The 72,089-nt window shown below is 37.7% G+C and overlaps 1 protein-coding gene across 1 annotated transcript; it reads left to right on the forward strand.

The window, feature by feature from the left end:
- Window positions 1-43: 43 nt before the first annotated feature.
- Window positions 44-52,339, forward strand: LOC103016617 (serine/threonine-protein kinase MRCK alpha-like; the record flags this gene model as incomplete). Its single annotated transcript, XM_057539299.1, has 13 exons — window positions 44-120; window positions 13,316-13,426; window positions 22,103-22,186; window positions 23,513-23,618; window positions 25,204-25,340; window positions 25,960-26,099; window positions 34,986-35,067; window positions 36,825-37,041; window positions 38,172-38,234; window positions 41,056-41,652; window positions 48,523-48,620; window positions 49,755-49,839; window positions 51,421-52,339. Coding segments are annotated over 13 exons (1,928 nt in total), but the record flags the coding sequence as incomplete, so codon positions are not given.
- Between the last annotated feature and the right edge of the window lie 19,750 nt (window positions 52,340-72,089).

A 72,089-nucleotide genomic window follows, 5' to 3' on the forward strand; every position in this document is an offset into this window, starting at 1 on the left:
TTCAATTTTCTGAGTTTAATAAATGTTTGCTGTTGTGTTCCAGGTTTAGTGTTACCAGACCCAAGTTCATCTTCCTTGGCACGTTTTAATACAACTACCTATGCCATGGCTCAGTGTGAAGTAAGTACTAAACTTCTTGAGTATGTTCTACAGCCACTTCAGAAGTCACTGATGTGCTCAGAGTAGCACTTTCTTCTTGCAATAAAACTGTTTTTAATATTATTCCCTGAGAGAGGCCTGAAGTCTTGATATAAGCACATAGGAAAGAAACAGTTTTCATGGAAAGTAAGGCTGCAAGTTTATGTAAGTTACAAGGTCATCTGTATTAGAATTAAAATAACAAACAAAATATTTTACACTGTGAACTATGACACACATACAGAAAAGTGTAAAAAACACCTCTATAGCCCGCACTCAGGTGAAGACAGGAAACACGACTGATGCCCCAGAAGTGTGCCCTTCTAGTTGGTAGCAAGCCCTCCCTCTCTGCTGTGGGCAACTGCTACTCTGCTGCTCATGGTAAGGACGTCCTTGTTTTTGTTATGTTTTTACACTCGATGTATGCATCCCTACACAAGAGGATTTAGTTTTAGAATGTATGTAAGTGGAATCATACTGTATATGTCCTTTTGTGTTGCAGCATAGGTGAGTTTCATCCACGTGCAGCAATAATATGTTCAACTGTATTTCAATATATATGATGGTCCATTATATGAATATATTGTAGTTTATTTACCCATTCTATTATTGAGGAACCCTTGGATATATGTCTGGCTCCAGTCAGAAAAATAGGAACTATAACAGTTATTTTAATGGAGACATTTTATTTTATCTATTTATTTTGAAAAGCTTTATTTAGGTGCAGTTGATATACAACTGATGTACATATTTAACGTATATAGTTTGATGACTTTGTACATACACATACACCCATGAAACCATCACCACAAAGTAATAGATATATCAATTACCTCCAAAAATTTCCTTGTGCTTCTTCTTTGTTGTTGTAAGAACACTGTTTTTGTTTGTTTGTTTTTTATGCTTCTTTGTTGTGTGGCATGCGGGGTCTTAGTTCCCCAACCAGGGATTGAACCCTGGGCCCCAGCAGTGGAAGCTCGGAGTCCTAACCACTTGACTGCCAGGGAATTCCTGTAAGAATGCTTAACATAAACCCTTTTAACAAGTTCTTAAGTGCATTTAACCATATGGTTAACTATCGGCACAACGTTGTACAGCAGATCTCTAGAATTTATTCATCTTGCGTAACTGAAACTTTGCACTCACTGACAGACATTTCTCCATTCTCCTCTCCCCGCAGTCACTGACATTCACCATTCCACTCTCTGCTTCTATGAGTCTGACTATTTTAGATTCTTCTTATAAGTGGAATCATGCAGTATTTGTCCTTCTGTGACTGGCTTATTTCACTTAGCATAATGTCCTCTGGGTTCATTCCTTCATTTTAAAACAGAGAATTGGTTAAACAGACATTGGAGGACTAAAAATGCAAAAAGCAAACGGTGAGGTGACACAGAGGCAGGAGAAGCTACCATCTCTGGAGCTTGAAAAACAAAAGGAAAGGGTTGGGGTTTAAGAACCTAGAAGCTTAGAAGACGGGGCTGGTTCACAGAGTGTAGAAGGAGACTGCAGACCAGGACCCACTGCTGCTGGAAGGAAGGGCTCTGCAGGCAATTACAGAATCGTTGTGCACTAGGCAAAAGGAAGCACCAGACTTTTCAGAGATGGTAAACACTGGCTCTTTGTCAATGCTAATTTCTGGGACACAAAGCACCACCAATGTCCACAAGTCAGCCTGGAGCTATATCATACAGGAGGCAAATGACATTTTGGGCTGGGACTGTGTCTCAGTGGACTCAAAGGGACCGTGAATCTAACCTGTGGTTACTGAATATATAATTTGAATAAATATACTAAAAAACTGGTATGATCCATGCATGATCTCTGCAGTCTGGGGAGTGAGGGAGGCCTATTACGGTAAGAAGAGCCAGATGGAAGCCCTGAGGCCTTCTCTTTGGGGTAGTCTGGTAGGCAGAATTTGAATTGACCTTTAGAATTAGTTTTTGCCACCTGCTGTACATACCCTGTAAAATCCCCTCCCCTTGAGTGTGGGGAGGATCAGTGAAAATGATAGAATATCATTCTTATCATTAGGTTACTCATCAGTTGACTTTGAGTTAATGAAAAGGGAGACTATGCTAGGTGGACCAGACATAATAAGGTGAACTCTTTACAAGAAGGTTGAGTGTCAGAGAGATGCTATTATGCTGACCTTGAAAATGCAGCCCCCGTGAGTTTTATAGCTGCAAGGAAATGAGTTCTGCTAACAGCCACATGAACTGGAAAGAGGACCCCAAACCTCAAATGGGATACCAGCCTTTCTGATACTTTGATTTCAGCCTTGTGAGACTCTGAGCAGATTACCCAGCCATGCCAAGCCCAGATTCTTGACATGCATGACTGTGAGATAATAAATGGGTATTGTTTCAAGGAGCCACATTTGTGGTAAATGGTTACTCAGCAATAGAAAACTAATGCAAATAGTAAAGCAAAAGCAATACCAATATCCTGGGGGCAGTTGAAGAGGGTAGTGCAAAGATTTGAAAAATGCAGGGCTGGTTGTCTTTTTCAATCTCTTTTAATCACCTACTTGCCCTGTGCAAAAGCACATAGATAATGGAGAATGCAGTACTTTATTGAAGCTTAATCAAATGGTGTCTGTAGTTTCAGTTCCTATTCTGCAGCTCTTATATTTATGGGAGAAAAATTTTAAGAAGCTCTTGTACCTGGTTCATAGTTACCAATCTTACAAATGCTTTTGTTCCTTTTATACCAATTTGTAGGTTCGGTTTTGTGCACAAAATGATTTGGTTGCTTTTTTGGCTGATGATAATTGTAAAATAATAGTGATTTTCAGAAATATCTCTATTTCAAAGATGTTAAAATGTAAAAAAAAATGTGCATCTTAGAATTTGTAGAATATGGTCAATGATAAACTTGGTAATAAATTCAGGGAAGCAGTAATAAAATATGGCATGGCATATTTACAAAAAGAATCAGTGGACATAACTGGCAGCAAAATGAAGACAGTGGAAGGGAGAATTTGTGAATTAAAAGACAAACCAGAACAAGATGGAGAGAGAAAATAGAAAATACAGCAGAGAGGATAAAAATTGTAGGAATTAAGTGAGAAATTCCCAGCAGTTGGCCCAAGTCCTGAAAGGTGAGTAGAGAGAGCAGAGCAATAGTTAAAAATGTCATAGCGGAGGCTTTTTCAGACTCAAGACTAGATCCACAGATGCAAGAAGCTTAGAAATTCCAAGCATGATAAAGGAGAATATATTCATGTCTAGATACATTGTAGAGCTGCAGAAAATGATGAAGAACAAAATCTTTAAGTCATCCAGAGAAAAAAGATTGATTACCCTAAAAATAATAACAGAGGGAATGATAGTTGAATTCTTAAAAATTTCAACAGAAGCTGGAAGAGGAAAGATATATTCAATGTATTATAAGAAAATAACTGTAAACTATCTATCAAAAATGAGGATGAATTTTTTATTTACAGATAAATGAAAATTAAGAGAAGAGGATCTGTCAGCAACAAAATCTCATTAAAGGAAATTCTAAAGAGTGTAGTTTAGGCAGTAGGAAACTGATCCCAAATGGTAGGTCTAAGATAGGAAAGGAAAAAACAACAAAGAAAGTGGTAAATATATAAGCAAATGTAAATTAGCATTGACTGAATAAAACAGAATTAAAAAACAAACCAAGATGGACTTTCAAATGGAGATAATAACATTTAATTCAAAAGAGGGTAAATGAATTGAAAGTATTCCAAGATCCATGTATTGCTCAAGAGGAGGGTAAGGATTTGATCAAATTCAGATTTGTGGAGTTAATTGTACATGCTTTAATTTCTAGGGAAACTACAAATAGGATAGGAACAGTATTAACAAGTTCAAAGGTGAAAAAGTAATTATAACCATATTTGGCTAATCTAACAAGACAAGAAAGGAGAGGAAGAGAAACAAGGAATAGATGGGACAAATAGCACAAACTAAGATGATAGAAATAAATCTCAGTAAGTCAGTAACTAAAATGATTAAAAGTGAAGAAAATTACGCCAGTGAAAAAATAAAGATTGTCAGACTAGATAAAAATAAAATCTAACATATACTGTCCATAAGGGAAACATCTAAAACATAAGTATACAGAAAGCATTAATATCTAAACATTAGCTAAAACAAGTTACATAAATATCAGATAAAATAAAATCTAAAGCAAAAAATATTATTGTAGGTAAAGCAAGTCAATTATATAATAAAGGTTATTCTACCTGGAAGTCACACTAATCTTAAATATATATTGACCATATAATGTAGTCTAAATATAAATAATATGGAATTTGACAGAACTACAAGAAGAAATAGACAAACTGACAACTACAGTGGAAGATCTGAACACACATTTCTCAGTAATTGACAGACAATATTTGAATAAAATGATTAACAGAAGTGGACAAATATGGAAAGTGGACAAATATAGAACAGTTCACATAACACATGCTGAATGCATTTTCTCTTTAAAATCACAAAAACATTAACAAAAATAAGCAGATGGACCACAAACTAAGACTCAACAACAAATGTAAATGGATTGGACTCATGGAAAGTATGCTCTCTGACCATGAGAAAGCTAAGTTATAAATCAATATTTTAAAATATATGTTAAATTCCTAATGTAAATCAAGAAATACCTTTTTAAGTAAACTATGAATCAAAGGAGAAATTCTAATGGATATTAGAAAATAGTTTGAAGTCAGTAATAAAATACTACATATCAACACTTGTGCAATGCAGCTAAAGCAGTATTTAGAAAAAATTTATAGCCTTATGTACATAAGATAGACAAGAAGAAAGCCTGAAAAGTTAATGGGCTAAGCATCCATTTTAAGAAGTTACAAAAAGAAAAGCAATTTATACCCCAGGAAGGTGGAAGGCAAAAGTAAAAAAAAATAATGAAGTAAAAAAGTAACATAAAATAGAATGGAACAGTAAAGCCAATAGTTTCAACCTTGATAAAACTAACAAAATTGACAAAAGTGTGACATGGTTCATTAAGAAACAAACAAAGACACATAAAACCAATATGAAAAATGATAAAACAGGCATTATATCTGGGGCAGATAGTTAAAGATAACTATTGAAATCTATTTGAGTAGGCCACAGGGTGCTCAGACATTTGGCCAAACATTATTCGAGTGTGTTTGTGACTGTATTTTTGGATAAGATTAACATATAAATTGAGGGACTAAGTAAAGAAGATTGCTCTCCCCAATGTGAGTGGGCCTCATCTAATCAGTTGAAGACATGAATAGGTCACAAAGACTAACCCTCCAGAGAATCACTTCTTCTGATTGACTACTGAGCTGGGACATCAGTCTTTTCCTGCCTCTGGATTTGAACTGGAACTTTGGCTCTTCTTGGGTCTGAAAGCCTGCTGGCTTTTGGACTGGAACTTACACCATCAGCTCTCCTGGTTCCCAGGCCTTCAGATTTGACTGGAACTACATCATTGACTCTTTTGGGGCTCCAGCTTGTTGACTTCAGGTCTTGAGATTTCTAAGTCTGCATAATTATGTGAACCAATTCCTTACAATAAATAAATATATATAAAATATACATATAAATATATATTTATATAAGATAAAAACATATATATATATATATATACACACATACATAAGGATACATAAAAAGATACAGATATTAAAAAGAATTGGCTCGCATGATTATGAAACATAACCAATAGGAGATATAGATATATAGATACAGATACTGATATACATTCCTGGTGTTTCTGTTCCTCTCGAGAACACTAAGGCAGATTTTGGTGCTTAGAAGAGAAGTGCTGCTGTAACAAATACCTACAAATGTGGACGGCTTTGGAACTGTAAAGGAGAGGGGATGGGAGAGTTTTGAGGTGCATGTTAGGAAAAGCCCAGATTGCTATGAAGGGATTGTTGGTAGAAATATGGACATTAAAGGTGATTCTGCTGACAGCTCAAAAAGAAAAAGGGAGAGGTGGAGAGAAAGCCTCCATCTACTTAGAAAAATATATAAATATTCATGAACAGAATATTGGTGGAGTGTAGATGTTCAGGGCCATTCAAATGGAAATGAGGAAGAGCTTATTGGAAATTGGAGGAAAGGTGATCCTTGTTATAAAGTGGCAAAGAAATTGGCTGAAGGGTGTTCTAGTGTTTTGTGGAAGGTAGAACTTGCAAGCAATGAGATTGGATATTTAGCAAATGAGATTTCTAAGCAAAGTATTGAAGGTGTGGCTTGGGTTCGCCTTACTGCTTACAGTAAAATGCAAGAGGAGAGATATGAATTGAAGAAGGAATTATTAAGCAAAAAGGAACCAGAAATTAGAAATTTAGAAAACTCTCAACCCAATCATATTGCAAAAAAAGAAAGCTTGTTCTGAAGAGAACACTGAGGGTGTGGCTGAACAGCCACTTGATAACAAGATCACGGGTATGACACAGGGATTTAATGAGTCATCTCAGCAGAGGCCAGGAATAGAGATGGCATTAAACCAGCAGAGACACTGCCAGTTTGAAGTAAAGGGGACAGAGAAAGCCAGGGAGAATGAAGGAAAGCTGTCAGACTTCTTGGGTTCTACAGAAGAGGACCTAGAGCTATGTGGCTGTGAATTTGCACTATTCTTAAAGGAAAGGCAAGAATGACCCGAAAGGCAATTCAGAGATCATAAGGGCTGCCACTCACATCATAGCCCCAGGGGACAAAACTATTTGCTCCTCTGTTTCAGAGGCAGAGCTTCTGTAGAAAGCCATGTGGGCAGGTCCCATCTAGCTGAAGGGGCAGGGTCACCCCACAGAGGAGTGGGGGGTGAGGGTGATGCTGCCACCTCGGTGGGCCAGGAAGGTAGGACATTGAGGCAAAGAGGATTATTCTGGAGCCTTAAGATCTAATGGAGTCTGCCTTGCTATGTTTTGAACTTGCTTGGGACCTGCCACCCCTTCCTTCTCTCCTATTTCTCCCTTATGGAGTAGGAAAGTCTATCCTATGCCTGTCCCAACATTGTATTTTGGAAGCACATAATATGTTTGGTTTTATAGATTCACAGCTTGGAGAGGAAGTTTGCCTCAGGATGAACTGTACCTCAAATTTCAAACATACTTGATTTAGATATTTAGATGAGACTTTGGACTTCAGGCACTAGGGATGATGCTGAAATGAGTTAAGACTTCGTGACTGTTGTGCTGGAATGAATGTATTTTTCATATGAGAAGGACATGAATTTTGTGGGGCAGAAAACTATGAAATGAATTTTGTCTCCTGCTAAATTCTCATATTGAAACCCTGATCCCCAGTGTGACTGTATTTGGAGATAGTGTTTTTAGGAGGTAATTAAGGTTAAATGAGATCATAAGGGTGAGACCCTAGTCTGATAGTATTGGTGGCCTCTTCCATGTGAGGGCATAGTGAGGAGCCGGCTGTCTGCAAACTAGAAAGAAAATTCTCACCAGAAACCAACCACGGTGGCACCCTGATATGAAACTTCCAGCCTCTAGAACGAAGAGAAATAAATCCCTGTTGTTTAGTCACCTAGTCCATGGTATTTTGTTTTGGCAGCTGTAGTTGACTAAGACACTCTCCAAATTATTTTATGTGGCTCCTGTAACCTGATACCAAAACCCGATGAGGACAATATTAGAAGGGAAGATTGTAGTCTAATCTTACTTGTGAACATACAGAATTCTTCTTTTGACATTAATGAGTATATTGTTGGTTTTATACCTGTTGTGAAAAATAAAGGTTTTGTCTTAACTGAAAACAGAGCTTTAATTTTTAGCCACTGATTTAAAAGATTATTGAGGGTAAGGCTAGGATAACAATGTTCCTATGGCTGTTAAAGACAAAGGTACACAATCCAGGCTTTTGGCTGAAAATACAGAAGCATTCTTTGAACTGTAGTTTGAATTTTAACAAGAACATGTGTGGCTTTATCTGTGCTGATAGCAATGACATTCCTTGGAACACTTCAAAGATTATATACATTGTTTTCAGTATATTTCATCGTTATTGCCCAGTGGTAGAACATCTTCATAAAACACATACCAAATCTGATCTTTTGTACACTCTTAGCTCTACAGTGGGAATTCCCATGAAATGCTGAACATAATGAATTCTTTAAAAAACATTGCTAAATGGAATCCAGTTATATATAAAAAGAATAACACAGCATGACTAATTTGGTATTATCCCTGATACACAAAGTTTGACTTTAGAAAATGAATGAGCATAACATAGTAACAGATTAAAAATAAAAACCATATATCAATAAAAGCATAAGAACATCTGATAAAATTCAACATTCTTTTATGATACAAAAACAAAAGCAAAACCCCTCCTCCCAACTAGAAATAGAAAAGAACTTCCTTAATCTGATGGAAGGTATCAGCACCAGCAACAGAATTCATAGCAAACAGTGTAATTAGTGGTAAAATACTGAAACTTTTCCATTTTTATATTTAGGGACACGACAAAGATGCCTGCTATGACTATTTCTAATCATTATGAAATGCAGGGTCTTTCAATAAATTTTTAGAATTAATAAAAGAGTTTCACAAGGTGGTTAACTACCATGTCAATGTACAAAAATCAATATACAGAGTATATTGTATGTACAGAATATATTGACTACAATGTAATATACAGAAATAGATATATATCACATCAATATACTCAAATGTCTTTCTATGGACGAAGAAGAAATATTAAATAATTACCTTTTTAAACACCATTTACAATAGCATAAGAAATCAAGTATTTAGAAACAAATCTAACAATAGCTAAAAGGCCTCTAGGAAGAAATATTATAAAATTTAAAGAGGGACACTTGAAAAGGCCTAAATTAAATAGAGAGTAACACTATAACCCTAGATTGAAAGACTGAATATTATAAAGATATTAATTCTCCCTTAACTGATAATATATCAGTTCAATCAAGATTCCACCAAGATTGAAGATTCAATATAATATATCAAGATTCAATATAATCTTGATTAAAATCCTATTTTTTTATGGAATTCGCAATTTATATGGAAACACAAAAAGCCAAGAAAGTAAAAATGCTTTTGAAGAACAAATTGGCACTAAAAAGTATCAAGACATTATAAAACTACAGTAATTAAAACTGTATGGTATTTGCAAAAGCATAGACACATAGACCAGTGGAACACAACAGTTCCCAGAAAAAATGTATTAGGAATACTTAATTTATTATAATGCTAGTAGTGTAGAACAGTGGGAAAAAGACCATTAAAACACAAGCCTTAGAGTGGAGATAGATACTTGTAACACATACAACTAACAAAGGCTCATATCAAGAATATGTGAGGAGCCCTGTAAATCAATACAAAAAAGACAGTCAACCCAGTGGGAAAGTGGCAAGAAATTTAACAGGCTACTCATAAAAGAGGAAATCCAAATAGACAATAAACGTATTAAAAGTTCTAAACCTAATGAGATGCCACTAGTTAAAATAATTAAAATAAAATGACTATAAAAGCAAGTGCTGGTGCGTATTTGAAGCAATATGAACATGCATATACTATAATTTCATTTCTAGAAATACATCCTACAGGAATGCTTGCACATTTTATTCAAGGAGATGCGTAGAAGAATGTTTGTAACAGCTAAAACACAAGTGTTCATCAAAGTGTAGAATGAATAAAGAAATTATGTTATGTGAATATAATGGAATGCACTATAGTAATAAAAATGAATAAATTATAGCTGCACACAACATCATGAATGAATCTCTCAGCATAATGTTGAGTGAAAAAAGCCAGGCACAAAAAAGAACACACTATGAGCAAAATTAAACTATGGTTTTTGTGTTAGTTTCAGCCTATTGGTAGTGATGCTCTTGGCTAGGAATGCCCGGGGCACTCACCTGGGCCATAGTACTTGCAGTGAGTCCCACAGACATTCCTCTCCACCACCACAGGGCCCATTGTTGTGGCTGGACCAAGCCTTGTGGTTCTTATTATGATAGCAGGATGTGCTTCAGTAAAAACTATCAGGGAACTTTGAGGAACAGGATTGATCACTCACAGGTCCTGGAGGGTACATGGCATACCCAGTGGCCACACAACGAGGTGGCAGGTAGAGAGAACGGGAGAGAAAGTGGACCCAGGGCTCTGCTTTTGTTAAGATGGAGGGTAGGGTGTCTCGGGTTTCAGGGTTTCACTATTGTCTAATTTAAAGCTTAAGAGCAGGATTCAGGGCATGGGAAGGGATAAACGGGTGGCTCAAGTGGTCAGTTATCTAGGTTGCTGAGGGCTTTCTGAAAGGAAACTTCATGGCTGGGGGTGACAACTCCTTATATGGTTGTTATGCTGGTAGCTGTGTCATAGGCAGGCAAGATGTTTATTCACAATGGATGTCTTTTGTAATGGATGCCTCAGCAATCCAAAGTTTAATATCATGCACTTACACTACAATCCAAAGTTTAATCTCAGGCACTTACACTACAGTAGTGTTTAGGGATGCAGATGTAATGTGCTAAAATTCTAAACAAATGCAAAGAGATGATGAAAGGTAGTTTCCTTTGGGGAAGGAAGGCAGTTGACTGGGACACAAGAGGGGCTTCTTTTGCCATAGGCGGTATGTCCCTGGTTGTTTGCATCATAATACTTAATTAGCATTATATATTTGAGTTATGCCCTTTTTCCATTTAGTTGCTACACCTCACACTGAAAAACTAGTTTGCAAAAAAAAAAAGGAGAGAGAGAGAGGATATAAACAGACCAGCTGGTGAAGTAGAGGGTAGTGATTGTGAAGGATGTGGCTGTGATCTGAGGGTGGGAGGGTGGCATATGGAGAAGGCAGCTAATGGAGGTGGGAAGACTTGAGTTTCAGTTGTGCCAGGCATTGTGCTGAGAGTTGCACACGCAAGGTGGATGAGGACTCTGTCCCAGTGAGGCTCATGGCCCTACCAGGAAACACGTCTATTAGCAACAGGCAAATCTCGCTGGTTTTAAAGTTCCAGCCTTCAGTGTTAGGCTCAAGTATTTTGTTGGGAGACTTGTTGATCTCTAAAGTATTAGCCACATAGAAAATTGTACCAGGAATCAATCCAAAAGCAGACTTTTAAATTCGCCACACCAAAAAAAAAAAAAATTAATCAAATGTTATATGAATAGTAGTACACTGTATTTCATAACAGTGGTCACATGAATTAACAATGGAAGATACTGAGAAAATAAACTGGGCATTTGGGGATTTAAGCCACATGTCTGATGCCACCTTGAAATGAAAGCAAGCTTAAGAAGTAATTTACTAACCAAAGCTTTTTGCTTTGCACATCATCTATTATTTCTGTTCCTTATTATTTGGCCTTATTCTCTAAAGAGAGTTTATTCTGTTAGCCAAAAAACGTGCTCATACAAACCCATAGGACTTTCTAAGAGTCTACGACTAAGGTGTGCTCAGGGCTGTGTTAGCCTTTCTATAATCTCTACCAGCTCCCCCCACCCCTAAATCCCAGTTACAACTGCTATCACCACCACAACCATCTCATGTATATTACATATTATGTGTAAAGAAAATAGCAAAACACTATTTTTATTCTCTAGAACCATATGAAGTACCATATGGAGTGTATGCAACTCCAGGAGGGCTGCCCTATAGCCTCCTCACTAAATTATGCACTATAGTGTAACAGGGAAGAGCAAACTCTGACTCCATGATTCTGTTTCTTTTACTTTAACGTTTGCTTTTCATTGTTTTTGTTATTGTTACAATCACTGGCCTGCCACAGGGAACCCTGCCCCTCTTCCTGACTGCTAAACTAAAAGGCCTTTGTTCACCTCACAGGGAGACATTCTGACCCTGCCCACCTGTGAATTGCTACAGAAAAGAAGAAATTAACACATCCCCTCCCCAATGCAGGCCAAGTGAGCAGGAGATATTTTGCAAGATAAATGCCCTTTTCACTTTACTTCCTCCCCTCCTCCCCCTCTCTGTTCTATAAAAGAAACTGGCAACCAGACCCCATAAGGTGGGTTTTTTGGGTACACTAGTCTGCCATTTTCTCAGCCTGATGGCTTTCCGAATAAAGTCCTTATTCCTTGCCTCAGCACCTTGTCTCCCAATTTATTGGCCTGTCATGTGGCAAGCCGGCTTGGTAACAATATGATCTTCCAAAGTAAAGTTTAAAAATTTCTAAACATAAAAGATGGCGACCCCTGAGTGCCAGTATTTCTACACTGTGAAATAAGCAGGGGTTTGCATTTGCACCATTAGTCACAATTATTAATCACAATGATTAGTTTCTTTTGCTTTCATTTAATGCCTAATCTGGTGTGGGGGAGGAAAAATTCTTGTCTACCTTCTTTGGGTCTTTGGCTGGGCCTAAGACTTAAATTGACGTAAGACAGATTAACAGGAGAAAAGCATACACATTTTATTGAATTTTTACATGTACATGGGAGCCTTCCCAAGAGAAAGAAGACCTGAAGTGACCAGAGTAAGAAGCTTTTACACTTTTTTAGTCAAAGAAACAGTAAATTTGTGAAGAATTGATAGACAAAGTGGTTTGGGTTATGGGTAATGAATGGTGAAGTAACAAGGAAGATATGGGTTGTTTAACAAGGTTTGTTTATGCAGCCTTCATGGCCTTAAATTCGCTGTGTCTGGTGATAAGAATGTCTTCCCTCCTCCTGGTACAGGGAGGGTGCCTTTCACAGGGGAGGTCTATATCTTGCCTTCAGGAGGACAAAGGAGGGTCACAGTGTCCTTGCATGGCTGTTTCTCAAGTATTTTAATTCAAATAATTAATATGTCAAAGTGGCATATTTTGGGGTGATATATTCTGAATCTTTTTACTAGGTACCCTCAGGGATAGAATTCTTATCTTTAGTTTCTAGTTCATTTCTCTATTACCCACTGTGGATGAAATCTACCTGCTCAATTTTTTTTTTTTTTTTTTTAATGTCATGGTACCTCCACATGGGATGGAATGATGGATGTGAAACAACACCTGCTAAAGAGAAGGTGCAGGTGGGAACAGCTGTGTCCACTATTGAAGCATTATGGCTATGGTTTTGTAGGTTGACATATTTCTAACAAATATACTAAAATAATAATTTTGTCACCCATTATTAGGAAGCATTGTAATGTTCATGACTTCCATTAAGAGTCCTGAATTCTTCACAGTGATCTCTTAAAATTTTGTTTTCCCTAACTTGTTTTTCTAGGCTGATCCAGTTGAGAACATATTTGAACAGAATCTAAATATCAAGTTTTACATCAGTTCCAGATCCACATCTCCATCCTCATACAGTGGAGACGAAGCAGACCAAGTGAAGGTGCCTCTCTGGGGTAGCTTTGCTTCAGAACTTTTCACTTGTAACAAACAAAGGGAGACTGAATCCCATTCAGAAACATTGCTGTTTCTCTCCTAATCAGATGCATTGCTTAGGAAGAGTCTATAGAGAATATTAAGTTTAACTGATAACACAGGAAGATTTGAAATTCAAATGAGAAAACTGCTCCTGAAAATCAGTGAAAAAAGAAAAAATTCTACCTGCACTTGAACAGAGAACTTAATGATGGGGTCTACTATGAAGCAAGGATTTAAAAGAGCAGAGAGCACAGTTAGGTGAATGATGAAATGGTCAGTAAAACTTGTGGTACAAAGCATGAGGGGACATGGTCTGGCAGGGAAAATTTTCTTGTTATTTGCATTGTTTTAATTAACATTACAGAGTCATGCTGTAACAGGAATATTTTACACAATCATATCATAACATCAAGTCTGGTATTATGTAAGGCATAAAAATACATTTGCTAAACAGACTCACAGACTTCGAAAACAAACTTATGGTTGCCAAAGGGGAAACATGGGGTGGAGGGATAAACTAGAAGTTTGGGATTAACAAATACACACTAGTATATATAAAATAGATAATCAACAAGGACCTCCTTTATAGCACAAGGACCTCTACTCAGTATTCTGTAATAACCTATATGGAAAAGAATCTGAAAAAGAATGGATATGTTTATATGTATAAATGAATCACTTTGCTGTACACCTGGAACTAACACAACATTGTAAATCAACTATAATATAAAATCAAAAAAAAAAACAAACAAAAAATACAAATAACCCTCAGAGACCTTCCATCATGCAAGAAACCACAAACAAACAAAAACAAAACAAAGAAATACATTTGTGACTGCACTTAAAATTAAAGATAATTTCATATCTCCTATATAATGGGACATAAAACAACTATTTGCCCTTCATGTTAATCAGAGAGCTTGACTCTCTGCAAAAGAAAATGTTTCCTCAAGTGAAAGGGTTTGGTGTCTCCCAGCTCATATTCTCCCTCTTCAAAAATGCTATTCCCTTCTTTCTCTGCATCTCATTCACCCTGAATAATCTGGGCAGGGTTCTTTGCTGCCCACTTTGGAATTCTGGAGGCGAGATGGAGAGTTCTTCTGGAGACATGTGGTCTGCTTTGGAAAATTTCAGTGTGGTTTATAGCCAGGCCAGACCTTGTTTTCAAATTCTGCTCAGAGCCTCTAAAATTTTGATAACACTTTTATTTTATTGTTTTAAATTTTTAACAATAAAATATTTCCATCATGGAAGAAGGTACAAGGAATAATCTATCACAAGCCCATAAACCTACTACCCACAAATTTAGCAAAACAGTTTGCCATTTTTGATTCAGATAAAAAGAAAATTAATTTGATACTGAACAGTTGAGCCCATCTAACTTCATTCTTCTTTTTCCTGGGAGGTGATTGAATATTCTGAAATGGTGTGCATTCTTCCCTTCACCTTCTTATATTTTATATCATCAGCATGTATCCTTCAAGTTCACAGGATTTCTTGGTCTGCTTAAAACACACAAATATTATCCCTATTGTTTTACAACTTATTATTTTCACACTATTTATTCATGTCAAAACAGCTCATTAATTTTAACTTCTGTGTAGTATTCCAGTGTATAAATATACTTGGATTCACATAACCATGCTCCTTTTGATCAGTTGATGACTTTATTTCCTTATTACAATTTCTCTATTATAATGAGCCCGTTGGGACCCACTTGCCTATATACATATGGGAGAATTTGTTAGTTGTTGGGTGGTGAAATGCATATTTTCAATGTAAAATTTTGCCAACTGATGGCTTAATTTTTTTGAAACAATCACAAATTTTACAGAAATATTTCGAGTATAAATTTATTTTTCCTAGACTATTTGAAAGTTGTCATTTGATTTTCCATCACCTTGAGTTCTTTATCTTGTACTCTGACCAATAAGAATATTCTCCTACTTCCTATAATATATAATACAACCATCTCACTAACATTGATGCATTACTATCATCTAATCCTCAGACCACTTCAGGTATCACCAACTGTCCCCATGTGTCCATTATAGCAAAAGGATGCAGTTCAAAATTGTACTTTGCTTTTGGTTGTCATCTCTCATTAGTCTCTTTCCATATAGAAGAATTTCTTAGTCTTTCTTTTACTTCATTACCTTGATACTCTTGAAAGTCACAGGCTGGTGTAGAAGAGAATGTCTCTCTTTTTATACAAGTGTTTCCTCACGACTTGATTCAGATTATGCATCTTTGTTAAGAATATCACAGAAGTGATACTGGGGTCTTCTCATTGTACCCTGTCAGGTGGTATATGATTTTGACTTATTCCATTATTGATGATGTTTACTTTGACCTCTGCACTAAGGTGAGATTTTTCCAGGCCTCTCCATGTTGAAATTACTTTTTCTCCTTTGTAATTAATAAGTACTTTGTAGAGAGGTACTCTGAAATGGTAAGTACCCCATTTCTCACCAAACTTGCAATTTATTTATATCTGTATGGACACATAGTATTTTTAATTTTATCCATGGCTTATAATCCATTATAGTCTTAATTTATTCTGGCATTCAAATGGCTGTACAGCTCATCTGTATTTTCCCAGCCCTAGATTTAGCCATTTCTCCAAGGCACTCTGATTGCTTTTAGTGGAAAATGGTATTTAGAAGTCAATATCTGGGTGTTAGGTGTGCTTATTGCTATTGGGGTATCAGTATTCCAGAACTTTTTATTGGATAGAGATGGAGAAAAATATAATATATATCAGTCTCTCTATATGTATCTATTTATCATCTATTTGTCCATCTATCATCTCTACCTACCTAGCTGTCTACTTACTTACCTATAAAAACTATGAGTTCATACACATATTCATACCTCTAATTTCAATCCAACATTATAGGGTTCATTCTCGTTTTCTCTCTTTCCATATTTGTAGCTCCTTTCTGTGATGATAGTGAGAAACTTGCCTTTTATTATTCTCAATATGCTTATTATTTGAGTGACTCTATTCTCTGTGACCAATCTGCCATCTCTGCAGCTAACCCATCACTTCTCACACTACATGGGCTCTGCGTCCCCACCTTAAATTACCCTCCATGTGCATGCTCTTCTCACTTTGCTGGGCAATAGAGTTTTTAAAAACCAGTTTCCACTCTCACTTAGCAGCATGTAAGAGTTCTCATTTTGTTATACCCATGTCAACCGTTGCTGCTACTAGACATTTGAAATTTTGTAGTTCTGATGAAGTGGTGTCTTATTATTGCTTTCATTTTGTCATGCAGAGATTTTTAATTCTAATTACTAAAATTTATCAGTCTTTCCTTTTATTGCTTGAGCTTTTTAATTGTTTTCTAAGAAATCCATTTCTATAGTATCCTTCTGTCCCCAAAGGTTTGAAAAGATTTAAAGTTTTGCTTTTTTGCATTTAGGTCCTTAAATCACCAGGAAATTATATCTTTGTTTGCTATGAAGTAGGAATCTAACTTTTGCCACCCTGATACCATGAAAGTTAGTTGTCCAAGTACCATTCACTGACTAGTCTATCATTTCCCTAATAATTTGTAATGTCACTTCTGTCACATACGAGCTATTTTTAGTTAGTTACTTATTTGTTTTGTTGTAAAATATACATAACATAAAATTTTCTATTTATTCATTTTAAGTGTAGAGTTCAGTGGCATAAATTACGTTCACAATGTTCTGCAAACATCACCATTACAGTATTTATTTCTCAAACTTTTCCATCTCCCCGAACAGAAGTAAGTTTTATCCTCATTAGACAATAACTTGTCATTTCCCTTCCCTTCAGTCCCTGGTAAACTCTGAAGTACTTTGTGTCTCTATGAATTTGCCTATTCTATATATTTTATATAAGTAGAATCATACAATATTTGCCCCTTTTTGTCTGGCTAATTTCACTTAATATCTTCACATTTCATCTATGTTATAGCATGTGTCAGAATTTCAATCCTTTTTAAGGCAAAAGAATGGACAAGTAGATCAATGGAATATAATAAAGAGCCCAGAAGCATACAGTGGACCAAAGAGAGTCTCTTCAACAAATGGTGCTGGAACAACTAGACATCCACATGGAAAAATATAAACCTAGACACAGACCTTACATTCTTTATAAAAATTAATTTGAAATTGATCATAAACCTAAATATAAAATGCAAAACTACAACATAGGAGAAAATCTCATTGACCTTGAGATTGGTAATGAGTTCTTAAATATAAAACCAAAAGCATGATCCACTAAATTATTGATAAGCTGGACTTTATTAAAATTAAAAACCTCTGCTCTGCAAAAGACAATGTCAAGAGACTAAGAAGACTAGCCACAGACAGGGAGAAAATATTTGCAAAAGACAAATCTGATAAAGATTTGTTATCCAAAACATACAAAGAACTCTTAAAACTCTACAATAAGAAAACAAACAATCCTGCAGCTTAGCACCTTGGTATTTACCCGAATGAAATGAAAACTTACCTCTACACAAAATCTTGTACGTGGATGTATATAGCCACTTTATTTATAATTGTCCAAACTTGGAAGCAACCAAGATGTCCCTCAGTAGGTGACTGGATAAATAAACTGTGATACGTCAAGACAATAGAATATTATTTAGTGATAAAAATAAATGAGTTATGGAGCCATGAAAAGACATAGGACTCTAAAGTGCATCTTACCAAGTGATAGTAGCCAATCTGAAAGGGCTACATACTGTATGATTCCAACTATATGACATTTTAGAAAAGGCAAAACTACATGCTGTAAAAAGATCATGTAGTTTCCAGGGGTTGGGGGTGAGGTGATGAACAGGCAGAGTAGAGAAGATTTTTATGAGAGTGAAACGATTCTGTATGGTGCCATACTGATAAACATATGTCCTTATACATCTGTCCAAACCCATAGAATGTACAAGGCCAAGAGTAAACCCTAATGTAAACTATGGACTTCGTGTGATTACGATGTGTCTGTGTAGGTTCATCAAGTGTAACAAATGTACCACTATGCTGGGGGATTTTGATAAAGGGAGAGGTTTTCCTTGTGTGGGGCAGGGGCTGTATGGGAAATATCTGTACTCTCCCCTCAATTTTGTTATGAACCCTAGAGTGTTCTAAAAAAAATAAGTCTCAGTAAAAAAGTCTATTTCCAGTTATTTATTGCTCTTATGTAGAAATATGATTAACTTTTGTGTTAATTTTGTGCCATGACTTCGTCAAATTCATTTAACAGTTCAAGATTTTCTTTTTCTTTGACATTACTAGGCATTTTCTATTCAGATAATTAATCATGTCATCTGCAAATAAGATAGTTTGATTTCTTGCTTTCTGATCTGTATGCCTATTATTTCTTTTTCTTTTTTTTAACATCTTTATTGGAGTATAATTGCTTTACACTGTTATGTTAGTTGCTGCTGTATAACAAAGTGAATCAGCTATACATATACATATATCCCCATATCTCTTCCCTCTTGCAGCTCCCTCCCTCTCACCCTCCCTATCCCACCCCTAGATGGCTTCACAGGACCAGATGGCTTCACAGGCGAATTCTATCAAACATTTTGAGAAGATCTAACATGTATCCTTCTCAAACTCTTCCAAAATATAGCAGAGGGAGGAACACTCCCAAACTCATTCTATGAGGCCACCATCACCCGATACCAAAACCAGAGAAAGATGTCACAAAGAAAGAAAACTACAGGTCAATATCACTGATGAACATAGATGCAAAAATCCTCAGCAAAATACTAGCAAACAGAATCCAACAGCACATTAAAAAGATCATACACCATGATCAAGTGGGGTTTATCCCAGGAATGCAAGGATTCTTCAATATACACAAATCAATCAATGTGATAAACCATATTAACAAATTGAAGCAGAAAAACCATATGATCATCTCAATAGATGCAGAAAAAGCTTTTGACAAAATTCAATACCCATTTATGATAAAAACCCTCCAGAAAGTAGGCATAGAGGGAACTTACCTCAACATAATAAAGGCCATATATGACATACTCACAGCCAACATCATTCTCAATGGTGAAAACCTGAAACCATTTGCACTAAGATCAGGAAAAAGACAAGGTTGTCCAGTCTCATCACTATTATTCGACATAGCTTTGCATAGTTTTAGCCACAGCAATCAGAGAAGAAAAAGAAATAAAAGGAATCCAAATCAGAAAAGAAGACGTAAAGCTGTCCCTGTTTGCAGATGACATGATACTATACATAGAGAATCCTGAAGATGCTACCAGAAAACTACTAGAGCTAATCAATGAATTTGGTAAAGTAGCAGGATATAAAATTAATGCACAGAAATCTCTTGCATTCCGATACACTAATGATGAAAAATCTGAAAGAGAAATTAATGAAACACTCCCATTTACCATTGCAACAAAAAGAATAAAATACCTCGGAATAAACCTACCTAGGGAGACAAAAGACCTGTATGCAGAAAACTATAAGACACTGATGAAAGAAATTAAAGATGATACAAACAGATGGAGAGATATACCATGCTCTTGGATTGGAAAAATCAACACAGTGAAAATGACAATACTACCCAAAGCAATCTACAGACTCAATGCAATCCCTATCAAGCTACCAATGGCATTTTTCACAGAACTAGAACAAAAAATTTCACAATTTGTATGGAAACACAAAAGACCCTGAATAGCCAAAGCAATCTTTTTTTTTTTTTTTTAAGGATTTTCTTATTTATTTATTTATTTATTTATTTTTGGCTGTGTTGGGTCTTCGGTTCGTGCGAGGGCTTTCTCCAGTTGCGGCAAGCGGGGGCCACTCTTCATCGCGGTGCGGGGACCGCCCTTCATCGCGGTGCGCGGGCCTTTCTCTATCGCGGCCCCTCCCGCTGCAGGGCACAGGCTCCAGACGCGCAGGCTCAGCAATTGTGGCTCACGGGCCCAGCTGCTCCGTGGCATGTGGGATCTTCCCAGACCAGGGCTCGAACCCGTGTCCCCTGCATTAGCAGGCAGATTCTCAACCACTGCGCCACCAGGGAAGCCCCAAAGCAATCTTGAGAAAGGAAAATGGAGCTGGAGGAATCAGGCTCCTTGACTTTAGACTATACTAAAAAGCTACAGTAATCAAGACAGTATGGTACTGCTTATTATTTCTTATTCTGCCTGAATAGGAAAAGTGGTAGTGAACATCTTTGCCTTGTTTCCATTCTTAGGGGAAAGCATTTGGGTTTTCATCATTAGTGGTAGTGCTTGCCTTAATTTGTTGTAAATGCCCTTCATCAGGTTAAGGAAGTCTCTTCTATTCCTAGTGTGTTGAGAGTTATCATGAATGGGTGTTGAATTTTGTCAAATACTTTTTCTGCATCAACTGATATGATAATTCCCCCCCCCCACTTCAGACTGAAGATAGTCTCTTTTTAAATAAAATAAAATTAAATTGGAGCTAAGGCATCAATAAATTGCCTCATAGGAGGGATTCTTATTATATTCATTCTATGAGTCCATATGAAAAAGTCAATTTATTGGGATGCATAGTAAAGAGGCATTTTTTTCTTCATAACTTTGAAAATTTGGCAAATGTTCTGAATCTCCTTCATTTACTATCAATTTCTTGTATTTTTTCTCCATTGTATTTGTCATTATTCAAGTCTATGTACTTATATGCTCTGCTCAGCTGTGCAGCATCTTCACTTACAATCAAACCTTATTCCCCAGTAACATCTGTAAGCATCCAATTCTTTCCATTTCAAAATGTATTTTCTACTATTTCCTCAGAAAGAAAAATTTTATATCATATAGACAGCCAAATTTCATATGCTTTTGAAGTCTAATTTAAGAAATGTAATCTAAGTTACCTGCACCCATTTTTAGATTATTAGTATTCACAAAATCTTGCTGAACCCTCTATAATTGATTTTAATGTATTTCTACATATTTACAGCCATAAATCCCTTCTACATTTATAAGACAAGTAGTTCAAGAAATCTTTTGAAGATTCTGATCATATATCTACTTAATGAAAGTATCTTTAAATACGTTTATGATTGGGCTTCCCTGGTGGTGCAGTGGTTGAGAATCTGCCTGCCAATGCAGGGGACACGGGTTCGAGCCCTGGTCTGGGAAGATCCCACATGCCGCGGAGCAACTAGGCCCGTGAGCCACAGCTACTGAGCCTGCACGTCTGGAGCCTGTGCTCTGCAACAAGAGAGGCCACGATAGTGAGAGGCCCGTGCACCGCGATGAAGAGTGGCCCCCGCTTGCCGCAACTAGAGAAAGCCCTCGCACAGAAACGAAGACCCAACACAGACAAAAATAAATAAATAAATACATAAATTTAAAAAAAAAATAAAATACGTTTATGATTAATATTCTCCTTTTAATGTAGTCTACAGGCACATGCTATGACACACATTTAAAAATAGCCAAATTGATATAAAGTATATGAAATATACATATATTTTGTTTGTAGAAATTGAAAGCATAGATTTAAATTACTTAAAATATATTTTCAACTTTGTGAGAATTTTAGTTTTATTGTGTTTTTGTCTAACAAGTATTATTCTTTTGTCTTACTTGAGAAATAATTTAATTCTTATAATTTTGGTGACATAGGTAACTTGCCTATATTTATTTTTGTCTCTTTGATTCAGATCACAGATTCTGCTCACCTTCCAGTTCACACACCAACGATAAAGAGAAAGGAATATCATAATAGAATCCTCTTTCCAACTCAGGTACTTGATTTAGTTATAAACTTAGCAGGTCCTTGAAAAATGAGAATAAGTTCGTTTTGGTCTCTAACCCCTCCCTCCCTCCTCTCCCCTTCCCTCCCTCCCTTTCTCCTTTCCTCCCTTCTTTCTTTTCTTTCTTTTCTCTTGGAGACTTCTGGTTAAACATAGTAGATTCAAAAATGCCTACACTTTTGCTTTCTAATGAAACTTGTTAAACAGACTAAAGAGAGAGAGTAGACAAATAAGTCAACATAATTTTGAAAGATGGAAGAACCTGAGTGAGGGGTTAGGAGAGCTGAGAAATATGAATGTCAGGTGCTTAGAAATGACTTGCTAAAAAGTCACAAGATAATTAATACTTTGGAAACCTAGAAGGATTCAGGGATTAGGGACACCAAGTCCTTTAGGAGGCAGAGGTGGCATGTGGTGCTGAAAAGAGGGGAATAAATTGAAGATCTGAGAAAAAGCAGGTAGCCCCTGTACACACTCAGGGTCCATGGCAGGGACTGCAATCTGTCCATGTCACAAATCAGGAAACAGAGACAATGAAGGTGAGAAAATTTCCCAACTAGTATTTGGAGAAACTGGATTTTATTGTAATTTAGATATTGCTAATTTACGATAACAGTAATTTCAAGTCAAAGAGGCATGATACAGAAATGGAAAATCCATAGTGGATTGTCAAATTGTTGATAATTTTGTGAAGACATCTGCAGTTTTATTTGTTGGGGTTTCTACACCTAGAAAGTGTAATATGGCTTGCTTAATCGGAGTGTTCCAATTCCCGGAGCACATTATTTTTTTATTGATAATAGAAAATGAAACATAATTTTCTATAGAGAAAAAATTTTAAATTATTCTTTTTTTTCAAAGAAGGTAAAAAAAACATATTATTTTTGCTACCCCTCCCCAGTAAAAATATGTATACATAGGCAATTCTGACTCCATTCCTAGTTAAGGAATCATTTGAAGAATTTATCAATCTAGAATTTTTAAATGTTCAGGATATATTAGCTCAAATAAAGGCCAGGCTTAATTTATTTGGTTCCAAATAGTAGTAATGAACATTTGATCACCACTTAAATAATTCTCCTTCTTCTTCTCCTCCTCCTCCCTTCTCTTCTTGATAATTTTTGGATCCTTTAATCAGTATTTTCCAACTATGAAGTAATTAAGGGCAAGAATCTTAAATGCTGGTAAGAAAAGGGGGAGCTGCTTTTCTTGGCATATAAAATGATATTTTGGGCAGGGTGGGTTGAAGGAATCACCAGAATCACCTTTTCATAGTTATTTAACCGTCGATGTATGTTTGGTCTCTTCATTTTGTAGCATAAGACCCACAGGTTTTTCCTCACGTCCTTTATCGTTCCCACCAAGTGTCACCAGTGCACATCTCTGATGGTGGGCTTGATAAGACAAGGCTGCACCTGTGAAGGTAAGACCCGAGGAAGGGACACATGGAGTCAAAGCCATAATACTTGTACCTAAGTGTTTTAGTCAACTCGGTGGTTTAGTCAGCTGCCATAACAAAGCACAGAGACTGGGTGGCTTCTAAACACAGTCATATATTCCTCACTGGCTGGAAGTCTGAGATCAGGGCACCAGTATGGTCCAGTTCTGGTGAGGACCCTCTTCCAGGTTGCAGACTGCTGACTTCTTGCTGTGTCCTCATGTGGTGGAAGGGGCCAGGGAACTCTGTGGGGTCTCGTTTTTAAGTGCATTAATCCCATTCATGAGGGCTCCACCCCCATGACCTCCCAAAGTCTCCACCTCCAAATACCCTCACATGGGGATTAGGATTTCCACATGTCAATTTTGAAGGAACACAAACACTCAGTCCACTGCATTTAGTTGGTAAGAAGAAATTTCGTTCTCTTTGAATTGTAGAAGCATGACGGTGAACTGATTACTTTACTAAAAATTCCGCTGAATCTGTTTCATATGAACGGGTGATCTTTGGGAGCATTTGGGGGGGACCTCTGCATTGTGCAGTTCCAAAGAGCCTCATGCCCTCATAGCCTGTGTGAACAGCACCCCAGGGAGGCATGCTGTGTAGTCTGCCCATGCAGGCAGGGCCACACTTATTAGGAAAATGTGTTTAATGAAATTTTGTTCTCTGTAGCACTAGTAGAGTATGAGGATGACATCCACCAGCTTATGTGACAGGAAAATGGAATACTATCCTTGAGTTGTAATCCTTTTATTTTACTCAATGAATTTATTACAGTAGATATCGTTGAAAGAAAGAAATATATTTTTTGGAAATATCAAACAGTGGATCACAGTGCTACACAGGCACCTCATACGTCATCCTAGGGAACAGACTCCGTATTCATTGGTTTCCCCAGCCAGTCTTGTCGAGTGTCCACTCAGGGACACACAGCGCTGAGCAGGACAACTTTCCTGCCCTCAGCATTGTGACAGTCAGAGATGCCTTAACCATAAATGTGTCCTAGCATATTAAAGAAAATAGGATTTTAAATGGGGAATTATGTGCCCATACAATTCTCCTAGGGCAGCAGAGGCAGGCTCTGAGCTGAGCTCCCAGGAGCATCTCCTGCTGCCAGCATTACTCAGTCTCTGCTGAGCCTGGGACAGCTCCACCTTTGTCACAAGAAGATGGTGAATCTGGAAGCTGCCACCACTGCTGCAGCCCTCAGAACCTGCAACTTCTGCCAGAGTCAGGAAAGACCCTGTTGCTGCAGAGTTAAGAGAGCTTCCATCAAATTCAGAAACCACCACTGCAGCTGTGACCTCACACTCCCTCTGTCAAGATCCAAGCCAGTAAAATGGATGTGCTACATCAGGCATCTCTCCCATCTTGACTCAACTCAAAGTCTTACAGAGAGTTATCTTATTAGTGGAGCTTACATCAGGTCCAAAACTTAGTTCCAAGGGAGTCTGGGAAATGTAGTTTTTAGCATTTCACCTCTACAGTAGTAGACAGAATTGCAATGGGGGTTGAGGGAGTCAAACCATCATATCCCCTACAATCATATCTCTTTATTTCCCTCAAAAAGCATGTGGGTTCTCATGTCACATAACCTGTGTAGAAAAAGCTCCAAAAACTTGTCCCGTGCCTTTTCATCAGAAGAAAGGTGCCTTCTGTCTAGACTCACAGAAAGGCATGGGAACAGCCTATGAAGGCCATGTCTGGGTAAGTGTCAATATTTTTGTTTCAGATGAAGTCTTAAAGAGTTTATTAATCACTTTTCACAATGTGTGCACAATATTTTTCAGAAATATTTATGATATGTTATATGATATTAATTATATGCAATTGAAAATCATCTGAAGAATATGATTTCAGAATAAAGTTTAAGTGTCCCCGATAGGATATTTTCAAATTTCCCAAAGTTTTCTGTTTAGACCTTACTTTGCAATGAACAAATGCTAAAATCCCTTCTAATGGTGTAACTTTGACTTCCGGTCAATAATAATAAATTATGAAACTAAAAGTGAAAGAATCTTCTTCAGAAATATTTAAAATCTGAGTTGAATTTGAGGCTACCAAAATTGAATTTAATCTTAGGTAGAGGCAACGCTGTGACTAGTGTTAATGGAAATGGTATTGATCTTATTTTCACAACCTAAGAATTGTTTAGTCCTCAAAGGAATTATGTTATATAGTTCTGTTCCAATCTTTAACAAGTGGTAGATTTGTAACACATTTTTTTTCATTTTTATTATTTTAATTTTATATGTAATAATTGGGTAGTATTTGATGTTTCAGCTTGGATTGCTTTTATTTGTTTTTTGAAAAATAAAAACTAAAGATTCCAAAGAAAGCAGGGATGAAAAAAGGATGGCAGAGGGCATTGGCTGTAGTGTGTGACTTCAAACTCTTCCTGTATGATATGGATGAAGAAGAAGACTCAAAACCCAATGTTGTAGTTAGTCAAGTGATTGACATGAGGTAAGCTTCGAAAGGGAGAGTATTTTTTTTCAAAAAAATCTGGGACTAAATATGGTTTCTGAAATTTTTAAAAATAGTGTTGTCATTTAACTTATGTTAAGTTTCTAATTTTCTCCATTGCCATGTGAACTTTAAAATAGAAGATTTCTGCCTAAAGTTTGCATCATTACCTCTTGGGTATGGATTATAATTGTGTAATATTTGTAATAGTTTATTTATTTATTTTTTTAGTCAGAAGTTTATATTCTTGTGTGTGTGTGTGTGTGTGTATGTGTGTGTGTAGCAGAAAAGGGAATACAACCTTAAAACCAGATGCTCTTTATGTTGAGATATAATTCATATATTATAAAATTCACCATTTAAAAATGGGCAACCCAGTGGTTTTTAGTATATTCACAAGGTTGTAAAACCATCACTACAATCTAATTTTAGAACATTTTCATCACACCAAAAAGAAACCTTTATTAGTTAGCAGTCACTCTACATTCACCCCTGCCCCCAGCCCCAGCAACCATTAATCTGTTTCTATCTCTATGGATTTGCCTATTCTGAATTTTATATAAATGGAATCATACAACATGTGGAGTTTTGTAACTGGCTTCTTTCACTAAGCATAATGTTTCAAGACTCACCCATGTAGCATGTATCAATACTTCATTATTTTTCATGGCTGATGCCCTTTATCAGGTTGAGAAAACAGCCTTCTCTTCCTGGTTTGTTGAGTGTTTTTATCTGTAAGGGGTGTTGGATTTTGACAAATGCTTTTTTTGTGTCTATTGAGATGATCACATGATTGTTTTCCCCTTAATTCTCATGATGTATTACATTAATTGTTACTTGTATATAGAACCAATCATACATTCCTGGGATAAATCTCACTTGGTCATGGTATCTAATCTTTTTTATAATATGTTGGATTGGGTTCAATAGAATCTTTGAAGATATTTGCATCTATATTAACACAGGATATTGGTCTATAGTTTTGTTGCCTTGTGATATTTTTGCCTGGTTTTGGTATTAGGATAATACTGACCTCAGATTAAGTTGGAAAGTACTCTCTTCTCTTTTATTTTTGAAAGAGTTTGTGAAGGATTGGTATTAAATATGTTTGGTAGAATTCACTAGTGAAGTCATCTGGTCCTGGGGTTTCCTTTATGGGATATTTTTTGATCGCTAGTTCAATCTCTTTACTTGTTATAAGTCTATTGAGATTTTCTACATCTTCTTGAGTCAGCTTTAGTACCTTGTGTTTTTCTAGGAATGTTTCCATTTTCTTTAGATTATCTAATTTTGGGAGCATACACTTGTTCATAGTATTCCCTTTTATTTTCTGAAAGGTCAGAAGTAATGTTCCCACTTTACTTCTGACTTTAGTAATTTGAGGTTTCTTTCATTTTTTCTTGGTCAGTTTAGCTAAAAGTTTATCAATTTTTGTTGATCTTTTCAAAAAACCAACTTTTGGTTTTCTTGATTTTCTCTTCTTTTTCTATTCTCTGTTTTATTAATTTCCACTCTAAACTTTATTATTTCCTTCCTTCTGCTTGTTCTGAGTTTAGTTTGCTCTTCTTTTCCTAGTTTCTCAAGATGGAAAGTTAGGTTATATATTGATTTGAGATTTTCATTCAATTATCCTTTCTGACCCCTTTTCTTTCTCCTCTCCTTCTGGGACTCCCATTATATATATTTTAGTATTCTTCATGGTGTCCCAAGGAACTCTGAGGTTTTATTAATTTTTCTTCATTCTTTTTTCTTTCTTTTCTTCAGACTGGATAATGTTAATTGACCTGTCTTCAAGTTCAGTGATTCTGCTTTCTGCCTGCTCAGTTCTGTTGTTGATCCCTTCTGGTGAATTCTTCGTTTCAGTTATTGTACTCATCAACCTTTGAATTTCTGTTTGGTTCTTTTTGTATTTTCTATTTCCTTATTTATATTTCCTACTTGGTGAGACATCATTCTCATACTTTCATTTAGTTCTTTAGGCATGATTTCCTTTAGGTCTTCAAACATATTTAAAATAGCTGATTTAAATCTTTGTCTGGTAAATCCAACATCTGGGTTTCCTCAGAGATAGTTTCTATTGATTGCTTTTTTCCTGTGTATTGGTCATACTTTTATGCTTCCTTGCAAGTCATACAGTATATATTTTTTTAAACTGGACATTTCAAATAATACTATTGTCAGCTCTAGTTATCAAATTCTACTTCTTCTCCAGGATTTGTTATTGTTGTTTGTTGTAGTTGTTGTTTGTTTGTTCAGTGAATTTTTCAAACTAATCTATAAAGTCTTTATTCTTAGTCATGTGTAGTTATTTGACGTCTCTACTTTGTTAGCTTAGTAGTTAGCTAATGATTTTGCAGAGATTTCTTTAAACATCTGGAACCAGTGAATCTCCCACACTTTGCTGAAGAGTTCTGTGTGCAAGTGGGGTCACTTCTTCAACACTCAGCCAGGCAGTTGACAACACGTTATACTTGTGCAAAGCCTCAAGAATATTGGAAGAGATAATGGCAGAAAACCTCCCAAATTTGATGAAAAACATTTATCTATGCATCCAATGTCAGCCAGAGGTGAGAACTTATGTCCTTCTCTGGTCTTTCCTGAGCATATGCATAACCCTAGGCATGTTCACAGTTCTATGCATGTGCATGATGCTCTAGATTCTTAGCAATATGTCAGACCTTTTCAAAACCCCTATGGATATCTCATTTTCTAACTTTTCCTTTTAAGAGTTTTGGTTAATCTATTATTTTGTCCAGCTGTTAAACACTGCATAGGCAGCTATGCAGTTAAAATGCTTGCATGAAATAATTTTTTATAAGTTCCCCTTGGGGAATAGACTTTTCCCTGGGAGACCTCTGAATCAAGCCTAATACTCCTCCTCCTTTCTCCTTCCTCCTCCTCTTTCCAGGTCCCTCAGGTGTCCAGTGACTTCTAGGATGCACTGTGAATGCAGGCTGCCATTTTTCAAGGCTACTGAGGAGCTGGAAATGGAGCATGGGACTAGGGCGAGTTAAGCTACCACAAAGCTCATACTTCTTACCAAGATTCGGCTTTTTTTTACTTTTTTATTTTAAATAAATCCTCCTCAGATTGCCACAAACCTTGGTTAATTTATAGAGTTCTAAAAAAGTTGTTTCTGATGAATTTTGCTAGTTTTCTCATTTCTTTTATGAAGGAGAGAATCTTCAGAGATCCTTACTCTGCCATTGTTGCAAATGTCACTCCAGACACTCTTTAAGTGTTTAATAAAGAATATTGAATCCGTGAACTTATAGAAAGTGTATCCTTCGGGGAAAGGCAATATGCTCTCTGCTCCCCCTGATTCTTCTGCATCTTTTCGGCTCCTCTACACTTTCCTCTTAGTGTCTCTGAGCATCTGTCCTTGGCCTTCTTTTCTTCCTTCTCTGCACACTCCCTGGGTGGTCCCTTTACTTCCTGTGGCTCCAGGTAGTGAGACATTTATTCATAGTATTCCCTTATACTTCTTTTCCAGGTGTAACCTACACTGTGATGGCTGTGTGCTTGCTCAGCCTGAACTTTCTCCTTATCACAGATTCTGTGGGTCTCTACATTCATCCTGTCTTATTTTGATTCCTTACTCACAAACTTTGTTTTGTATTCTTCACCTCAGCTAATGTCATCTTTGTCAGAAATTTGGTATTACCTTGAATAACTGATACAGGAAACTAGATAATCTTGAAGGTGACTTTAGAAAGTTACTCTTGATGTAGATTTTTAATAAGTTGGTTTGGGAGTGTGTGTGTTTGTGTGTGTGTGTGTGTGTGTGTGTGTGTGTTTCATTTTGGGGACAGGGAAAATTAAAGTGGTGTTGGAGCCAAGGAGTCCAGCTTACAATTGTCCATCCTTCAGATCAAATGAGTGTCTGCATTAAAGCGGTGGCTGCAGGAATTACAAAAGAAGAGACAGGTGCAGGAAATATTACTAAAGTGACCTCATGGGACATGGTGAGTGGCAGAAAAAGGAAGATGAAGAAAAGAGTTGCAATATCAGATGGTACTGAGGCTTTAAGTCATCAAGACTGAAAAACTGAGGGTCACATTGACAGCTGTAGGGATATAATGGAGAATGGTAGCATTGGGGGAAAGAAATGAGTTTGTTTTAAGTGTTGGAGAAGCCAAAAATTATCAAGTGAGCTGAATCAAAGAGACTTCTACTTTCAACCAAGACGGAGTAACAGGGGCCATATTTATATTTAACCTTCCCCATGAGATAACAAAAGAACTGATTTAAGGTTCTGGATATCAGACAATGAAGGGGAGTAAATGAGGTGAGCTCTATACTTGCCCCAGGTTACTGCCTTGTAAGAGTTTCCAGTATATAACACAGAAATTGGAATCCCAGGCAGACCCAGGTGAACTCCCTGAACTGAAGAGATGAAGCTGAGAGTCCAGAGAGACCCAGTAGCCAGAGTTCACAGGACAAAGTACAGAGCTAGAGAGGAGAGAGTGAGAGAGAGAGAGAGAGAGAGAGAGGGAGAGAGGGAGGGAGGGAGAGATCGAGAGCATGCACTAGCTCTGCATGGATCTACAGAGGATCTAGCTTGAGGATTCAGCAGATTACTGATCAGCACATGCATGTGAGGAAAACTACAAAATGTTAGCAAATCGAATCCAATATTATGTAAAAATTATATTGCATCTTGAGCAAGTGTAGTGTATCTCAGGAAAGCTGGTTTATATTAAAAAATCAATGTATTTTACCATATCAAAAAATGAAAAAGATCATGTCAGTAGATACAGTAAACACATTTGACAAAATCATATATTCTTGATGAACACTTAGAAGGGAGCTTCTTCATCCTGATAAAGGGCATCTATGAAAATCCCACAGCTGACATCATAATTATTGGCAAAAGACTCAATGCTTTCTCCCTAAGATCAGGAACAAGACAAAGATGTTTGATCTCACCACACTTATTTAACATTGTATTGGAAATCCAGGCCAGGGAAGAAATAGAAATAAAATACATCCGTGTTGGAAAGAAGGAAGCAAAATTATTCATAGACAAAATGAATATCTATGGAGAAAATTCAATGTAATCTACAAAGAAGCTATTAGAACTAATAAATGAATTCAGCAAGTTTGCAGGATGCTTGATCAATATATAAAATAAATTGCATTTCTTTATACTCGCAACAAATAATCAGAAATCAAAATTAAATAAGTAATGCCATTTGCCATAGCATCAAAACAGAGGGACTTCCCTGGTGGTCCAGTGGTAAAGAATCTGCTTTCCAATGCAGGGGACATGGGTTCCATCTCTGGTTGGGGAACTAAGATCCCACATGCCCTGGGGCAACTAAGCCTGCGAGCCCCAACTATTGAGCTTGTGCACCTCAATGAGAGAGCCTGCGTGCTGCAAACTACAGAGCCCATGTGCTCTGGAGCCCTTGTGCCACAACTAGGGAGAAGCCCACACACCACAACTAGAGAAGCCCAAGCACCACAACGAAGAGACCATGTGCTGTAACAAAAAGACCCCGCATGCCTCAAGGACGATCCCATGTGCTGCAACTAAGACCTGACGCAGCCAAAAATAATTAAAAAATAAATAAATAAGGAAAATAAATAAAATAAATAAATATTAAAAAAATACTTAGAAATAAATCTGACAAAAGATGTGCAAGACTTGTACACTGAAAACTATAAAATATTGATGAAAGAAATTAACAAAGATCTAAATAAATAGAGAGACTGTGTTCATGCATTGCAGAACTCAATATTTTTAAAATGTGATTGTTCTCAAAATTGATCTATAGTTTTAACACAATCTTAATCAAAATCCCAGTAGGCTTCTTAATTCTTTTTGTAGAAATTGACAAGCCGATTCTAAAAGTCATAGGAAAATGCAAAAGAGTTAGAAGAGCCAAAACAACTTTGAAAAAAAAAAAACAAACCTAGAAATATATATACAAATATATATAATATTTCTAATATACATATAAAATATATTTACATATATATTTTTAACATGCACATAAAATATACTTTCATATATAAAACATTTGTAACTATATTTCTGCATTTTCTGTTACTTTAATATATACAATATTTTCAACAAGTTGCAAAATCTAGCAACAAATGAAATTGGAATTTTAGATATCTATGTGTAAAAAAAATCAACTTTGATTTATACTTTTTACAATATACAAAATTTAACTCAAAATAGACCATAGAACTAAATGTAAAACCTAAAACTATAAAACACCTAGAAGTAAACATGGGAGGAAACATTTCTGATCTTGGATAAGGCAAATAGTTCTTAGATACAACATAAAGCACAACAGGTAAAATTTAAAAATTGATAAATTGGACTTCATCAAAATTTAAAACTTCTGCTCCTTGAAATACATTGTCAAGAGAAGTAATAAAAGCTGCAGACTGGGGGCAAATCAAATATCTGGCAAAGGACTTATATCTAGAATATATAAAAATTCTTAAAACTTAATATTGGGTTGGTCGAAAGGTTCATTTGTTCTTTTCTCTAAGACGGCTCTAGTAGCACTAAGTTGTCTTTGACTTCATTCGAAACAGTTTTGTTAGATTGTATGTGACAGCTGTCATATCAGCGTGCATTAAAAAAAAACTTATCAAAATTGGTGGATTTTTGTGTAGCCATTTTAATATTGAAGATGGAAGGAAAAAAGCAACATTTTCGGCCCATTATGCTTTATTATTTCAAGAAAGGTAAAAACACAACTGAAATGCAAAAAAAGATTTGTGCAGTGTATGGAGATGGTTCTGTGACTGATCAAACACGTCAAAAGTGGTTTGCGAAGTTTCGTGCTGGAGATTTCTTGCTGGCTGATGCTCCACGGTCGGGTAGACCAGTTGAAGTTGATAGCGATTAAAGCGAGACATTAGTTGAGAACAATCAACGTTATGATTATGTGGGAGATAGCCGACATACTCAGAATATCCAAATCAAGTGCTGAAAATCATTTGCACCAGCTTGGTTATGTTAATGACTTTGATGTTTGGGTTCCACATAAGTTAAGTGAAAAAAACCTTGACCATATTTCCGTGTGCGATTCTCTACTTAAACGTAATGAAAAAGTTCCATTTTTGCAACAAATTGTGATGGGCAATGACAAGTGGATACTGTACAACAATGTGGAATGGAAGAGATCGTGGGGCAAGAGAAATGAACCACCACCAAACCACACCAAAGTGTATATGGTGGGATTGGAAGGGAGTCCTCTATTATGAGCTCCTTCGGAAAACCAAAGGATTAATTCCAAGTGCTGCTCCCAATTAGACCAACTGAAAGCAGCACTCAATGAAAAGCGTCCAGAATTAGTCAACAGAAAATGCATAATCTTCCATCAGGATAACGCAAGGCTGCCTGCTTCTTTGATGACCAGGCAAAAACTGTTACAGCTTGGCTGGGCTGGGAAGTTCTGATTCATCCTCCGTATTCATCACACATTGCACCTTCGGATTTCCATTTATTTCGGTCTTTACAAAATTCTCTTAATGGAAAAAAAGTTCAATTCCCTGGAAGACTGTAAAAGGCACCTGGAACAGTTCTTTGCTCAAAAAGATAAAAAGTTTTGGGAAGATGGAATTATGGAGTTGCCTGAAAAATGGCAGAAGGTAGTGGAAAAAAAGGGTGAATACATTGTACAATAAAGTTCTTGGTGAAAATGAAAAATGTGTCTTTTTATTTAAAAACCAAAGGCAATTTTTGGCCACCCCAATAATAAGAAAATAGCCCAATTTAAAAAAAATGTGCAAGGGATTTGAAAAGATACTTCAATAGAGAAGATACATATGTCAAATAAGCACATAACAGATACTTACATGCTCAACACCATTAATTATTAGGTAAATTCAAATAAAATAACCATGAGGTACCACTTCACATCATAAGAAAGACTAAAATTAAAAAGATTATTTCAAGTATTGGGAGGATGTGGGGGACCTAGATCTCTCATATATTGCTTTGTAAATCATATAACCACTGTTAAAAAGAGTTTGGCAGTTTCATAAAAAGCTAAACACACACCTAATATATGATCTAGTCATTCTCCTCCTAGGTATTTCTACCAGAGAAAGCATATGTCCATAAAGACATACATGAACATTCATAACAGCTTCATTTAAAATAGCCCCAAACTTGAAACAACCCGAATGCCCATTAATGGGTGAACAGATATGTTGTGGCATATCCATACAATGAAATATTACTCAACAATACATAGAAATGAAGTGTTCATCCATGTGGCAACATGAATGCATCACAAAATTGTTATGCTGAGAAAAAGCCAGACAAAAAGACCACATATTGTATATTTCATTTCTATAAAATGTTAGAAAATGCAAATTAATCCAGAGTGACAGGAAGCAGATCAGTGGGGGAGGAGGGAAGAGTGCTAAGGATGGGGGGTAGGGGTTACAAAGCTGTACAAGGAAACTTTTGGGGGTGATGGACATGTTCATTACCTACAGTGTGGTGATGGTTTCACAGGTGTATACATAGATCAAAACTTACCTAATTGTTCACTTTAAAAACGTGCAGTTTATTATATGTCAAGTCTATCTCGGTAACATTTAAAAAATATACAAATGAGCTGATCTGAGGGCACATGGCCCATATTCTAGGGACCGTGGCTTTGGAGTCAGACAGGTGCTCCTTCCTAGTTCCCTGTGAATGGTGAGTCAGGGACAGCCCAGAGTTAACTTGCGTTTTCTGATAATATGCGACAGGTCGGGTACTGCTGATACAATGTTTTGACCACTGTCAGTTACTACAAAAAAGAATGTTAAAAATCAGGGAAATTAAAATTGAGGATTATGTTTATGTATTGTTTTACTCACTTTCCGGTGATTCTACTCACTCCCAGTGTCTTGCTTTTCCTTCAGGGATGGAGCGTTTTCTGTTAGTTCAGTCTGGCCCTCTGATTTTATTCCTGCAAGGAGAAAGGAAATGCCTCGTATGTTTAAGGTAAGCTTGCATACTGTCATTGGATCCCTTGTATGTTTTGTTTCATCCCTTTTCTGCCTGTTCCTAGAGGTCAGGGCTCCTTGGGTTACTGAAGGTACCTGGAGGTTGAGGTTTTAGAAGTGCTGTGGGATAGTTTCCCTCCCTCTCCCACTTGCCACAAGAAATCTAGCCCTTTATTCTTATTCAAAAATACTATAAATAGCTTTTTGCAGGTGTCACATCTTTCATTCTACAGTTAAATCTGAGACTTAAGATACAAATGTTCCTGAGGGTGTCCATTCATTCCACACTAAGGTAACAGGACAGATCTAATTCATAGCTGAAAACAGGGGAAGCTTACAAAGCAGAATGGTACTGGGGTGGGGGGTGTGAAAGAAGAAGGAAAAAACAGTAACAGAGGAAGAGAGACCATATACTTCTGGATCAGACATAGAGGAAGGTCGCCGATTCATGGACCTACAATAGCATGAATGTGCAACTTCTAAAACTAGAGGTACTTTGTAAAATAAGTCTCCTCTGAGACAATATTTTGAAGTCATAATTCAGATTCAGATTCAAACCAAGAGTACAAAATGGAAAAATTGGGGAAAGATGTTGTTTTGCAAACTCTAAAAAATAGACACTCTGCTCTTTAAAATTCATGTAAAAAATAAAAGTGATTCTGGAATGGATTAAATAAAGTTATGATGTCATTGCTGCTAACTTCATGCTCACAAAAGAAAGTTTTATATATTAGAGTTCTGCTAGCTTAATTATATACCTTAAAATTTAAATATGATTTGCCATTTACTAGTATAATGAAAGTTATAGGCATGTAGCAACAAGGAAAACACGTGTTTTTGAATATTTCTAACTTAACAACAAAAAACTCCTGAACATTCTGTAATATCACAATTGATTATGATGATTGCCATTGCAAAACACATTGCCGTTTCAGAGATAATCTAAAGATGCAAAGCTGTGTGTTAGAATTAAAGCAATAGAGAGACTCAGAGTGGAGGTTCTGGCATCAGACTGCCTGCATTCTACCCTGCTGTGCTCCTGTCCTCTCACTGATAAAATGGAGAGAATAGCAGTAACTACGCACTGAGGTTTCTGTGAGGATTTAATCAATTAACACATGTCAATTTCTTAGAGCAGTTCCTGGTACAGAGTCAGCATTCAATAAATGGTAGCTATTTCCATTTGATGAAGTACAAGATTTTAGGTAGTCAGAGAACACCGGTGGTTTTATGAGGATCAAAATAGAAGTGCTTCTGACACTTTGCTTTTGGCCTGCTTCTGATACTCACGTCATCTATTTTACTACCAGGAAGAGGGTAATGTTATTTAACATTTCGTTTAACAATGGTGAGTTTTATGAAAAATGCTAGACAGGCTGGCAAAAAGAATGCTTGCTTTCTTTTTTTTTTTTGTTCTTTTTTTTTTTTTTTTAATTATTTACTTATTTATGGCTGTGCTGGGTCCTCGCCTCTGTGCGAGGGCTTTCTCCAGCTGTGGCAAATGGGGGCCACTCTTCATCGCGGTGCGCGGGCCCCCCACCATCGCGGCCTCTCCCGCTGCAGGGCACAGGCTCCAGACGCGCAGGCTCAGTAGTTGTGGCACACGGGCCCAGTTGCTCCGCGGCACGCGGGATCCTCCCAGACCAGGGCTCGAGCCCGTGTCCCCCACATCGGCAGGCAGACTCTCAACCACTGCGCCACCAGGGAAGCCCTGCTTGCTTTCTTATAACCTAGATATTCCTTAAATCATTCTAGGTCACAGCTTCCCAGCTCTCAGCACCTAGTAATAGATATTCAATCCCAATCTTAGCAGATAGCGAGAATGAGAAGAGTGAGTGGGTGAGCGTGCTGAGTGAATTGCACAAAATATTGAGAAAAAGTCATTCCGGAGACCGCTCAGTCTATGTTCTGAAAGAGGCTTATGACAACAATCTACCCCTGATCAAAACCACCCAGACAGCTGCAATCATAGGTATGGATTTACAACATTTATCCCGCTAGGTTCCTACCTTTCACCACAGTCCCCATGTTGAAATCTGAAAACCTTAACTTTATCCACAATTCATTTGTCAGCAAAACCTGAGTGAATGAGGCTTACCCGGGGGTGGAGGGTTGTCTTCCCACTTCTATCCCACAGCTACTCATCAGATTCTCTGCAAAAATATATTTGATTATATGATGGCTCCCCAGGTCCTGCCTAAAAGGGTGTTTCTTTAATCTACCTTTCAAGTCTTTTCAATCTACCTTTTCAAGTCTGAAAAATTATGAGCTCCCAAACACATCTGGCCCCAAACACATAAGGGGTGTGACCTTGTGTGTAACTGTGAACTACCTGCCTTAAGGGCAGAGACTGTCTTTCAAATCCCAACGCCCAATACTCAATAAATAAGTGAAAATCAAGTGAATCAATGAATGAAATGCTAAGATCAATACTGAAAGTTTTATCAATAGACAAGAATACTTGCATTTCTTAAACAGCATTTCTTCTGCATTAGATACTGGTGACAATAGAGCCACTTAGCTATTTCCTCCTGGGGGTCACGGAGCTAGTTACTAAACTTCATGTGTTAAATGCAGATAATTCCAGTTTTTCAGTTATGGAGAGGATTAAATGAGCTTATATATGTAATATCTGTGCTTTGTATTCAAAGCCTTCACGTAATGTGCTATCTTTGCACTTTTTTAGTTCTCACTCTGTTGTGACATACCTCCCCATGCTGTTTTAGCTCAGGCCAAGGTCACCAAATTATTTTATAAAATTTTTTCATTCATGAAACATCACTTATTTATAGCAAATTTGACAGTTTATCATTACTTGAATATTATACTTTCTCTAAGTATTCATAAAGATTACTTTGTAAAATGATCTTTCTGTTGAGAAAAGTAATGTTTTATTATGCTTATTTCTGTAATGTGAAAGAAAAATCATAGTGCCAATTATTTATTTTTATGTTTCTTTTCACTGTAGTATTGCTAAATATATACTTAATTTGATTTCTAAACTTTTTCAACATTGATAATCTTGTCCAGTTTATCTTATTAGCTTCACTTAATGTTTGCCCCCCAAAATACTTGATATTTTAATTTATGTGTCAAATATAGATCACAAAAGAATCGCTCTGGGAAATGAAGAAGGGTTATTTGTTGTCCACGTTACCATAGATGGTAAGGAGAGTATTTACTGTTCTGGAATAACTTTAAACTCTAATAGTAATAATATCAAGTTCTTCTCTTCTTTTCTGTAAAAGAAATTTTCCACATCTGGTTCGATGTGTTTTCAAGTCAACTGATGACTTTTCTCCTTTCAGAGATCCATAATCTTCCAGAGTCCAAATATCTTTTTAAAAAAAATTTTATTGGAGTATAGTTGATTTACAATGTTGTGTTAGTTTCAGGTGTACAGCAAAGTGATTCAGTTATACATATACATGTACTCATTCTTTTTCAGATTCTTTACCCATATAGGTTATTACAGAAGATTGAGTAGAGCTCCCTGTGCTATACAGTAGGTCCTTCTTGGTTATCTATTTTATATATAGTAGTGTGTCCAAATATCTTCACAAGTGATTTTATCTAATAAGTGCGCTGTAAGAACTTAGTTTACCATCTTCAAGTTGGTGCATGAAAGGAAACACTTCTGCTTGAATCCCCCTCCCCCACTAGTACATTGACACCACAAAGAGTAACAACATAAAGTGAATACTTCTCAGATAAGACCGCAGAGTTCTCTGTTTCTGTTTTTGTTTTGTTTGTTTTTGTTTGGCTCTCATGGTTGTTTGAGGGAGAAATGGGGGAGTAGATGAAATGAAGAGGAGTCATTGTAATATAGATGTTCTCTTGAATGTCTTGCACTCTAATGATAAGTTAGTTAAAGGAGAACCTGCATTTGAAGGGCATTAGCTATTCTCCATTGAAGGCTTCCCATGCTGTGTGGGTGACTCAGTCCTGGTGAGGAGACCCATGAAAGGTCCACCAGGTGCCAGCATAAGAGCAGGGACTTGTCTCTCTTTGTTCAGCACTGTATCCTATGCACTTAAACAGTGCCTGGCACATAGTAGTCAATCAACAAATATTTGTGTAATAAAGGAATCAATTTAGTGCCAGAAAAAAAAGGACAGTTTTTTTCCCTAAAGAAGCAATATATTGGGAATTCCCTGGTGGTCCAGTGGTTAGGACTCGGCACTTTCATTGCCGGGGCCCTGGATTTGATCCCTGTTCAGATCTAGATCCTGCAAGCTGCATGGCAAGGCCAAAAAAAAAAAAAAGAAGAAGCAGTATATTTCCACTTGTCAGACATTGAGGGTGTTCGCCTTGCTGTCTGGAATCTCAGGACTGAATTTAGTGCTTTATTATGCTAATTTTATGTTTAAGGTAATTATGTTATCTATGGAATAATTATCTTTTTTTTTTTTAACCTATATAATTTTTGAACTCTTATCCTCTTCCTATCCCTTTTTGGTCCTTCTCAAACCTACCCTTTGCGTTTATGTCTGTGATTTTATTAGAACCTGATTTAAATCCATTGGAGTAAAAATCGGAAAGAATTTTAAAATAGGAAAACATTCTTCTGCACAACAAAGGAAACCATCAACAAAAGGAAAAGGCAACCTATCGAATGGGAAAAAATATTTGCAAATCATAGCTGATCAGGGGTTAATATCCAAAATATATAAAAACTCATAAAACTCAATAGCAAAAAACCTAAGCAATCTGATTAAAAGATGGACAGAGGATCTGAATAGATATTTTCCCAAAGAAGACATACAGATAGCCAACAGATACATGAAAGGTGCTCAAGATCACTAGGGGAATGCAAATCAAAGCCACAATAAGATATCACCTCATACCTGTTAGGATAGCTATTATTAAAAAGCCAAGAAATAATGTGTTGGTGAGGATGTGGAGAAAAGAGAACGCTTGTTCACTGTTGATGGGAATGTATATTGTTGTGGCCACATGGAAAACAGCATTGAAGTTCCTCAAAAATTAAAAATAGAGCTACCATGTGATCCAGCAATTCCACTTATGGACATTTATTCGAATAAAACAAAAACACTAACTTGAAAAGATAACGCACCTCCATGTTCCTTGCAGCATTATTTGCAATAGTCAAGATATGGAAACAACCTAAGTGTCTACCAATGGATGAATGGGTAAAGATGTGAGATATATATACATACATACATATATATATATATATATATATATAATATATATAAAATATATATATTATATATATATATAATATATATATATATATATATATATATATATAATTCAGCCATAAAAAAGAAAGAAATCTTCCCATTTACGACAACATGAATGGACTTCGAGGTTGTTACTCTAAGTGAAAGAAGTCAGACAGAGAAAGACAAATACCATATGATCTCACTTATATGTGGAATCTAAACAAACATGTTCATAGATACAGAAAACAATCTGTGGTTGCCAGAGGTGGGGGTAATGGGCAAAATGGGTGAAGGGGTTTTAAAGGTATAAACTTCCAATCATAAAATAAATAAGTCCTTGGTATGTCATGTACAGCAACATGATCATAGTTAATAATACTATATTGTGTATTTGAAAGTTGCTAAGAGAATAGATCTTAAAATTTTTTATTACAAGAAAAAATTGTAATTATCTACAGTGTTGGATGTTAACTAGATTTATTGTGGTGACAATTTCTCAATACACACAAATATTGAATCATTATGTTGTACACCTGAAGCTAGTATAATGTTATATGTCAAATATACCTCAATAAAGAAAATAAAAAAATAAGAAAACATTGCTATTTGAAGGTGACTTGCTGTTTTATTTGTAGAGAAATTACTCAAGTTGATGACACTAAGAAGATTTATCAGATCATTTTTATTGGGAAAAATTTCTTAGTTGCTTATGAGTAAAATTTGGAGAACAGTTGAAATAAGTAAACAGAAGTTATTATGAATTTTAAAATGACTTACAAATATGCTTATTTGTGTAGAAATTATTCGCATTGGCTACATGAAGAAGATTCACCAGATTGAGCTTATCCCCCATGGCCAGATGGTTGCAGTGATCTCAGGACGAAGTCACCATGAGCAGCTGTTTCCCATGTCAGCTTTGGATGGACGAAAGACTGATATTCACAAGCTGGCAGAAACCAAAGGGTGCCAGACCGTGACTTCTGGAACAGTGTGCCAAGGGGCCCATACATGCCTCTGTGTGGCTAGGAAAAGCCAAATCTTCTGTTACAAGCTGTTTCAGAGCAAGAAAATTTCTCACAGAAAATTTAAAGAGCTCCAAATCCCAACCAATGTCCAGTGGATGGGCATCTTCAGCGCACAGGTCTGTGTAGGATTCCAATCAGGATTCCTGAGATACCCCTTGAGGAGAGAAGGAATTCCATACAGGATGCTGCACTCCCATGAACCTACACTGTCATTTATTGCACATCAACCAGTGGATGCTCTCTGTGCAATTGAGATCTCTAGTATTGAGTATCTGTTATGTTTTAAGAGCATTGGAATTTACACTGACAGCAGGGGCCTCAGATCTAGGCCAGCTGAACTGATGTGGCCAGCAACTCCAAGTTATTGCTGTAAGGCTATCTTACAATTTATTTCCTTGTCTCTCTGTACATTTCCAACCTTGTTATTACAATTCTATATCGTATGACTAAATATTGTTAATGACGGTTTTATTTTTGAAAACTACATCACTGAAGAATTTTCCTAAGTTGTCTACGTCTTTTTAAGTAGAATAGCTCTAAAGAAGTTATATCTAAGTCATACGTGTGAAATAACTTAGCCTTTAATTTATATTATATTCATAGGATAATTTACCTTGAATATATTCTTAATCCAGGTTGTTGCTTTTTGTAAACTCCTAAGTAGATATCTTCATGGTCACTGAAAACCACATAAGCATTAATTAACCATAAGAAATAGTTACTAAGTAGATTACTTTTTGCCTTTTAGATTTAGCTTATGTAAAGTCTACATAGAATGTTCCTAAATACTTTTAGCCTATTTGATATTTCATTGATGCAGGCCATCATTTTATAAATTTAATATAGCATTTTTTATTCACTTAGAGAATAGTAATTGAGCACTTAATATGAACTTACTATGCTAAAAGTTAAGGGCACAATATTAAACATGGTGAAATAGTCTGTATCTTTATTGAGATTATAATCATGATATGAGATCAATAATTAAGCAAGTGCTGTGATAGGGGAGTACAGTATTCTACAGGAGCACGTAGGAGGGACACAATCTAAACTGGTGAGTCTGGAAAGGCCAGCTAAAAAAGCGAGAAGCGTTTTTTTCTTTCAGCACTTAAAAAATGTCATTCTAGTTTCTTCTGGTATCCATTGTTTCCAGTGAGAAATCAACCATTTTTATTGTTGTTCCCTCTGTCTTTTCTATTTGGCAGACATTAAGATTTTCTCATTATCTTTGGTTTTCAGCAATTTGACTGTGATGTGCTTACATGTGATTTTCTTTGTATATATTCTGCTGGGGATTTTCAGGACTTTTTGGATCTGAAGATTGATATCTTTCATTAATTTTGGAAAATTTTTAGGCATTATATTTTCTAAAAATTTTTTTAACCTATTTTCTCTTTTCTGGAGATCCAATTACATGTATATTAGACCTCTTGACTTTGTTCCACAAATCGTTGAGGCTCTGTTTTTTAAAAATCTTTTTTTCCTTCTCTACTTCAGTTTAGATAATTTATATTGATTGTATCTTCAGTTTCACCGATCTTTTACCCCTGGTTTGTCCAGGGATTTTTAGGCATTTCAGGTATTATATTCCTCTGTTCTATAATTTCAAGTATTTTTTTGAAATTTCCATTTCTTTGCTGGATTTCTCCTCTCTGCCAATTTGTTTATATTTTTTCACAGTCTTAAACTATTTATACAATTATTTATAATTATTCCAACATATGGCCTCTATGGGTCTGCTTCTACTGAATGTTTTTTTTTTTTTGATTAAAGCTGTTATTTTCCTGCTTTTTTACAAGTCTTATTATTTTTTTATCTTTGCTGGACATTATGAATGCTATGATACAGGGACTCTGGGTTATATTATGTATTTCTCTAGAGAGTGTTGTGTGCTTTGTTCTGACAGACAATTAACCTACTGATGGATCACTTTAGTTTTGCTGAGGCTTGGAATTAGACTTTGTTAGGGCGGGCCTATTTTGGTTTTTCTTCTAGTCCTCATGCCCAAAGAATGGCCTTTCTGGGTCTCAACTGAATGCCTAGGGTTTTCACCAATGTCTCTCTACTCTGTCTGGTTCAGAAATCTAATGTCTTTCCAGCACTGTACTACCTATGAAATTTCTGTTCACTCTCAATGCTCTGCGTGAGTCTTGTGGAATCTTGCTCTGTCTGTGTGCAGTTTTGGATTTGGCCAGGAACTTCGAGGGAACAGCTGTGCAGATTTCTGGGACACCTTTCTTTGTGGCTCTTTCCTCTGTGTACTCTGCCTTGCAAATTCCAGACACATTAGAATCTGTTTCCTCTGCCTGGCAAAACTTCAACTCTCTGCTTGGGTTCCATTTTCCTACATAGCAGTTTTGGAGATTTCCGTTAGGCAGAGAAACAGCGGAATGTGGGACCCACCTTATATATTTATCTTCTTTTAGGAATGGCAGTCCTGTGCTGTCTACTAACTAATGCCTAAAAACAGTTATTTCATATGACTTGTCCATTTTTATATTTTTATGTCCGTTTTATAATTATTGATGGTGGGAGGGTAATTCCAATAGCAGACAACTCTGTCATAACTGGAAAAGGCCATTGATACTGCATTTTGTGAGGAACTATAATAAGGTCACTGTTTCAGACATGGAGTTCAAGATAAGAGTTCAAGAAATGGGACTGGAGGAGTTCTCATGAGCCAGATCACAGACGCACTGACATGGTTAGAGATGCACTTCAGAAAAATCCCTAGGCTCTAGTGGTGAGGTAAACGATAAACGAGAGATCAGACTGGAGCCCAAGAGACCAACTAGGAGGTCATTGTAGAAATTGTGGATTAAAAGTATGTACGGTAGAGACAGTTGGGATAGAGAGGAGACAAGTTGAGGGATATTGAGGAGATATAATTGACAAAACTTTGCTTTACAAAGCTTTGATTAGAAGTGGAAGCTCAGGGACCAGAGAATCAGGATTTCCTAGTTGAGCAAATGAGTGATGCCACTGATATTACTGAGATAATAAAACACGAGGTGGGACAGATTCAGATGGGCAGAGGAGGAAGGAATATGATAACTTAATTTTTTTCTTTTTTGTTGAGTTGTTGAAGTATTTGAAATAAAATCCCAAACATTATTTTCATTCCACCTCTACACACCTTAACATACATCTCTAAAAATATGGTCATTTTCTCATAAAACTATTACCACCTCTGAAGAAATTACCAATGATTCTTTTTTACCATCCAATAGTCCATATTAAAATATTGCTGATTATCATAAAGACATCTCTTTGACAGTGTATTTCTTGGAATCAGAATCCAAAAATGGTCCACACATGGCATGTTGTGGTTAACTCTTAAATATCTTCTAATTCTGAGTGGTTTTCCACACCATTGATTTGCTCTCCTGTAGGATGTTCTACAATCTAGATCTGTCTGTTTCCTCGTGGTGCTTTCTAACTTCTTCCTCTATGTCCTGAATTTCCTACAACTGAAAATGAGCATTAACGGCTTCTAATAAGAGTAATTTCTTACTAGTTTTGTATGTCACACTGAACACATCAGAGCACACAATGTCTGGCCATCCCATTTGTGGTAAAGCTAAAATCAATGACTAGTTTCTGGCATTATCAGCCTGGTTCCTTGGACATGCTGAGTTTGTACTTCCAGTGCGAGAGTAAACAGAGTGAGAGAGAATAGGACATAGGCCAGAGGACCAAGAAACATAAATATTAGAGAGGTGGTCAGAGGGCAAGAAGCCCACAAAGGAAACTGAGAGGGAGAATTGTAGGAGGCAAGTATCGCTGAGCTTTCAAGTAAGACAGAGACTGAAACGTGTCTGTTGGTTTTAGGAATAATTGACGGTTAATGACTTGTAGTGAGAGCAGTTTTAATGGATGGGTTAAGACACAAGTCAGATTGCCATGGACTGGGTGTCAGTAGGGCTGGGAAGTGGAGGATGTGAAACGTAAATGACACTTTCAAGAGTTGGCCACAGGAAAAAGGAAAGAGAGGCACAACATGAGTGTAGGAAGTGTTGTTAATTATATTGCTGTTGCTTTAATGGGGAGACATATTCATGTTGAGGTGAGTATTTAGGAGCCATAAGAGGTTATTATTAATAAAGTGGAAAGTTCCAAAAATGTTACTGGCTGGAAGTTCTTTCTGCTTTGTTCATTAATTTCACTCCCCAGATATACTTTTCTAATCTTACACCATATTCTTTTTGGGAGTTGACCTGGTTTAGGAGCCACAGATTTTGAAATGTTATGGAATTTCTTTAAAGAGCTGCTGTTAGATGTAGGTGTTAGAAAGATTTTTGTCAGATTTTACATACGTGTTGTACTATATAATTGGACCCACGTGCATCATTTATGTGCCATTTTAATTTATGTTAACCCTGTGTGTCAAAAAAAAGATTTTGATAATTATAATATTATTATGGGATTCTCTTTGGATTCCACTCTGAAGGTGTTTTTATAATGTATTTGGGCGTAGCAGATATAATTAATCATGAATACCATATGATTCCATTTATTTATTTATTTATTTAACATCTTTATTGGAGTATAATTGCTTTACAATGGTGTGTTAGTTTCTGCTTTATAACAAAGTGAATCAGCTATACATATACATATATCCCCATATCTCCTCTCTCTTGCTTCTCCCTTCCACCCTCCCTATCCCACCCCTTTAGGAGGTCAAAAAGCACTGAGCTGATCTCCCTGTGCTATGTGCATGCTTCCCACTAGCTATCTATTTTACATTTGGTAGTGTATATATTTCCATGCCACTCTCTCACTTCGTCCCAGCTTATCCTTCCCCCTCCCCGTGTCTTCAAGTCCAGTCTCTACCTCTGTGTCTTTATTCCTGTCCTGCCCCTAGGTTCTTCAGAACCATTTTTTTTTCTTTTTTAGATTCCATATATATGTGTTAGCATACGGTATTTCTTTTTCTCTTTCTGACTTACTTCACTCTGTATGACAGATCTAGGTCTATCCACCTCAATACAAAAAACTCAATGCCGTTTCTTTTTATGGCTGAGTAATATTCCATTGTATGTATGTGCCACATCTTCTTTATCCATTCGTCTGTTGATGGACACTTAGGTTGCTTCCATGTCCTGGCTATTGTAAATAGAGCTGCAATGAACATTGTGGTACATGACTCTTGTTGAATTATGGTTTTCTCAGGGTATATGCCCAGTAGTGGGATTGCTGGGTCATATGGTAGTTCTGTTTTTAGTTTTTTAAGGAACCTCCATACTGTTCTCCATAGTGGCTGTAGCAATTTACATTTCCACGAACAGTGCAACAGGGCACCCTTTTCTCCACACCCTCTCTAGCATTTATTGTTTGTAGATTTTTTTGATGATGGCCATTCTGACAGGTGTGAGGTGATACCTCACTGAAGTTTTGATTTGCATTTCTCTAATGATTAGTGATGTTGAGTATCCTTTCATGTGTTTGTTCGCAATTTGTATATCTTCTTTGGAGAAATGCCTATTTAGGTCTTCTGCCCATTTTTGGATTCGGTTGTTCGGTTTTTTTGATATTGAGCTGCATGAGCTGCTTGTAAATTGTGGAGATTAATCTTTTGTCAGTTGCTTCATTTGCAAATATTTTCTCTCATTCTGAGTGTTGTCTTTTCGTCTTGTTTATGTTTTCCTTTGCTGTGCGAAAGCTTTTAAGTTTCATTAGGTCCCATTTGTTTTTTTTTTGTCTTTATTTCCATTTCTCTAGTAGATGGGTCAAAAAGGATCTTGCTGTGATTTATGTCAAAGAGTGTTCCGCCTATGTTTTCCTCTAAGAGTTTGATAGTGTCTGGCCTTACATTTAGGTCTTTAATCCATTTTGAGTTTACTTTTGTGTATGGTGTTAGGGAGTATTCTAATTTCATTCTTTTACATGTAGCTGTCCAGTTTTCCCAGCACCACTTATTGAAGAGGCCATCTTTTCTCCATTGTATATTCTTGTCTCCTTTATCAAAAATAAGGTGACCATACGTGCGTGGGTTTATCTCTGGGCTTTCTATCCTGTTCCATTGATCTAAATTTCTGTTTTTGTGCCAGTACCATACTGTCCTGATTACTGTAGCCTTGTAGTATAGTCTGAAGTCAGGGAGCCTGATTCCTCCAGCTCTGTTTTTCTGTCTCAAGATTGCTTTGGCTATTCGGGGTCTTTTGTGTTTCCATACAAATTGTGAAATTTTTTGTTCTAGTTCTGTGAAAAATGCCATTGGTAGTTTGGTAGAGATTGCATTGAATCTGTAGATTGCTTTGGGTAGTATCGTTATTTTCACACTGTTGATTCTTCCAATCCAAGTACATGGTAATTCTCTCCATCTGTTTGTATCATCTTTAATTTCTTTCATCAGTGTCTTATAGTTTTCTGCATACAGGTCTTTTGTCTCCTTAGGTAGGTTTATTCCAAGGTATTTTATTCTTTTTGTTGCAATGGTAAATGGGAGTGTTTCCTTAATTTCTCTTTCAGATTTGTCATCATTAGTGTATAGGTATGCAAGAGATTTCTTTGCATTAATTTTGTATCCTGCTGCTTTACCAAATTCATTGATTAGCTCTAGTAGTTTTCTGGTGGCATCTTTAGGATTCTTTATGTATAGTATCATGCCATCTGCAAACAGGGACAGCTTTAAGTCTTCTTTTCAAATTTGGATTCCTTTTATTTCTTTTTCTTCTCTGATTGCTGTGGCTAAAACTTCCAAAACTATGTTGAATAATAGTGGTGAGAGTGGACAACCTTGTTTTGTTCCTGATCTTAGAGGAAATTGATTCCTTTCATATAGCATTTTTGAAATGACAAAATTTTTGAAATGGAGTACAGATTATACTGATTCCCAGGGATTGAGGAAGGAGGGGAGGATGGAAAGGGGGTGAGTGAGATTATAAAAAGGCATGATGAGGGATCCTTGGAGTTATTTTGTATCTTGACTGTGGCTGTGAACACCTGAACCTACACAGGTGATATAATTGTATATACCTTCACACACACAAACAGACACACACATGAGTGCTAGTAAAAGTGGGGAAATCTGCCTGAGATGGATAGGTCAGCTCTATCAATGTCAGTATGCTAGCTTTGCAAAATGTTACATTGGGGAAAACTGAGCAGAGCATGCAAGAGATCTGTCTGTGTTATTCTTACAACTGCATGTGAATCTATAATTATCCTAATAAAAATTCCAATTAAAAAATGAATCATGAACCCCATGCTTGCTGTCACCTCCTCTCCTTTTCCCAGGTTACAATGCCCCATATCTCTCAGTGTACAGTGAAAATGCAGTGGATATCATTGATGTGAACTCCATGGAATGGATCCAAACCATCCCCCTCAAGAAGGTGATTTGACATTGAGATCATGTGACTGATGAATTACTGACTGAAAATGGAAACTCAATTGTGCCTTTGCTGGACTTACTAATGTGTACTTGGTGATTTGAAGGCTTAGCTAAGAGTGAAAATAACCACCAAAACCCACATGGGTTAATTTTTTTACTAGTACAAGAGCTATTTTGTGATATTTAGTTGCACTATATAAGGTAGGATTATCATGATATAAATAAATGTACTATTTATTTATATAGATAATATAATATGAATATTTATATCATACATTATAGATGTTACTTCCCACATTCAGTTTAGTTACTTGTGTTTATTACTAATTTTCACTTAGTATAATTTTGCATACTGTGAAGGAAAATTTTACTGGCAAAAAAAAAAAAAAAAAAGGAAAAGTATATAGCCAAAGCTGTTTTTAGGATTCTCAATTAGATTCTCACAGATTCATAATAAAATAAAAATTTTGTATCTTTACTACAAATAATTTAAAATTTACATAAAATTTAGAAGTAAAAACCTCTATTTTGTTAAAAGACCACTGAAGATTTAAGAATGATTAAATTCTGGCATATGTGGAGTATACGTAGCAGGAGCCACCAAAAAGCAGTTTATACAGGAAAGGATGAAGGAAGTATTTACAATTATATGTGAGATTTTGCCTCACTTTAAACAATATAAGCAATGGGAAAAGCTTTTGTAAGGACGGTCCCACTATATAAAATATTAAAATACACTTTTCCAGCATTCTAAACGTGAACCAGTCACATTTACTGTTTGATAAAATGAATTCACAAGGCAGATGAATCTTCTCAGGATAATTTTTTAGTTACTAATAATGTTTTAAAAGTTAATATAAAAATTAAATATATTGCTATTTAAGTTAGTAATGTTCAGATTTCTTTAATCTATGATATTCATGTTTCTGAAATTTTATCAATATGAGTTTGTAACACCATTTATTTTCTTTAATTGATGTTTTGGGGGTCTTTTTTTTTGAGACTACATTATTCTGAGGGGGGAGTTTAAGTAGAATATATTTATTCTTAATTCTTTATATGTAAGCAAATAGTCATAACTTAATTTTAAAAAAGTATTCATTGAAATGGTAATCTTGCTTTTTTATTATTTTAGGTTCAACCCTTGAATAGTGAAGGATTCCTAAATATTTTGCTTTTGGAGACAATTAGATTAATATATTTCAAAAATAAGAAGACAAGTAAGAAATGACTTCTTCTTAGTAGAAGTAATTCTAAGAGACCATGTCTCTAACTGACTGCCCAAGGTCACAGAGCTAGTGAGTGGAGAGGGTCTGATTTGGACACCTGTGCCCCTTACACACAGTCCTGGGATGCGCTCCCGGCAAAGTGGTTCTCCTTCATCCTCGCATAGCAGTAGAGATAAAAGCATTTACTTGTGGCACACTCCAGCTATTTTTAAGCAGGACTGATGGTTGGACATAAGCACCTGGAAACACTAATCTACCATTTGAATGCTCACTGTGAAAATTCATTCACTTCCCAGCAGGCTCTGCGTCCAGATGTGCTCCAAGCTGCAGTGCACACGGGGGAAGCAGACGCGGCCCACCCCACCGCCCTGCTCCAACTTCTCCCACCTACATTTTAGACTCTAGCAGATTTAGAGTGTGAGAAAAGCCACAGGGATTCATTTATCTTTCTTTCTTATTTTATTTATAGGATGGAATACTTAATGTAGCAGAGAATTATTTTGCTGGGGCTGCTAAAATGTGCCACAGGGTTGGACAGCTTAAACCACAGAAATGTATTGTCTCACAGTCCTAGAGGCCAGAAGTCCGAGATCAGGATGTCGGTGACTTGCTGGCAATCTGTGTGTTCCTTGGCTTTTAGATACATCACCCCTGATCTCGGCTTTCATCTTCATGTGGCATATCCCCTGTGCATGTCTGTGTCCAAATTTCCTCTTTTTATAAGGACACAATCAGATTAGGGCCCACCCCAATGATTTCATCTTAACTTGATGATCTGCGAAGATCTTAATTCCAAATAAGGTCACATTCACATGCTCTGGGGGGGTTAGTATGACAACATCTTTTGCGGGGACACAATTTAATCTATAAGAAGCTCTCTTATTTTCTTTTTGTAGTCCAAGACACTTTTGAGTGTTTCTGGGTGACATTTTGTTGACTTCTAGATATTAAGAACTTAAACAGAGTAAGTCTTAAGTCTAAAGAGGGGTGCATCTTTCCCCAAGATCAGAAGAGGCAGCAAGTAGAGAATGACTTTTACCTCCAGGAGAGAAGAAGTGGGGTCTCCTTACCCCACCTCAACACCTCTTCCTCCAGCAGTGGAACTCAGAAATGCTTTGCTCAGTTACAATTATTGTAATTGTTTTCATTTACAGAATGACTGGCCCTTTATGCTTGCCCCTGAAGCATAACAGACCGTTTTGATACCCTTTAGCCACAAAAATCTGATAGGAGAAAAACATAGCATAGAAATGTGAGGGCAAATCAAAGTGGAAAGACACCAACATGATTGACCTCTCCTTCCAGTGAAATGATGTCATTTCATAGATAAGAGTCACAATAAATTCATTTTTAAGTGTTGCTTACACTGAACATTAAATTCTGTTCATTAATACTCTGCTTCTATTCTTGAGAAATTTGCCATATTCATCCATTTTTAACTTTAAAAAATCAGAGCAGTGTGATATTTGTGCAGTTAATGAACAGTTGTGAAATTAACATGAGAAACTGGGTGGGAGGCCTCTTAACAGTTTAAAGAATGACATTGCTTTTTTTGTTTTAAAATACATATAGATGGAGATGAGCTGGTGTTTCCAGAAACATCAGATAATCAACAGAAGCAAATGGTCCGACACCACAGCAGCAAGCATCGTTATTCCTTCCGGGTTCCCAGAGGGAAAGGGATCCTAGTGAAGGGGCTCTGATGACCACCCTCTCACGTGTGGTCCAGAGGGACCACTTGAGGACCATGTGATATTTGATGTAATTCGGAAGAAAAAGAAATAAATCTGTGAAACTCAGGTGGAGACATCTGTTTGCAGCAGTGTTATGTTTATTTTTCTGTGCAGCTTTAAAGAAAACATTGATGTGGTGAGTATGAATGGAAGCATAATACGTGGATACATTTCTCTGTGAATGTGGAATAACTGAAATTCGGTACTTAAGCCTCCACATAATGCAAATATAGAACACACGTGTATACACACCATAATGTATGTCACTGAGGCATTTTGCGAAGGAATAAAGAGTACTGAGCTGCATGTGGATTGATTACTCTCTGACTCTGGAGATGCCTTCCTTTGACTTTAAAAGAACATTCATTCTCTTATTGCCTATTACTTGGTGGTAATTTCTGTAACTGAATAAGTGGGAAAATAAGCTGATCTTCTTTGGATTACAAATAAAAACTTTTCTAGAGCAGTGCTGTTTCTTTTAAAGGAGCCGTAATTATATGAAAAATATATAATAGGACAGAGCTTCTTTGATGTCTGTGGCTGTTAAATGCCATGTGATTTGTACCAAAAACTTTAAGATACTTAATTTTTAAAAGTATCTGGGAAGCACAGAATAACTGAATATTCTCTCCATTCACCAAATTTGTAATTGGATATACCTATCATTTGCCCTTGAAAAAGTCACCAGTACAATTTTGTCTTTGTCTTTTAAAGTTGATTGCAGTAGCATCTCTGTTGATTAATACCTAAAGTAATAATTTTTAATAAAGTAGTACTTTTGAAAATGAGGCTGAAGATCTTCTGATTTCAAACATGAGAATTCATGAAGCATTCACCTAAATTGACTGTTTCCTTTTTAAAAAAATTTTTTTCATCTTTATTGGAGTTTAATTGCTTTACAATGTTGTGTTAGTTTCTGCTGCACAACAAAGTGAATCAGCTATATGTATACATATATCCCCATATCCCCTCTCTCTTGCGTCTCCCTCCCACCCTCCCTATCCCACCCCTCTAGGTCACCACAAAGCATCGAGCAGATCTCCCTGTGCTATGCAACAGCTTCCCACTAGCCATCCATTTTATATTTGGTAGTGTATATATGTCAATGCTACTCTCTCACTTTGTCCCAGCTTCCCCTTCCCCCCACCTCAAGTCTGTTCTCTAAATCTGCGTCTTTATTCCTGTCCTGCCCCTAGGTTCTTCAAAACCGTTTTTTTAGATTCCATATATGTGTGTTAGCATACTGTATTTGTTTTTCTCTTTCTGACTTACTTTACTCTGTATGACAGATCTAAGTCTGTCCACCTCATTACAAATAACTCAATTTTGTTCCTTTCTACGGCTGAGTAATATTCCATTGTAACTATGTGCCACATCTTCTTTATCCATTCATCTGTCGATGGACGCTTAGGTTGTTTCCATGTCCTGGCTATTATAAAGAGTGCTGCAGTGAACATTGTGGTACATGACTCTTTTTGAATTATGGTTTTCTCAGGGTATATGCCCAGAAGTGGGATTGCTGGGTCATATGGTAGTTCTATTTTTAGTTTTTTAAGGAACCTCCATACTGTTCTCCATAGTGAATGTATCAATTTACATTCCCACCAACAGTGCAGAGGGTTCCCTTTTCTCCACACCTTCTCCAGCACTTATTGTTTGTAGATTTTTTTTGATGATGGCCATTCCGACTGGTGTGAAGTGATACCTCATTGGGGTCTTGATTTGCATTTCTCTAATAATTAGTGATGCTGAGCATCTTTTCATGTGTTTGTTCACAATCTGTATGTCTTTTTGAGAAAGAAAAACAGAGCTGGAGGAATCAGGCTCCCTGACTTCAGACTATACTACAAAGCTACAGTAATCAAGACAGTATGGTACTGACACAAAAACAGAAATATAGATCAATGGAACAGGATGGGAAGACCAGAGATAAACTCGCATACATATAGTCACCTTATCTTTGACAAAGGAGGCAAGAATATACAATGGAGAAAAGACAGCCTCTTCAATAAGTGGTGCTGGGAAAACTGGACAGCTATATGTAAAAGAATGAAATTAGAACACTCACTAACACCATATACAAAAATAAACTCAAAATGGATTAAAGACCTAAATGAAAGGCCAGACACTATAAAACTCTTAGAGGAAAACATAGGCAGAACACTCTATGACATAAATCACAGCAAGATCCTTTTTGACCCACCTCCTAGAGTAATGGAAATCAAAACAAACGAATGGGACCTAATGAAACTTAAAAGCTTTTGCACAACAAAGGAAGCCATAAACAAGACAAAAAGACAATGCTCAGAATGGGAGAAAATATTTGCAAATGAAGCAACTGACAAAGGATTAATCTCCAAAATTATATAAGCAGCTCATGAAGCTCAATATCAAAAAAAAAAAAACAAACAAACCAATCCAAAAATGGGTGGAAGACCTAAATAGACATTTCTCCAATGACTATCTTCTGTTCTTTCCCTTTTCCACCATTAGAGAAGAAGTGGTGCTGGAGACAGCCCCACCTGAGACTGGCCTGTTCTCATGCCCAAGGACTGAAAAATGCACTAGTTTCCAGACATGTATTTTATGGTGAGGTATTTTTATGTATGCAATAACTAGTCTGGTTGCTTCTGAATTTTTTTCTATGAAAAATTCCTGGTTTCATCTTTACTAAAAATATTAACATTAATAATTCAAATCTGTTTAATGTCTTATCTGTTGGAAAGTATTTTATTTTGAGAGATTTCTGTGACAGAGACAGCCAATTGGGGTTTTATTTTAATAGTAAATTCATAATCATGTCTTAAAGTAAAAATAATAATAAGTGAAATAATAATAAAATTCCTTATATTTGAATCTCATTCCTTTGAGGCAAGGACATTAAGTTAAGAAGTATTTACATGATATCTTCCACCAGTTTAAGTGGTTTTTCTTTTTTCTTTTTTTCTCACTACCTGTATACTCTTGAGACTTCCTATGTGCATTTGATAATGCTGGTGTTAGGATTTTCTGACTGCATTGCAATGCCTATATTTCTGGGTTGGAGGATTTGCAGAGGTTTCTCTGGACAGGCAAGGAAGGGGAGAAGCTTATTTGACTCTTCACATCAAAGAAGGAAGTGAGAAAGACAAATATCATATGATATAGCTTATATGTGCAATCTAAAAAAAAGGGTACAAGTGAACTTATCTACAAAACAGAAGTAGAGTCACAGCTGTAGAAAACAAACTTATGGTTACCAGGGGGTAAGGGGGGGAGGGATAAACGGGGAGATTGGGATTGACATATACACTCTACTATATATAAAAGAGATAACTAATAAGAACCTGTTGTAGAGCACAGGGAACTCTACTGAATACTCTGTAACGGCCTAAATGGGAAAAGAATCTAAAAAAAAGAGTGGATATACGTATATGTATAACTGATTTACTTTGCTGTACACCTAAAACTAACACAACATTGTAAATCAACTATACTCCAATAAAAATTAAAATAAAAAAAGAAAGAAGTGAGATGGTGAGGGGTGTGATAAGAGAGGGAGGGCACTAGGAAATCCATCTTCTCTGGAGCTCCTGCTCTCTGAGTCCCCTGCATACCTCTCCCAGCTGGTTTCACTGCTCTCTCCTTGGTGAAGTAGGCCTTGGACATGTGGTCTTAGCATAACCTGGGTAACAGTCTGTATCTAGGGCAGTGGTTCTCAAAGAATGGTCCTCTGACCAGCTGCGTCAGCCTCACCTGGACACATGTTAGCAATACAAATCAGAAATGGGACGGGGGCAGCAATCTGTGTTCTCACAAAAATAAACAACATATAAATCAAAACAGATTTCAGGAGGAAACAAGAGGGAAAGGAATAATAAACAGGGCAATCTTAGTATATATGCATAATTATGGCTTAATAAATAAGAATATATGAGTAGTATTTTATATCACTCATGTTATAAATAAGAATTCTTGAAACAAAAGTGATGTGGTATACAACTAAGCTTAGTAACTGACCAAATAGGAAATAAAGACTCCAAAACATCTTTGGAGATCTTTTTAGATAGAAGCCTTCTAATTGTCTCCTCCAGAAGATTATTTTCATTAACAGGAGCATGAATAATTGGAGCATGAAATATTCAAATATTAGGTACTACTAAGCAATCAAAGGAACTACGGACCCACAGAACGCTGTGGACGAATCTCAAAAACATTATGCTGAAACAGAGGAGCCAGAAACACAAAAACCAAACAAAATGAACAACTATGTGACTGATTCCATTAATATGACGTCAAAAGCAGGCACACCTAGTATATGGTGATGGAGGTCAGAGGAGTGCTTCCCTCTGTGGAGGGGAGGGGTAGTTATTAATGTCAAAGGGGAATGAAAGAAATTCCTGGGGAAGGAAGTGTTCCACATTCCACTCTGGTTGGCAAATTACATAGGAGTGTAACCGAAAGTGGGGTCCAGCTTCTCACTGCTCAAAAGCCAATAAACAGGCAAGGTTGGTGGAAAGGAAAGTTTGCTTTATTTTGGATGCCAGCAACCGGGGGTGGACACCTGTCCAAAGGCTGAATCTGCATCACTGACAATCAGTGGGCAAGAGCTTTTATAGATGGAGGGATGGGGCTACATGTAGAAACAGCACAGTCATCTCTGACAGGCATCTTGAAATTGGTCATTGGTGGTCTGACCAACGTCATCTTGATTGTTTTAGGTACAGTTAATCTTCAGTTCCAGGGTTGATTTGTTTCCATTTCTTTGAGGCCAATTCTCAGAATTGTGGCAGCTTATGTCATGGCTACAGCCTGGTCATCATGTAGTTAACTTCTTCTACCTGGTGGGGGTTTCAGTGTCCATAAGACAGCTCACAGGACGTGGCTCAGAATATTACCTGAGACCTTAAGGAGGAACGAAATGTCCTTGACTATGCTTCATGACTAAACTATTATTATTTTGTCTCCTTTGACAGTTTTCCTTTGTTTCTGCATTTTCCCACTTCTCTGATTAAACTTATTCCTTGGCTAAAGTTTTTCCACAGACAAAAGCAGGCTGAGGACATGGCGAGGTGGGGGAAGGACCATAGGGTCCTGCTCCATTTCAGGAGTCTACGTATGGAAAACTTCATCCAGCTGTATATTCAAATACATGCTCTTTAGTGCTATTTAAGCCATATCTCTATTAAAAGGAGTAAAAAGAAATGAAAAAGTAGAGAGCAAAAATATGGGACAAATATGAAAAATGTTTATAATTGATTCATTTGAGAATATGGGCATATGCTTATTACATTATTGATTGTAACTTTAAAAAATGTCTCAAAATTTTAAAAATTAATAAAAAAATAATGAATGAACTACCCATTCCCCCCAGATCCTCCCTCTTAAACTGAAAAAATCATGACCATAATACAACAAACACATATGGGAATGCTCTGAAAGGTGGGAAGAAGAAAGGGATCTCGGTCCTTGAGGAATGACATGGCAGTGTGTACCCTTGTTCCCTTATTGTTTCCCAGTACCCCAGAGAGGCTGCTGCAGAAGCCTCTTACCCAGAACCACTAACAGGCATAGGAAAAAAAAAATTCCAAGAAAAGCCTGTTTCTCCTAGCCAAAGGACTAGGAAAATTGTGCCTACTAGAACAGAAAACCTTTTTGACAATACATGATCTATTCACGTTAAAAATCAACAGGAAAAACACCCTCTCCCACCGCCATGTGGCTTTGGTGGGGCTTGGCAATGAGCTGCCCTTTCAGTCTCCTTACTCCTGCTCTGCAGAAGCTGATGGCAGTGCTTAGGTTCCCCCACCCATGGTGTCAGGGGCCAAATAGGAATCTGATCTTCCATCTCTGGCTTGGCAGAAGCAGGAAGTGCTCTAATTCCCCAGCCTTCATAAAGCCAGAGAGCTGAGGGCTTCCACCCACCCTGAGAAGACAGAGGACTTAATGAAAGGTGTGAGTTGAGGCTGGTCAGAATTTCACCTTCCCCCATCCCAGATGTGGACAAAGTGCAGTGGAGAACTGAAGCCCCAGACCCAGCGGCTGCAATGAGACTGACCATGGCAGGGCTAGTCAGCACTCCACTGTCCTCCTCCCCCATCTGGTGTCAGTGGGGCTCAATGGGGAGCTGAGCATCTGCTCCCACCAGGCACCCACAAGTTGGGACATGTAGTGAAAAGAAGACTGGTCAACAGACTGCATAACCCACCCTGGTTTCAGTAGGACCTGGTATGGAGCTGAGCTTATACCCCAAATTGGAGGCAACAAGGTGGTGTGAGACAGTGCCCCTCCTTGACTGGGAAGTTTTCAGTAGAGCCAGAAGGGAGCTGGACTCTAGCCCACCCTTCAGCAACGAGACAATGGGAGTCAGCACACCAGTTTTGCAAGGGTGATGTCAGTAAGTCCTTGCAGGAAGCTGATCACACACCTGCCTGGCTCTCATGCTACACCTCAGTAAAGGGTCTGCCTGCTAAAATAGGATATTACATAGGATCCAGTGTCATAATATAACACCCAAAGTGTCCAAGATACAACTGAAAGTCACTAGTCACACTAAGAACCATGAAATTCGCAACTTGAATGAAAAAAGTCAATCAATATACATGCACATGGAGAAGGATCAGATGTTGGAATTATCTGACAAAGATTTTAAAGCAGACATCACAAAAACGCTTCAGTAAGCAATTACGGATTCGCTTGAAACAAATTTATAAATATAAAATATCCGTACAGAGACAGAAGTTGCAATAAAGAATCAAATGGAAATTACAGAACATAAAAATGCAATAAAAACAAAACAACAAGTCTCTGGGTGGTCTCAGCAGTAGTGTGAAGGAGATAGAGGATAGAATTGGTGAATTTTAGGACAAAGCAACAGAATTTATCCAATCTGGACAACAAAGAGAAAATAGAGTGGGGTAAAACATGAAGAGTCTCAGGGACCTCTGAGACTATAAAAAAAACCTAACATACGTATTACCAGAGTCTCAGAAGGGGAGGTGAGAGAATGAGTGAGACTGGAAGAGTATTTAAAGAAACAATGGCCAAAAATGTCCCAAATTTTCCTGAAGACACAAACCTACACTTTCAAAAAGCAGAGCAAAATCCAAATAGGTCGAGATCGATCAAGATAGCAGAGTATGAGGATGTGGAACTCACCTCCCTCACATGAACACATTAAAACTGTATCTACTTGTCGAATACTTCTCACTGAAAACTAACTGGAAACTTGCAGAAAGAATCCTGTACAAACAAGGCTGTAAGAAAGATATGCATGTAGATCGGGTGGGAAGGGGAGAAAAGTAATCGGGGCAGGACCTGTGCCCCGGTGGAAGGTTACTGCTTCCCATCCCTCAGCCACGATGTCCCCAGTAAAGCATGGGGCCCAAGGGTCAGCACAGTTTGCCAAACCTCAGGCGTCATCTTAGCTCTGGATGCCCTGGCCAACCACTGGTCCCATCTGCACATTTTTACAAACTCTTGGGACATCATGCAATACTGGTCCCTGTTGGGCAAAGAACTCAGGGAATCTGTTGCCTCACAGATGCCCCAGATATAAATCAAGGTCACAGATGTCTCTACATGGACTAAGGCCACAGTTCATGGCCTCACCAGGACAGTTCTTATCCCCTTGGGAACTCTGAGAGGACCAAGGTCCTCTTTTTGCTTCTCAAGATGCATCATTGCTGGCTCTTGACAAAGGTATTCTATGGAGCTTCCACTCCCCCAGAGGCCCCAGCAGCTGGTTTAACTGCGAGGTATAATGGGTCCTCAAAGACTCCTGTTTAAGTTATTATACAAGGTGGTGAATAGACTCCCAGGTGGGGGTCACTGTTGCCTCAGGCATTAATTAGTCTACATTCACAACCCCTGGGCACACACACACCCAACATCAATGCCACATGTTTTCATAGGTCATTCAATTGCCTACAAAGGGGACCATCTCTAAAGTTCATGTTTTTGATGATCCGTTATCAAGGTTCAATATTAGGTGCTGCCTTGACATCTGGAATTGGGGTGGGGGACGCAAACAGCCTAACCATCACTTTCCCTCCCCATTGTGTTCCTACAGATGAGGTCCCGTAGTCAAACAACCATCTTCATCTCAGGGAACAGGCACGGTACCTGCTTATGCCCAAGAGGTGAGTTTTCATTCCCTGCCCACCAACAGCATTATTCCAACAAGCCCTTCCACTCTCCTGTGGGCACTTCTCCTTTGTTACTAGAAAGTTCACCTCTCAGGGTCCCTGCTGGTCCCCTCTGGTCCCAACACATCCCCTGTGTGACCCTGTGGGTCCTCCTCTCCTGGGCTGTGAGTACATGTTGTTGTCAAATGCAAGTTCATGTGCCTGGTGCAAAGTGAGACCAAAAAAATGGAAACATTGGAGTTTGAAGAGAAAGGTTTATTGCTGGGCCAAGCAAGGAGAACAGTCAGCTCATGTTCAAAAGTCCCTAACTCCCTGATGGTTTTGGGGAAGAGTCTTTATAGGAAAAATTGGGGGTGAGTGATGCAGGATGTGTGACTTTGTTTGGTGGTGAGGTAATAGGGCGATATTCCAAGAATTTTGTGCTCAGCCTGAAGTTACTGTCCTCCACCTGGGTGGGGGCCTTAGTTCCTGCAGAAGAACTCAAAGGTATTGCCATGTATATTCCTTCAAGAGGAACCAGGACTTTGTCCCATCACTGCACTATTGTTTCTTGACTGCTCCTCCTTTGTTTCTGCATTCCCTCCCTTCCCTGATTAGCAACTGTTTGGATCGGCCCTTCGGAACTCAGAGAAGGTCTAGGAGGCTGAAGCCTTCTTCCTACAAATAAGAAACGAGGACAGGGAAAGGCTTTTGTACCCAGGAGGGCCCTGCAGGGTCCTGATTGGTTTCAATGTGACTAATAACCTGTTGACCATCCCATCTGTCCAGTATTGGGTGTCATGTGTCCAGGGCAGGAATCCCTCCCTTATCAATGGGGTGATCAGAAGGTGATTGCATCCCTTCTCACGGCAGCCACAGTGAGCCTGATAAACCAAGTCACATGCTCTGCTCAGAGCCCTCCAGGGCGTCTCCCCTCACTGGGGAACAGCCTGTGTCCTTGTGGGCATCTTTGAGGCGGAGCATGGCCTGGCCCCCTGGCCTCCCCAGCTCAGTGCCCTGCCTCTCGCCCTCGCCAGCCGTCAGAGCCCCAGGCTCCTTCCTGCTCCTGGGAGACCCCTGAGCGTTTATCCCCGCTGAGACCTTCCCGGCACACTCTGCAGGCCACCACTGCGCCCTTTCCTTACTCCCTTTGTGTTTTGGCTCAAATGTCAGTTTTCAGCCACTTTTGCCAAGCATTCTATTTTGACTCCCAATCCTCACTTCATATCCAGCCCTCCTTGCCTTGTTTTCTTCGTAGAATTCACCATCAACATCTATGTGCTTTACTTATTCGTTTGCTTTTCTGTCTCCCCACTGGAAAGAATTTTGTGCTCAGCAAAGTGTTGTGTGGTCATTAGAGTGAGTGGTCACATTCTAACCTCCCTTTGCCACCTGGCCTGGGTGGCTCCCTTTGCTCTTTTTCTAGCTCAGCTGTGTATTTAAAAGGTGGTTATCTACCCTATGTGTTTGTATGAGGAGGTGGAGTCTTTGGGAAGTGAATAGGTCATGAAGGTGGAGCCCTTACGAATGGGATTAGTGCCCTTATAAAAGAGGCCCCAGAAAAACTTCACCTCTTCTGCCATGTGAGGATACAGCAAAAAGATGACCATCTATGAACCAGGAGGTGGGTTCTCACCAGATACCATATCTGCTGGTGCATTGATCTTGGAATTTCCAGCTTCTAGAACCATGAGAAATAAATTTCTGTTGTTTACAAGCTACTCAGTCTATGGCATTTTGTTATAGTGGCCCCAGTGAACTAAGACACAAAGTAAGTAGCAACACTGACTCCACAGCTTATGCTCTTTTGTGTGCTATTGTAAATGGAATTGTTTTCTTAATTTCTTTTTTAGATTGCTCATTGTTGGTGTATAGAAACACAACTGATTTTTGTGTGTTGATCTTGTACCTTGAAACTTTATTGATTGGTTTATTAACTTTAACATTTTTTTGTGAATTCTTTGTGATTCTCCATGTATAGGATCTTATCATCTAAGTACAGTTTATGTCTTCCTTTCCTAAAAAAATAAATAAATAAAATAAATAAATAAAAAATAAAAGGTGGTTATCTAGGTGCTATTCAGTATGGGAATGTGTTTGCATAGTCTGCCTGTGGCTGGACCCAGAAATCCCCAAACCTGGAAATCATTTCTACTGCCAGTGTGAACTTGCTAGGGACCTCGCTGCATCACCTTCAAGAGCTGGTCTCAGGGAGATCTTAGGTTGCCTAGGCAAAGATTGTAAACATGGCTTTTGAAATCCTAAGCAGTAGAAAGAGTGTTGGCAGCCTGTTTACCAAGGCACGTGGGGCTATGACCATTGTAGGCCTAGTAACATCATCTTTGACATAAACAATATTTTAACTCTTAAGATCTACTATTAGATATTATTTTCTTGACTGCTACTCATTTCTTTTTATTTCCTGTGTTCATAGGAATAACACTGGTGGCAGCTCTAGCTCTCTTTTAATTTGGGGAAGACAACGACACCCCTTGAATACGACACAGTAAAGCCTGAGTAGGCATGAACGAAATATTCATTGTGCAGTGTTTTTAGCAAAATTAAATTTGGAATGGGTAAAAGTGTAGGCGTGCATAGTAATTCCTATGTTTCATGGCAATTAGACACTCAAATGGAAAGGTCACAAATCACTGAGTAATGTTACTTCTACAGATAAATCAGTGTTTATATTTCTTCTTCTTTTTGCTTTGTCATATGTTAGTGTTCACTTTATCTCTGATGGCTTGTGGTTAATTATCATCGAGCCACGTTAGTGATTATAGCTCTAGGCCCCAAACTATCTTATCCATCTGTATCTTAGACACAGTTTGGTTGGAACTCAGCAAACATTTGTTGAATGAGTGAATGAATCCCATTTCAGCTTCTTGCCAGCTAGTGGTCTGTGCCTTTTCTCTCTTGAGTACTGCATAGACCCAGGTGTCTGAGGCTGGGGCCAATGGCTAAATTTGGATCAGCCTCTCCTCTGTGCTTTGGAAGTCACCCTCACTCCTCATTTATTAGGAGCCCAGTCCAGGCTCAGGTGCAGGAGGGAAGGCAGAGGGTAGTGTGGAGGCTGCAGTGAGCCCGAGGCAGGGGAGCATGTCCAGTCCCCTCTGCCCAGCCGGGGCCTGAGACCCACACGTGCAGGAGGAAAGCCAGTGTCCAGGGCATCCTGAAATCATCCCTTCCCACCAATGCCAATACCAGAAATGCTCCCAATGGATTTGGAACCAGAAGAATAAAATTCTGTAATTTCTAAATTTTCTGAAATGAGCATGTATTGCTTTATAAACAGAAAAACAGTGATTAAAACACACCACACACATAGCGTTCCATGAGTCCTGGGAAAGCAGAGTTGGTTGGGAGGTTAAGAGGTATCTGACATTTTTCTGTGTGTCTTAGTTAATGTTCTTTTAAAAACCTGTCAGAATTTAACTTCCGGAAATGCAATGTTCAGGAATGTAAACATTCACACATCACAAAATATTAAAATATATTTGATGTGTGAAAAACATGTAAATATCCTAGTCCCTGTGTCTTTGCTTATGGGTTGTATATATCTGGTTGCTTCAATTGCTGTTTATGATTTTTTTGAAAGATCGTATCTTTAATATGAATTTAATTTGGGGTTGCTGTGTAATAAGGTATTTGGCCACTAGGTGGCGGTGTTACACAGTGCAGACCTGGTCTAGGTTCTGATGAGACTAAAAACAGGCTCCTTTGACTATGTCCGTGTTAAAGCTCTAGAGCAGTAAATACGACCAAAACACAAGACAAAAAATAAAAATAAAAAATCAATTATGTCAGTAGGAGTTATTCATTGTTCTTTGTTAATACTTAATATTTGTTGTTTCAAATTCCATGTAAAGTATATGTACAGTATGTGAAAATTATATTAAAAGAATTCTGTACTATCTAAAATCAAATTTCTGTTTATATATATGTACATACACAGAAATATATAAATCTTACTGTTGTAGTTACAGCAGGAAACAATGACCTTTTCTGTCATTAAACAGCATTTGATTTTTCCACATATATTTCTCTTTTCCTCAGCTACCAAAAAAGTAACAATGAAGTTTATGTACTTATTTATTTTGTCTAGACAGTTGCTGATTACAAAATCAATAACTTGGACTATCAGGAAAGGTAAAATTACATGTCAAAATGGCTTTTGAAAGTTCTGTCATGTTAATATCATTCTGTTGTCATACAGAACTCAAAAAGCCTTTGCTCTGAACAGATTTTTTTTTTCTTTTTAAAAAATATTTTTTCAATTTAATTTTATTTTTTTATACAGCAGGTTTTTATTAGTCATCAATTTTATGCACATCAGTGTATACATGTCAATCCCAATTGCCCAATTCATCACACCACCACGACCCCCCCCCCCCACCGTTTTCCCTGCTTGGTGTCCATATGTTTGTTCTCTACATCTGTGTCTCAATTTCTGCCCTGCAAACCGGTTCATCTGTACCATTTTTCTAGGTTCCACATATATGCATTAACATACGATATTTGTTTTTCTCTTTCTGACTTACTTCACTCTGTATGACAGTCTCTAGATCCATCCATGTCTCAACAAATGACCCAATTTCGTTCCTTTTTATGGCTGAGTAATATTCCATTGTATATATGTACCACTTCTTCTTTATCCATTCATCTGTCAATGGGCATTTAGGTTGCTTCCATGACCTGGCTATTCTAAACAGAGCTGCAATGAACACTGGGGTGCATGTGTCTTTTTGAATTATGGTTTTCTCTGAGTATATGCCCAGGAGTGCAATTGCTGGATCATATGGTAATTCTATTTTTAGTTTTTTAAGGAACCTCCATACTGTTCTCCATAGTGGCTGTATCAATTTACATTCCCACCAACAGTGCAAGAGGGTTCCCTTCTCTCCATACCCTCTCCAGCATTTGTTGTTTGTAGATTTTCTGATGATGCCCATTCTAACTGCTGTGAGGTGATATCTCTTTGTAGTTTTGATTTGCATTTCTCTAATAATTAGTGATGTTTAGCAGCTTTTCATGTGCTTCTTGGCCATCTGTATGTCTTCTTTGGAGAAATGTCTATTTAGGTCTTCTGCCCATTTTTGGATTGGGTTGTTTGTTTTTTTAATATTGAGCTGCATGAGCTGTTTATATATTTTGGAGATTAATCCTTTGTCTGTTGATTCGTTTGCAAATACTTTCTCCCATTCTGAGCATTGTCTTTTCATCTTGTTTATGGTTTCCTTTGCTGTGCAAAAGCTTTGAAGTTTCATTACGTCCCATTTGCTTATTTTTGTTTTTATTTCCATTACTCTAGGAGGTGGATCAAAGAAGATCTTGCTGTGATTTATGTCACAGAGTGTTCTTCCTATATTTTTCTGTAAGAGTTTTATAGTGTCTGGTCTTACATTTAGGTCTCTAATCCATTTTGAGTTTATTTTTGTGTATGGTGTTAGGGAGTGTTCTAATTTCATTTTTTTACATGTAGCTGTCCAATTTTCCCAGCACCACTGGTCTTTTCTCCATTGTATATCCTTGCCTCCTTTGTCATAGATTAGTTGACCACAGGTGCGTGGGTTTATCACTGGGCTTTCTATTTTGTTCCATTGTTCTATGTTTTTGTTTTTCTGACAGTACCATATTATCTTGATTACTGTAGTTTGTAGTATAGTCTGAAGTCAGGGAGTCTGATTCCTCCAGCTCCGTTTTTTTTCCCTCAAGACTGCTTTGGCTATTCGGGGTCTTTTGTGTCTCCATACAAATGTTAAGATTTTTTGTTCTAGTTCCGTAAAAAATGTTGTTCTAGTTCCGTAAATGGGTGCTGAACTTTGTCAAAAGCTTTTTCTGCATCTATTGAGATGATCATATGGTTTTTATTCTTCAATTTGTTGATATGGTGTATCACATTGATTGATTTGCGTAAATTGAAGAATCCTTGCATCCCCGGGATAAATCCCACTTGATCATGGTGTATGATCCTTTTAATGTGTTGTTGGATTCTGTTTGCTAGTATTTTGTTGACGATTTTTGCATCTATATTCATCAGTGATATTGGCCTGTAGTTTTCTTTTTTTGTAGTATCTTTGTCTGGTTTTGGTATCAGGGTGATGATGGCCTCATAGAATGAGTTTGGGAGTGTTCCTTCCTCTGCAGTTTTTTGGAAGAGTTTGAGAAGGATGGGTGTTAGCTCTTCTCTAAATGTTTGATAGAATTCACCTGTGAAGCCATCTGGTCCTGGACTTTTGTTTGTTGGAAGATTTTTATTTATTTATTTTTTTGGCTGTGCTGGGTCTTTGGTTCGTGCGAGGGCTTTCTCCAGTTGCGGCAAGTGGGGGCCACTCTTCATTGCGGTGCGGGGACCGCTCTTCATCGCGGTGCGTGGGCCTTTCACTATCGCGGCCCCTCCCGTCGCGGGGCACAGGCTCCAGAAGCGCAGGCTCAGCAGCTGTGGCTCACGGGCCCAGCCGCTCTGCGGCATGTGGGATCCTCCCAGACCAGGGCTCGAACCCGTGTCTCCCGCACCAGCAGGCAGATTCTCAACCACTGCGCCACCAGGGAAGCCCTGTTGGAAGATTTTTAATCACAGTTTCAATTTCATTACTTGTGATTGGTCTGTTCATATTTTCTATTTCTTCCTGGTTCAGTCTTGGAAGGTTATACCTTTCTAAAAATTTGTCCATTTCTTCCAGGTTGTCCATTTTATTGGCATAGAGTTGCTTGTAGTAGTCTCTTAGGATGCTTTGTATTTCTGTGGTGTCTGTTGTAACGTCTCCTTTTTCATTTCTAATTTTATTGATTTGAGTCCTCTCCCTATTTTTCTTGATGAGTCTGGCAAATGGTTTATCAATTTTGTTTATCTTCTCAAAGAACCAGCTTTTAGTTTTATTGATCTTTGCTATTGTTTTCTTTGTTTCTATTTCATTTATTTATGCTCTTATCTTTATGATTTCTTTCCTTCTGCTAACTTTTGGTTTTGTTTGTTCTTCTCTCTCTAGTTCCTTTAGGTGTAAGGTTAGATTTTTTATTTGAGATTTTTCTTGTTTCTTGAGGTAGGCTTGTATAGCTCTAAACTTCCCTCTTAGAACTGCTTTTGCTGCATCCTATAGGTTTTGGATCATCGTGTTTTCATTGTCATTTGCCTCTAGGTACTTTTTGATTTCCTCTTTGATTTCTTATGTGATCTCTTGGTTATTTAGTAACGTATGGTTTAGCCTCCATGTGTTTGTGTTTTTTATGTTTTTTTCCCTGTAATTCATTTCTAATCTCATAGCGTTGTGGTCAGAAAAGATGCTTGATATGATTTCACTTTTCTTAAATTTACTGAGGCTTGATTTGTGACCCAAGATGTGATCTATCCTGGAGGATGTTCCGTGCGCACTTGAGAAGAAAGTGTAATCTGCTGTTTTTGGATGGAATGTCCTATAAATATCAGTTAAATATATCTGGTCAACTGTGTCATTTAAAGCTTCTGTTTCCATATTTATTTTCATGTTGGATGATCTGTCCATTGGTGTAAGTGAGGTGTTAAATCCCCCCTGTTATTGTGTTACTGTTGACTTCCTCTTTTATAGCTGTTAGCCGTTGCCTTATGTATTGAGGTGCTCCTATGTTGGGTGCATATATATTTATAATTGTTATATCATCTTCTTGGATTGATCCCTTGATCATTATGTAGTGTCCTTCCTTGTCTCTTGTAACATTCTTTTTTTTTTTTTTTTTTTTTAAATATATTTCTGTTGTTTAAGCCACCCGGTCTGTGATGTTTTTTTTTTTTAATTAATTAATGTATTTATTTAGTTTTGGCTTGCCGGGTCTTTGTTTCTGTGCGAGGGCTTTCCCCAGTTGCGGCAAGTGGGGGCCACTCCTCATCGCGGTGCACGGGCCCCTCACTGTCGCGGCCTCTCTTGCTGTGGAGCACAGGCTCCAGACGCGCAGGCTCAGTAGTTGTGGCTCACGGGCTTAGTTGCTCCGCGGCATGTGGGATCCTCCCAGACCAGGGCTCGAACCCGTGTCCCCTGCATTGGCAGGCAGACCCTCAACCGCTGCGCCACCAGGGAAGCCCCTCTTGTAACATTCTTTATTTTAAAGTCTATTTTATCTGATATGAGTATAGCTACTCCAGCTTTCTTTTGATTGCCATTTACATGAAATATCTTTTTCCATCCCCTCACTTTCAGTCTGTATGTGTCCCTAGGTCTGTAGTGGGTCTCTTGTAGACAGCATATATATGGGTCTTGTTTTTGTATCCATTCAGTGAGCCTGTGTCTTTTGGTTGGAGCATTTAATCCATTCACGTTTAAGGTAATTATCAATATATATGTTCCTATGACCATTTTCTTAATTGTTTTGGGATTGTTTTTGTAGGTCCTATTCTTCCCTTGTGTTTCCTACTTAGAGAAGTTCCTTTAGCATTTGTTGTAGAGCTGGTTTGGTAGTGCTGAATTCTCTTAGCTTTTGCTTGTCTGTAAAGCTTTTGATTTCTCCATTGAATCTGAATGAGATCCTTGCCGGGTAGAGTAATCTTGGTTGTAGCTTCTTCCCTTTCATCACTTTAAGTATATCATGCCACTCCTTTCTGGCTTGTAGAGTTTCTGCTGAGAAATCAGCCGTTAAACTTATGGGAGTTCCCTTGTATGTTATTTGTCATTTTTCCCTTGCTGCTTTCAATAATTTTTCTGTGTCTTTAATTTTTGCCAATTTGATTACTATGTGTCTCGGCATGTTTCTCCTTGGGTTTATCTGTGTGGGACTCGCCGTGCTTCCTCGACTTCAGTGGTTATTTCCTTTCCCATGTTAGGGAAGTTTTCAACTATAATATCTTCAAATATTTTCTCTGGTCCTTTCTCTCTCTCTTCTCCTTCTGGGACCCCTATAATGCAGATGTTGTTGCATTTAATGTTGTCCCAGAGGTCTCTTAGGCTGTCTTCATTTCTTTTCATTCTTTTTTCTTTAGTCTGTTCCACAGCAGTGAATTCCACCATTCTGTCTTCCAGGTCACTTATCCGTTCTTCTGCCTCCGTTATTCTGCTATTGATTCCTTCTAGTGTAGTTTTCATTTCAGTTATTGTACTGTTCATCTCTGTTTGTTTGTTCTTTAATTCTTCTAGGTCTTTGTTAAACATTTCTTGCATCTTCTCCATCTTTGCCTCCATTCATTGTCCCGAGGTCCTGGATCATCTTCACTATCATTATTCTGAATTCTCTTTCTGGAAGGTTGCCTATCTCCACTTTATTTAGTTGTTTTTCTGGGGTTTTATCTTGTTCCTTCATCTGGTACATAGCCCTCTGCCTTTTCATCTTGTCTATCTTTCTGTGAATGTGGTTTTTGTTCCACAGGCTGCAGGATTGTAGTTCTTCTTGCTTCTGTTATCTGCCCTCTGGTGGATGAGGCTATCTAAGAGGCTTGTGCAAGTTTCCAGATCAAGTCTTGCATTCTTAGATAACAAATTCTTAAAAGTTTTCTTGTGATGGAGGGCTTAGAAATCATGCTCCAGGAATACTACTAATTAGGTTCCTCACCTTCCAGGGTTTTTCCCATGGCAGAAGTCATCTCTCCTTGGAGCCGCACATGATCCCAGGCTTGGCCTCACAGACCCACTCACTCGATTTGAAATCTTACTCTCTCTGAATAGATTTTATTATTATCTATTTGCTTGTATATTTATGTTAAAAATAACCCCCCCAAATCAAACACTTTTTTTGCAATGTTTATTTTTAAGGAAAATGCTATATATGATATGTCTGTGGGAATTCAAAGCAGTTATTAAAGTAGTAAAGCAAAATCAGTTTCTTAGGTGCCATTTCCCTGAATAGGGAATGAATGATAGGTGCAGTCCTTCTCTGGCTTTGGGGACCACTGATTACATTGCTCTGATACCCGTCTGGGGCCAAGACGAAAAGCTCTGATACTTATGTGAGAAGGGATGAGTCTGCTTCGTTTCTCAAACAAGGTTATTCTCACTCTGTCAGTGGGTCAATGGAGGGAGAATGGGGGAAGAATGGTTCTCTGCAACTACCCAGGAAGCACAGGACCCCAGGGGAGAGACTTTCTTCACCAACCCCCATCTGTTATGATGTGCAGATTCAGAAAAGCTTTGGGAATTGGTACTCCAGGGCTAGAGGGACAAAGCCATGGCCAGGGGAGCTTCCTGGGGTGGGGTCTCCTGAGTGGTGCTGCAGAAGTCCATGCCCACCAGGCTTGGAAGAGCTGCCCAGAGTCCTGGAGTGCCTGGAAGCTTGTTCATTCATTCCTTAGTCATTCACCCAGCTGCTCCTCTGACTCACATTTATGTCTTCTGTATACAGAGGAGGGGACCGGGCAAGGGTGTGGATGGAGAGTGAGGCCAGGACTGAGGCCTGTAGGGAACTTAGGCTCTGTGGTCTGCGGGAGTTGGAATTTCTTGTTTTAAGAAGGAGTGAGCTGTCACAGTTGTCCCTGCTGCTGAGAAGTCAAGCACAATGCCTCCTGGAATCTAGCTCCTGGGAATGGCAAAGGCCAGGGGCACCATCGTAAGGTCTGCTTAGTGGAGTGGGGAGCCCAGAAGTCCAATGGGAGTGAGTGGAGTGGTGAGTGGAAGGTGGGGAAATGAGAAAATCTTCAAGAATTTTTGCCTGTGAAGAGTGGGAGAGAGATGGGTGCTGCAGCAGGAAGGTGACTCAGGTTAGAAAAGGAAAGCACCTGCAGGTAACTCATGACACCCACGGAGTCAGAAAGCTTCCACACTCTGAAAAGAGGAAAGCCATCTTCCCTCACTCTGATGGAAAGCCTGCCCAGCCTAAACTCTCCACATAACAACCAGAGCTAGGATTCTGTTGTCCAAATTCACATTCACTTCTAGGGAATTGGGATTTTCCCCTGGGCTCAGGAGACAGATGCTAGCTCCCAATCATTGTTCCCCCCAGGCTCTCATCTACAAAATAAACAAGAACTATGAAATACCAATGCAAAGAAAAGAAGAAAAGAGCCATTGCAAAAAAAAAAAAAAAAAAAACCAGAAGAAAATGAAGCCAAACCAAGGAAGACAGGGATAGAGAAGGTAAGACCTGATCCAAGATAATGTTTGTCCCCTGGATACAGCTGTACCTGAAGCTTGATATTGAGCATATTGGTTACACAAAGTGAGATGCCCCGCCTGCTAGAGCAGGTTTAAATTGCATCTGACATCCACATTCAAGAGTCCATGTTCACTAACGTATCTGTTTTTTGAAAATTCAGGAACATTCCTATTGTTGCCTGGAGTTTAATATGTCAATTTCAGGAAAAGAAACATTGTACTCCAATGACTTTGTTTTTCCTGAAAATTATCCATGAAACAAAGAAATAAATGAACTGAACAAAATGAGGAAATTAAGTTTATGACAATATCAAACATAATCTTCAGAATGGAAAAATATAATTGCTTTATTATCCATTTACCAATAATAAGCTGTTAACATCAGTGATGACCAGCAGGTTTTCATAATTTTCTCCAAATAAATTAGTCCACTATAAATTTACTACTAGGTGTTGCCGCATGTGTTTATTTCATTATCCCATGTTTTACTTTTGCCTTTCCTTAAATCTCACCCATTAATAAATTTTTTTTTCTATTTGTTTGTTGTTTGCATTCGTTTGTTAACACCTTGTGTACAATAGCTGGCTTTTCTCCCACTTCCATTTTTAATACCTCAGATAATGTGGTGGAGATCACAGGTCACATAGTCTTCACGATGAAAGTGTTACAAGAATGACTGTTTTATTCTGCTCTCATCTCTGTGGACATGAAATGCCAGATCTCTAAAGTATTTTGTATGTGTTTTCGACCTTGTGTTCCTGGCATATTACTGTTGCCATTGTTAGCTCTGAGATTCACAGCTCAACAAGGTTGGGGATGATCAGAGCAGATATCCCCATGGAGAACAAACCTTGCCCCAGGATCCACGGTTATCAGGAATCTTTGCTTTCTCTTCCACAGCACACACATTCTCATTCCTTTTGAAATGATTATACTTTTCCCTTCAAGGGAACTAATGATATTATGGCTCAGTTTCCATGTATAAAATCATCTGGTGGACGCATGTTGTGAATTTAGTGCTGAATTTCAAAAGATGTGGTCTCTATCTAGGCTCTAAATCTGATTCTTTTTTTACTAATTTTTGGAAGCCTGAAGTCTTAAACATCTCCATCAAATTGGGCAAGAGACAGGAAGTCCTGAGCCAAAGAAAAGACTGAGGGTGGGAAAGGGAATAGCGGAGTAGTTTTACCTTCGAGAAGCGAGTCTGTTGGGGACTGCTGACTGGATAGGGGTGGGGGAGGGGTGGCTCTAGTGACCCGCATGGCAGTGACCCTGCCCGCTGCTTCCCTCACCTGCTTTGGCAGATGGAACACCAACTGTTTGTACACTATCCCTAGACACATTTACCTATTTAT

This window comes from Balaenoptera acutorostrata (assembly GCF_949987535.1).
Source record: "Balaenoptera acutorostrata chromosome 6 unlocalized genomic scaffold, mBalAcu1.1 SUPER_6_unloc_5, whole genome shotgun sequence".
Lineage (NCBI taxonomy): Eukaryota > Metazoa > Chordata > Mammalia > Artiodactyla > Balaenopteridae > Balaenoptera > Balaenoptera acutorostrata.